The sequence below is a fragment of the Euleptes europaea genome, chromosome 20 (assembly GCF_029931775.1).
Source record: "Euleptes europaea isolate rEulEur1 chromosome 20, rEulEur1.hap1, whole genome shotgun sequence".
NCBI lineage: Eukaryota > Metazoa > Chordata > Lepidosauria > Squamata > Sphaerodactylidae > Euleptes > Euleptes europaea.
Window position 1 is genome coordinate 5,137,598 of NC_079331.1, and position 69,067 is coordinate 5,206,664.

The window sequence follows — 69,067 nt, forward strand, 5'->3', positions numbered from 1 at the left end:
AATTGATTTCCAGTGAGCAATGCAGATTGGTGTCAGCAGCTGCTGTTCTAGACGACTCTCAAATTAGGGATTGCTGCTACAAAATTGCTCTAAACCAATTTGAAAATATATCTGTTTTCAAAGATATTAAATGCTTTAAAGGGAAGGAGGAGGGGGAAAAAAAGAACTTTGACGGGATTAATGATAAAGTCATGTCTTTTTTCAAGCCATCTGACCAAGTTGCCTTTCTGGCCGAGACACAGCTCGGACCCTCCCCAAATACAAATTGGTCACCCGATTTCCTAGAGCAAGAGCGATACAGTGCAAATCTCAGCAGCTCAGACGGCACGGTTATAATAGGCAGTTGTAAGAAGGGATCTCCCGCCGGGTTGAAAAAGGCCACAAAAAAGCCTCGGTTGTTTCAAAAAGGGTCCTTTTTCAATCTTCTTCGGGCCAAACGCAGTCCCAGCATTTTCAGTCAAATGCTAAAGCGAGAAGGGGGAAAACTGGAGAGGCACGTTAGGGAAAAAAGAAGAAACACGGCTGTTGCTCACAGCCTCTGTGACGGCTTGCAAAGGACAGCCCATGTTACAACTGAACATCTCTGGCTGCTGAAGGCAAAATCACGAGAGAGGGGACCGCTCTCTTTCAGCTAATCTCGCAGGGTGGGTTGTTGCGTGTGAAGCAAAGGCCTCGGTTAAGGCCTCCTCCAGTGGCCTGTCAATAATTCACCTGGTTTTGCATACCGTGCAGTAGGGAACTGTAACCTTTGTCGTCCGTAAATGTTAATTTTTTCTGGGCATCAGAGGACGCAGAGTCTCTGTACCTCTGGCTCCCTTCACCCTTCCGGCCTACGGCTGGTAGGCTGGACCCCAATTCTCCGCTCCGCAGGTTTAGAATATTTTGGGGTCTGAGTTCGGGAAGCTGTGGGGGCCTCCGTGTTTCAATCCACACGCTGCCCCTCAAACCAACAAACAGTGACAGAAAAGTTTTAAAAGGTGCAAGAACTGGGGGGGGGGGGAGGAAAAAGAAGAAGCGAACATCAGAAAAATCTTCCGGCTTTAAATCTTCATCACAATTCAGTTTCATCACAACGCCGTTTATTTACAGAGTGGCCCGAGCTAACCCCCTCCCCCCCATACTTACAGCTCTCGTCCACAACACACACGTCAATTTTTCAGCAATGTCAATAGCACCATTTGAGTATTATTTAAAATAAAATATAAAAAGAAAATCAGGAAGGATTTTGCCGCAGTCACTACAACAATTCACAATCTTTTACATCTGGGACGAAGTTATCTGAGCGCGGCGGGGGGCGCCGTATGCAGATCCATCAACAGCGGAGGGATGCGCCGGCCGTCACTGGGTTGCCCCCCCCCCCAAAGACGCCCAGTTGGGCTCTACAAGAGCCTTCGGACCATATAGTTAAGATTGCCGCCATGTCTGTATAATGTTACTTCCACATCGCTGTCGAAAGAGGCGATCACACGGAACAGTTTTCCGGTATTTGTCTTCAAGGAGAAAAAGAAAGAGAAGCAAATGAATAGCGACAACTGATCAATTAAATAAAACTGCTGATAACATACTGCCCTTGTACAAATCTATGGTGAGACCACACTTGGAATACTGTGTACAGTTCTGGTCACTGCACCTAAAAAAGGATATTACAGAGCTTGAGAGGGGGCAGAAAAGAGCAACCAGAATGATTAGGGGACTGGAGCAACTGCCCTATGAGGAGCAGTTAAGGTGCTTAGGGCTGTTTAGCTTGGAAAGAAGGTGGCTGAGGGGAGACATGATAAGAGGTCTATAAAATTATGCATGGTGTGGAGAGAGTGGACAGAGAGAAGCTTTTCTCCCTCTCTCGTAATACTAGAACGCGGGGTCATCTGCTGAAGCTGGAGGGTGAGAGTTTCAAAACAGATAAAAGGAAGTATTTCTTCACACAACTCACAGTTAAATGGTGGAACTCCCTGCCCCAGGATGTGGTGATGGCTGCCAACTTGGAAGGCTTTAAGAGGGGAGTGGACATGTTCACGGAGGAAAGGGGTATTCATGGCTACTAGGTAAAATGGATACTAGTCATGATGCACGCCTATTCTCTCCAGGATCAGAGGAGCAGGCCTATTAGGTGCTGTGAAACACGGGCAGGATAATGCTGCTGCAGTTGTGGGCTTCCTAGAGGCACCTGGTTGGCCACTGGGTGAACAGACTGCGGGACTGGATGGACCTTGGTCTGATCCAGCAGGGTTTTTTCTTATGTTCTTATGTTCAATTAGGACCGGTATTTTCCAGGCCCGCTTTTTTCAAAGGTACAGAAAAGTCCCATATAGCTGCAGAGAGGCAGAACCTTTAAAGAAGCGCCTTCTGAAATACGAACATTAACTACTAAAGAAGAACCCTGCTGGACTGAGACCAGTGGCCCATCTAGTCCAGCATCCTGTCTCATGCAGTGGCTGACCAGTTCCTCTGATGGTTCAACAACAGGCCCAGGCCTTCCCCTGATGTTGCCTTCTGGCGCTGGGATTCAGAGGTAGACTGCCTCTGAATGGGGAGGGTGAGTGAATTGAAGAAACGGAGGTCCTGGAACCTCAACCCTTGTTTTACACGCTTGTAGCACTTTTAGACTGAAAGTGCAGGCCGTCTGCAGAGATTTGGGGAGGGGGGAGATTCAGCCACAACTCAGTAAAAATGGGGCTATTGTTCAAACTAACTTGCTTCAGGTCTTCCCTTTGCCTCAGAATTTCTGAGGCACCCAGCATGAGTGCTTTAATGTGAACACATGAACACATGAAGCTGCCTTAGACTGAATCAGACCCTTGGTCCATCAAAGTCAATATTGTCTACTCAGACCGGCAGGGGCTCTCCAGGGTCTCAGGCAGGGGTCTTTCTGATCACCTACCTGCATCGTCCCTTTAACTGGAGATGCCGGGGATTGAACCTCGGACCTTCTGCATGCCAAGCAGATGCTCTACCACTGAGCCTCAGCCCCTCCCCAAAATGACTGTAATGGTCAGGTGGGCTCAGATGGGACTAGATGGCCATTAGTGTCTGTCGGTCCCAAGCTGCGTACACCAAGCTGCCTTCTACTGAACCAGACCCTCGGTCCATCAAAATCATTACTGTCTACTCAGACCGGCAGCGGCTCTCCAGGGTCTCAGGTAGAGGCCTTTCTTATCACTTACTGCCTGGTCCTTTCAACTGGCGATGCCGGGGATTGAAGCTTCTGCATACCAAGCAGAGGCTCTACCACTGACCCATGGCCCCTCCCCATAATGTGGCACAGTCACCTTTTGCCTTTGGTTCATTTTCACTTTGGTCAACCTCTAAATCCAGTTTTACCAATCAGCACCTCTCCTCCCCCCTCCCTGGCCAAATCATGTCACTTGAATTTATCCCGTGCTTTGCCCTATTTTATGACTATAAGGAAGGTAGTTAAGAATCCCATCTTCTACCAGTTCACAGCAAAAGGAGGAAAGCCCACAACTGTTTTTGGCAAGGAAACGAAACCTCTTAAAACAAAACTTGAAGCGAGATCTGAGAGAGCTACCTTTACATCAAGGGTCATTCCAGGAGAGAGCTTTTGAGGAAAGGGGATAGAAAACTGCTCTTTGCCGGTCAGGCCCAAGGAACTCGCGTTTTCCCCAGGGAGGAACTGAAGCGGAGCGATGCCAATCCCGATCAGCTGCCCTTTATGGATCTTCTCATAGCTTTCAGCAATAACTGCTCTCACCCCCTGCAGGAAGGCGTTACGAACACACAGTCACACTCCCTTACAAACCAATAAAACGAAAGAAAATATTCTTCACATCCAAGATTTCTGTCCCCCCAATGCAAGGCCATCTCTTGCTCAAGGTAGAGAATTTGGGTTAAACAGAATATGCCGTGGAATGGGAGAGAAGGGAACCAAAAACTGTTGTGCAGAAACAAAGGAAAGAAAGAGACCTCTGGCAGCTTCCACCTTTGGAAGGTTGGGGCAAACCAGACATGTTGGTGTGTAGATGATATTACTGAATACATTGTCAAAGTAGGAATGATTATGACCTAAATTTGGAATCCACAAGGAATGAGTACCAACTTTAAAGATAGTTGAGTTGCATGAGTTTTTTCCAACAGCAGTTTCACTACGGTCCCAACTGGCTCATTCAGAGTCAGCCTAAACACAGCGAAACCCTTTAAATGTGCTTAGGTTTGCAGCCCTGCTTAGGGCTGCTCTGAAAGATGTGGTCAAAAAGGAAGACGGGTAATTTATCTGATTTCCAGACTGCTCATCAATCCTGAAGGAAGCCTGGGAGATCGTTTACGTAAGATAATAAAGAGCAATTAAACCTGGGGGGTCCTTTCGTTCTCTCTGGTGCATCGCTTAGCTCTCAGGGTGACCTGTGAGGTCACGGCGGGTATTTCTACCGTTTCTGTACCTTCTCGCTCCCCTGACTGTTGGTAGCATCGGTGTTTGAAAGGTTGGACAGAACTCCCTTGCGTATTTTTCAAGAGACAGATTTAAGTTTTTAAAAATCAACCAACCCCGAAGAATGCTTAATAGAAAAAAAAATAGTCTGAAGTTATGAGTGTTTCTAAGACTTGATACTTATTAATTCAATTAATAAACATACTAGTAAGAATGGTCCTTTGGCAGCCCAGTCTCTGGAGTTCCCGAGTCCGTACTTCGCGCCTGCCAAGATAATCAAAGGGATGTTCTCTTTCTGATATGCCTCTGCTGCATCAAATACATCCATCTGCAGTTTACAAATAAGAGACACAGAGAGGGAGACGGTGAGGTCACAGCCAATTCCCAACAGACAGATGCCTGCCAATAGCTTGGTTAGAACAACCGCACACCCCTCACCGTCTTCCCTGTCGGGAAATGAACCGTTTTAGGAGCCGCCTTCCCAATGAATTTGTTGAAGAGCTTGATGTTCGCGAAGGTACCTCGCGTCATGACAGCGTCGTTCCCGCGCCGAGCGCCGTACGAATTGAACTCACGGGGGGTAAGGCTAGAAAAGACCATAAAAGATACTCAGAGGACTATGTCTGCCTCCATATTCTGTTGACTAAGAGGGGAGAAAAAGAGATCCACAAAGTCAAGTGTGTCAGCAATAAATCAATGGCACCGACTGAAATTACTCTTTTCTTGGGGTGAGTTAAAGCTTGAGGGCCTGGTACCTGATCTTTTTCTGTCTCTGTGGGTGAAGAGATTACTGCGCAAATCCTGATCCACAGCAAAAGAAATTCAGTTCATCTTACTTTAGTTATGCCATTCACTATTCAGTGTACACTGCTGGAAGGAAGCCATTTATTGATCTTCCAAGCGTCCATACCCTTTGTTTGACAAGTATCTGGCAGCTGCGCTTCCTCTCGCGATGCTCCCAGCTGGCGAGATGTGGTCGGTTGTGACGGAATCCCCCAAATGCAGCAAGACGTGCGCGTTTTCAATGGACTGAAGAGGTGGTGGTTCTTTGGCCTGTTTGATTAACAAAGAACAGGAGTCAGGCATCGTTCCTGGTCTCAATGAGTGTAGTGGAGTCAGTGTGGTATAGTGGCTAAGAGTGTCATATTATCTGGGAGGCCAAGGTTTGAATCCTGGCATTCCTCGCAAGGTTGTTCTGAGAATAAGAAGTGGAAAGAAGAACCAGGTTCGAATCCCCGCTCTGCCATGGAAGCTCGCTGGGAGACCCTGGGCCAGTCACAGTCTCACCTACCTCACAGGGTTGTTGTGTGAAATGGAGGAGCAGAGAAGGATGTAAGCTGCTTTGGGTCCCCACTGGGCAGAAAAGCGGGGTATAAATGAATGAATTAAATTAAATAAAATAACCAACCCCCCACACTGATTCAACATACCAAATGGAAGTACCCCATACTTACAAGCTTATCAAAAAAAGAAGGGCATCTAATATACGTCGATTTCCAATCCCACGTAAATAAAACCGACTCTGGCGCATCCAGAGAATCCCACCGCTTATTACCTTTCTGCAAAAGAATTGAGGTCACACTTAAAGGCAATCGGGGGGAAATCAGTTTAGTTACCACTCTGCCTCGTACCAAAAACATGAATTACTTGATATAACAGTGCTAAAAAGAGCTAACCAACCTCCATTTTCTCCTTCAGGTCTTTAAACATGGATGATATCACCAACTCTTCTTCCACTTGCTGAAGCTCTTCTCGACTGGGCCAAATATCATGCAAGAAGATGCTTTTGCCGGTGGGATCAATCCCTAAAGGAGAAATTTCGCAGATGGTGACAATGGCCACTAAAAAAGACACCGAGGACATTTACACTCCCTTTAAAAGAAATTAGTTTAAAAAATTAATTCTGAACTCTATAAACATCCAAACATGACCAAGCTTCTACAATATAGTCATGCTATTTTATATTATGCTGCTCTCAGACTGCTCAGTCTAACTCAGATTCATTTCCTGACCAATAACCTCTTCTATCTGAAGAAGTGGGCTGTGACTCATGAAAGCTCATCCCCTGCCAGAAATATAGTTAGTCTTTAAGGGAGAGGGGCTGTGGCTCAGTGGTAGAGCCTCTGCTTGGCACGCAGAAGGTCCCAGGTTCAATCCCCAGCATCTCCAGTTAAAGGGACTAGGCAAGTAGTTGATGTGAAAGACCTCTGCCTGAGACCCTGGAGAGCTGCTACCAGTCAGAGTAGACAGTACTGACCCTGATTCAGTATAAGGGACCATGGCTCAGTGGTAGAGCCTCTGCATGGCATGCAGAAGGTCCCAGGTTCAATCCCCGGCATCTCCAGTTAAAGGGACTAGGCAAGTAGTTGATGTGAAAGACCTCTGCCTGAGACCCTGGAGAGCTGCTGCCAGTCAGAGTAGACAATACTGACCCTGATTCAGTATAAGGGACCATGGCTCAGTGGTAGAGCCTCTGCATGGCATGCAGAAGGTCCCAGGTTCAATCCCCGGCATCTCCAGTTAAAAGGGACTAAGCAAGTAGGTGATGGGAAAGACCTCTGCCTGAGACCCTGGGGAGCCACTGCCGGTCAGAGTAGACAATGCTGACTTTGATGGACCAAGGGTCTGATTCAGGATACGGCAACTTCATGTGACTCTTGCTACTGACACGAGTCTAAGATTAAAGATGAGTTTAGAAAGGGTGCACTTACCTAATGGCTCAGTCTGGAAATCGACATTCACAGTCCCAGCTATAGCATAAGCAACGACCAAAGGTGGAGAAGCAAGGTAGTTGGCACGAATACAGCTACAGAGGCGGCCTTCAAAGTTTTTGTTTCCAGACAAAACTCCACACGCAACTAAGTCGCCCTGAAAGGTAAGAAACCAATGTAACACACACATTTTTCTCAGCAATCTTACTGTCTCTCTTCTGAATTTTCGTGGCAGAGTTTCATTAGCAGCTAAGCTCTTTTATTTCTTGGCCGGTCGACAGGATAGAGTTTGTTCCGGCTGTTAAGACACACCTGCATTATCGCATTCTGGATCGCTTCTGGCAAAGGAGCAGTGTTCCCAACGCATGTGGAGCATCCGTAGCCAATTACATCAAATCTAGAGAGGAAACCAGGGTTACAGGAGAAGGTCAGTAGTGCCGGGGTGAACCCCGCTCGCTCATTCTTTGCAATTCAGTCACTGAAGCATCGTGGATCCTTACAAAGGATGTCAGGATGTGTATTATATAACAATTTTATGTATGACCACTGAGGAAGGCCTAGATAAGGCCGAAACGCATTTGGTGTTAGTTTGGTCATTGTATATATATACACATCAACGGTGAATGTGTAGTATGTAAATGTTTATTGTTTTTAGGTAGCCTATATCATAGGCCCTGTGTGATTTTAACATAATTGTGCACCTTGTAATTAAAACAGATATTTGCTGATATTTTACTAATGTTTAGCTCAACCCCTTTTGTTTCGTCCTTACAAAATACACCATTGGGGTTTGACACGAAACAAACATTTACTGATTTAAGTATTGACGAAAAGGGTCAGCCGTAACCGGCGATCTTACAAATAGTTCTTGATGAACACAACGTTCGTCCTCCTTTCCCTAATCTTGACACCACACCTTGGACGCAAATAATAAATTAATTCCAAAAGCATGACCTGCGCCTTCACCAAAGGCTTCCTGGGAAACGTCCCATTAGCTGGGAAAAAGGGATGAAAAGGCAAAACAACTAGCTTCTGAATTCTGAGCCGAAGACTGTATTTCAAGGGCAAAGGTATTACACTAAGCATACACTCGGTACACTCTGAATATAGCTTTGCACATATTCTTTGTAACTTCTGCGTATAAGAAATACATACCCAAGTTTCTTGAGGTATGGCAGTACTCCACTGGAACTGAGATAGTGCGTGACCATTCCACTGCCGGGCAACAAGCTAGTTCTTATATAAGGTTTCACCGTCAGTCCAGCTTCAACGGCTTTTTTGGCCAACAAGCCTAGCGAAAAACATACCGAGGGCGGGGGGAAATGACAATACAGGTTTCGACATGGAAGCAGAGGTGGCAAAATGATATTGCAGACAGGAGAATTTTATTACAGCAGGGACGCTCTGCGTGCAAGTAGAAGACCCCAGGCCCTGTAGTTGGGACTTTTTAATAAAAACAAGCAAGCCTCAAGTCAATCGGGTTGAAGAGCCCTGTCTAAGGCCCTGAACAGCCGCCAACCTGTATTAGTTGCCATTTGTGCTTTCTTTCAATATGATTTTTAATGTTTTTAATATAGACATCAGCACCTTAAAATGAATATATTTCTATACATACATTTCTACACATCATTCTATACATCATTTGATTCTTTTCCCACCCATACTGAAAAGTGACTCAGTTCTGCTGCCTGCTACAGGATTTCCCCTAACGAGAGGCAAGTAGGGCGTACCTGCTCCTAGCATGACGGAGGGGTTGCAGTTGTTTGTGCAGCTGATCACCGCTGCGATGACCACCGACCCGTGAGCCAGCTGGTACTCGTTCCCTTCGAACTCGACCGGAACGACGTCGTTTTGCTTCTCGGGGGGGATCTGAAAGCCTTTAAAGCCAGCCTGGGGGACAAGACGTTTTACAGCAAAGTCAAATCACGCAAGGGATTCATAACTGATTTCAGGCAAGGAAGGAGACTGAAGAGTTGTGTGATGATACACAGTGTTGAGTGGACAGAAAGCCACCTCCCCAGGGGGAGAACTGACATCCATGTGGCAGTATTGTCTGCACAGGTTTTTTTTCCAAATCTATGTCAATGTCCTCCTGGTCCACGTGGCTGACACAGGCTAGTGAGGATCAATCCATTCTCTTGGCTTTTTGCTTCTCCCCAATCTCACCTGTCGTTAGGGGAGCCAGATCCCTCCTGGCAACGTTCAGGAGGCTTACTGGTGGTGGTGGGGAGGCCCATTTTCAACACGCACCAGAAGTGACATTGGTGTACCACTGGCAACACAGGAGGCTCTGGTGTTTGGCAAACAACTCTTCGGCTTCACCAGAGAGTTTCTGCCCAAATACCAGTGCCCAGCGATGCCAATGACACGCTGTCACTTCTGGTGCATGTCAGAAGTGATGTCGCTGCATCACTGGCCTAGGTCTCCCCCACACCAGTAAATACCCCTGCCGACCAGCTGAGCAGCAGCAGGGCTGGAGATCTCCCAGTGGGGAGCTTATCAGCCCTACCTGCTACAGTGCCCAAGCGGAAGTACCTTGAAGCAGCCTTTTGGACATGGTCTATAATTTTCCAACATCACAAATGATGGGAAAGAATTTACATTCTTTTTTTGGGGTGGGGGAGAACCCCATGACAGGAAGAAAGGGTTCCTTTTCCAGTGGATTATACTCGGGAGATGGTGAGTGCTCCTTCCCTGGAGGTTTTTAAGCAGAGGCTAGGTGGCCATCTGTCAGCAATGCTGATTCTGTGACTTTAGGCAGTTCATGAGAGGGAGGGCATCTTGGGCATCTTCTGGGCATGGAGTAGGGGTCACTGGGTCTGGTGGGGGGAGGTAGTTGTGAAATTCCTGCATTGTGCAGGGGGTTGGACTAGATGACCCTGGTGGTCCCTTCCAACTCTATGATTCTGATTCTACTCTCTATACAAATATGAAGAAGAGTTGGTTTTTATATGCCGACTTTCTCTACCACTTAAGGGAGACTCAAACCGGCTTACAATTGCCTTCACCTCCCCACAACAGACACCTTGCGAGGTAGGTGGGGCTGAGAGAGATTTGACTAGCCCAGGGTCACCCAGCTGGCTTCATGTGGAGGAGAGGGTGAAACCAATCCAATCCACCAGATTAGCCTCCAGCGCACATGTGGAGGAGTGGGGATCAAACCCGGTTCTCCAGGCCAGACTGCACCGCTCCAAACCACCGCTCTTAACCACTACACCACACTGGCTCCCCAGTTCCAGTTCCAACAGCAGCTTCACAGACAGACAGACACATTCAGTTACACCTACCTTCTCATTTAAGCATGCCTGGAAATCGCTTTTCATATCTGTAACGGCCACTCGATCCTGTGCCCTTTTGGGGCCACTGACGTACGGCACTATGGAGCCCAGATTTATGTGTACAGTCTGACAGGGAGGGGGGGAAAAACACTATGTTAATTATTTCCCCATAGAATACGAGGTGCTGGAAAGCTCTGTCAAGCTCCTTCTCAGAAAAAAAGCTTGGAAGCAACACTTAAGAGCGCAGCAAAGGAGGAAAGGCTGGGCTGGATTCAGCAGATCCATTCTGCTACAGCAGGAGTCCCCAACCTTTTCCAGCTCAGTCGGTAGAGCATGGGACTCTTAATCTCAGGGTCGTGGGCTTGAGCCCCATGTTGGGCGCGTGCTTTGGGGAGGGGTCGTGGCTCTGTAGCAGAGCACCTGTTTGGCATGCAGAAGGTCCCAGGTTCAGTCCCCGGCATCTCCAGTTCAAGGGACTAGGCAAGTAGGTGGTGGGAAAGACCCCTGCCTGAGACCCTGGAGAGCCACCGCCGGTCTGAGTAGACAAGACTGACTTGGATAGACCAAGGGTCTGATTCAGTGTAAGGCAGCTTTATGTGTTCCTGTGTTCACCTTTGGAATTCTGACAATGTGGTGGGTCCAGCCACAAAACGTCTTCCACAAAACAGCCGCCACAGCTGACATTTAGTCGCACACAATGAAGACCCTTGCGCTGTGCTGGCAGCTGCCGCCAAAGCAACATTTTTAAAAATCCTCACAGCCGGGATGGGACAGCAGGGACTTAACGGTCGGATATAAACCTTCACAGGCTGAGATGTTTTGAAAAGAAGCAAAGCCATTCTGCAATCACCTGGGAATATTCAGGTTCTCCTGCGGAAAGCTGATCGTTTCTAAACAGTTTCACAGTTTTAAGATATGTTTCCATGGATTTCAGCTTCACCTCGTCAAAGCCTAAAGGAAACATTTTTTTAAAAAAAATTAGAAAATATTCTGTGGAAACAAATCTCACGACTGACTGCTGCGCCACGAACACGCTTAATGGGAAAAAAATTCAGCCAAATTAAAGGCTGCCCGATGTATGCGGGGAAGTTTTGACAGGATACCAGCAGTACAGATGAAACCCCAATCTTACCTCTGTGTTGTAAATGCTTGAGCGTCACATTGTCGATAGGGAAAAAGCTCAAAACAGCCCCGTACTCCGGACACATATTGGCAATTGTGGTTCGGTCGCCTATGGAGAGCTGGGAAACGCCGCACCCGAAGAACTCCACGAATTTCCCAGACACTCCTGCTTGCCTCAGTTGCTGTTAGAAGAGAAGCAAACAAGGTTCTCAAGGTTTCTCAAGAAAACAAGGTACTCAAGATTGTAGATGCTGTCTGTTATTCAGCAAGTCTAGCTGGGAATACCTCTCGAAACAATATGCAGAAAACAAAACAGTATGTTTTCAAATGTAAGCCTTCTAGATTACGATTTGCCCATTTTTAGATGTAGTCTTTTTATCATAGTCGCTGTAGTTACTACGTGAGGCAGCTACTGGGTATTGATGTGTTTCAGTTAATTGCAGGGCTCAGATCACTGTTGGGGCACTCTGAAAGGTGCAAACAGTATTTTAATTCCCTTTTTAAAAATTATCAATGGTTGTTTGTCCTGGCCGGCTCCTTTAGTTGTAACTGCAAGCTGTTCCAGATAGTTTACATTTCGTCTTATCTTTTTTCTTCCCCCCTCCTTCACCCTTTGCAGTGCATTAGAACTAAAGTTTCATGTTTTATAGGTAGTGTTGTGTTTACAAACGGTGTAGCAATTTCGTTGTATGTGTATGCGCTATATGAGCAATAATTTTTTTTTAAAAAGGAAGATAAGAAAACAAAAACCCACAGAAATATTGCATGTGGAACAAGAAGGAACATTGTGGCGCCAATCTGTTCAGTGCTAACTCCACCCATGGAAATAAACAGGGCTGCCTTTAGGCCTCTGAAGAAGTCGTAACTGTGTGTGTGTAAAGCGTCGTCAAGTCGCAGCCGACTTATGGCGACCGCAGCAAGGGGCGTTCAAGGCAAGTGAGAGCCAGAGGTGGTTACTGCCTGCCTCTGCAGAGTCTTCCTTGGAAATCTCCCATCCAAATACCAACCTGACCCTGCTTAGCTTCTGAGATCTGACGAGATCAGGCTACGCTATACCATTCCATGTCCTGAAGTCATGAGCGGATCACCTTAATTTGGTCTTAAGGCCTTTACAGGAGAAGGGAGAGAAGAGGATGACATGCGCAGCCCAATGTGGCGGCAGGCAGTCCTGGCGCCTTCAGCTGCACTGTGTATGTGCAAGCCAAAGTCGTAACCACTACAAGCTACACTGCCAACTCTTAAAGATCATAGAATCATAGAGCTGGAAGGGACCACCAGGGTCATCTAGTCCAACCCCCTGCACAATGCAGGAAATTCACAACTACCACCCCCCTACACACACACCCAGTGACCCCTACTTCATGCCCAGAAGATGGCCAAGGTGGCCTCCCTCTCATGAACTGCCTAAAGTCATAGAATCAGCATTGCTGACACATGGCCATCTAGCCTCTGCTTAAAAACGATTCTTCCCCCTTACAGGGATTTCAAAAAACAGTGAACACACCAACGGCAGAAGGAAAGCAGTTTTAGCTTGGTCTCGCGGATGGGCGGTGCTGCACATAAATAAAGATCTTGGCCTGTTCCTGACCTAGCTCTACAGATGGTCTCATTATCTTCCTTGTTTCGCTTTTGTGGTTGGGATATTACAAAACCACATCACTCCAGAGTTCTCTGGAACAGCTTGCGTAAGAACCCGGGGACTCGGTGCAGAGATGGAGCGGGCCCCAATTTACCTTCGTGATGCTCAGGACGATGTCTATTGATGTGGCGAGCAGGCTGGCCGAGCCGGTCAGTTCACACCCAACCACCTCGGGCAAGGTCAGGACGACTGGCATTCCGAGCATGACCGCCTCTGTTTCGATGCCACCGACACCTGGAAGGAGAAATTACCGCCTTTTAACAGCTTGTTAAGCAACCAAATCGCTGTTAAATGTTAGAGAGGCTCCTTGTAAATCTCTTTACCTTAAAGTTAAAGGCTACTGAATATTTCATGGCAAGGAGAGTAATAATAATTATAGTACCCCCTTTTTAATCTAGCCGGAAGGCATGCACACCGTTAAAGGTGTTAAAAAAGGTATTTTCCAAGTGCTGCAGGATTCTGGCTGCTGTTACTGTTGCCGTCAAGTTGCAGCCGACTTATGGTGAACCTGTAGCGTTTTCAAGGGAAGAGATAGTTTGCCATTGCCTGCCTCTGTGAAGTGACTCTAATATTCCTCAGCGGTCTCCCCATCCAAGTACTAACCAGGGCGAACCTTGCTTAGCTTCTGAGATCTGACTAGTCTGGGCTATCCAGGTCAGGGCAAGCAAGATTTAGGCAGCACAGTTCTAACAGTCATATAATAACTCAGATAATATATATTTTAAAAATCAATCTACTTTTTTGACAGTCCAACTTAAGATTTTTCAAATTTGTCTTAATGACCACAGAAAGGAAACTATCTCCTCCCTCCACGAATACTTTACTCATGCAAAGAGTTCCACAGAAGAAGAGTTGGTTTGTATACGCCAACTTTCTCTACCACTTAAGGAAGAATCAAACTGGCTTACAGTCACCTTCCCCTCCCAACAGACACCCTGTGAGGTAGGTGGGGCTGAGAGAGGGTGACTAGCCCAAGGTCACCCAGCTGGCTTCGTGTGTAGGAAACGAATCCAGTTCACAAGATTAGCCTCCGCCGCTCATGTGGAGGAGTCAAACCCGGTTCTCCAGATCAGAGTCCTCCGCTCCAAATCACCGCTCTTAACCACTACACCACGCTGGCTCTCATAGTCAGCTACAAGAATGAAGGCTGTGTGCCCAAGTGCAGGCTACCCCAGGTATTGACTCAGTGGGCTTTGTGGCTGAGTAGGAATTTGAACCCAGATTCCAACACTCTAACCACTACACCACACTGTACCCGTTCTTTATTTAAACATCCTTGCTGTACTATAAGGCGGCCAACAGGAAGAAATCAAGAACCACTTTATTGCAGAAGTAATGGAGAAACCGATGAACAGTTAATGCAAATAAACTTACCCCATCCCAAGATTCCCAAGCCATTCACCATTGTTGTATGGGAATCAGTGCCAACAACGCTGTCCGGGTAGAGGAAATCTTTAACGTCAAACACCACTCTGGACAAATACTCCAAGTTCACCTGGTGGGCCATTCCTGTTCCAGGAGGAATTACTGAGACGTTCTGGATCATTTTGGAGCCCCACTGGTTTATTTCAAAAGAGGGTGGGGGAGGGAGAATGACAAGTTAACTTCACATTCTCTGAACCTGGCCAGTATGAGCATTGTTAACTGTGAACACAGACAGGTAAACCGGAGACTTCTAAACACCTTCCCTATCTACTTGGGGGGGGGGGGGACACAAAAAAAGAAGAATAACTTGGCAAATATAATTAGCAGGTAAAAAGCAACATTAATGTGGCAGTTGATGAAATATTTCCTACTTCACACAGTCGTTCTATTGAGTTCTACTGGGAACACAAGAAGAAGAGTTGGTTTTTATATGCTGACTTTCTCTAACAAGGAAGAATCAAACCGGCTTTCGATCACCTTCCCTTCCCCTCTCCACAACAGGCACCCTGAGAGGTAGGTGGGACTGAGAGAGCTCGAAGAGAGCTGTGACCAGCCCAAGGTCACCCAGCTGGCTTCAAGTGGAGGAGAGGGGAAACAAATAGAGTACACCAGATTAGCCTCCGCCCGCTCATGTGGAGGAGTGAGGAATCAAACCCAGTTCTCCAGATCAGAGTCCACTGCTCCAAACCACCACTCTTAACAACTACACCACGCTGTTAACCACTACACCACTACAAACTGCACAGGAGTTCTGTTAAGTCTTTTCTTGAGGTTCGACACGTCAGCAGGAATGAAAGCCAAGGTTTTCAGCTTAACAGATCTGTTATCTTTACTATCTACGCAGACTTTTTTTTTGTTCCTCCCAAAACTCATTTTCAAAAACAGGGGAAAGGACTTCAAGATTAACATCACATCAGATTTATCATGATTTCCAATAAGCAATTCTGAACGCTCTTTTGCTGGGCCAAGCTATCTGCAAACCAACATACCTTGAAAAACTGGAGTCTCTCTCTATTTCTACCAAATTCCACCTCCTGGTTTTTTAACACTGTTTCAGGCCTAAGAGGGGGGACAAAAAGAAACCACAAATAAAAGTTAATCTCTACTTTGCCAATATTCAGCTGATCGTTGCTAACTGGTTTTAACATGGGAAGTGAAACGGCTGGTGTCTCCATCCCATAAGATTGTGTCATCCTAAGAAAGGCCAGCTTCATGTCAAGAGTACTGCAAATGACCACTGCCTCTGCTTTGATTTGCTTGAGGCAACTTATGCAAATAAGACCTCCTAGAAAAGGAACCGGTCTGTAAGATCACACTGCTGCCGGGGGAAGCAGTGTGCTTTCTAGCAGTCATTCTTAGAGGACGCTAACCTCAGAAGCCCTGGGAAAGAAGAAGGTGGATGATTCAAAAGATTTCTCTTTGCATCTGGTCCTTTGTACCGCCAATAGGAAAACCAGCAAGGCAACACAGTAGTGTTTTTCACTTGAGGAACTTCCAGCTATTAGACAGAACTCTATTGGACAAGTCAGCAGTTTCTATAAGGATACATTCTCACACCCCCCCCCAAAGTATTCTCCTTGAACACACATTGGTCCATCAAGGTCAATAATGGGGAATACTATAGTATGAATTATCTTGATCTAGAAGAAGACTTGGTTTTTATATGCTGACTTTCTCTACCACTTAATGGAGACTCAAACCGGCTTACAGTCACCTTCCCTTCCCCTCCTCAAACAGACACCCTGTGAGGCAGGTGGGGCTGAGAGAGCTCTAACAGAGCTGTGACTTGCCCAAGGTCACCCAGCCTCCGCCGCTCATGTGGAGAAGCAGGGAATCAAACCCGGTTCTCCAGATTAGAGTCCACCGCTCCAAACCACTGCTCTTAACCACTACACCACGCTGGCTCTCTACTAGTACTAGTTTAAATAAAAAATGGAAGGTGCAACTATGATTAGCAATTAGCATTATTTGGTATTTATCGGCATGATAAACTCAACAGAGGCATCTACCCTCCAATATATCTTGATTCCGCATCTCAAAAGAGTCTACAATGACATAATTTCAGAGGGTCAAATACCGAGTTCCTGGGAAGAAGCTCATATTATGCTCATCTCCAAAGACGAACGAGAGAAACATTCACCAAAGGCATACAGACCCATACCTTTATTAAATGTGGATTATAAAATTCTAACATCTATTCTAACTGAGAGACTTAAAAAATGTGTTCATAAAATAATACACCCAGACCAAACAGGATTTATCCCAAAAAGACAATTGAGAGATAATGTAAGAGTGGTACTAGCGGCTACGAACTACACAAAAGAAGTGTAGAAGAAGATGGCTATGCTATTCTTGGATGCAGAAAAAGCGTTTGATAACGTGTCATGGAACTTTTTAATAGCGGTACTACATCAAATAGACCGCAGGACGGAATTTCTGACGGCGATCAGCGACCTCCGCAGAGCAAAAGCAGACCAGCAGCTTACTCGGGCACTGGCTGAAGATGGAAAGGACACAGCAGCGGCGTGTTCTCAATCTGCACCGAAAGCGGCCCCGCGCTGCGGCTCGACTCGCCGTCGCACGGCCCTCTGCAGCTGGCCCGACCTCTGCAGGGCGCTTTCAGCGGGGACAGTTTTGCCGGCGGCCTCTGCGGATCGCCGCCTCCAGGATTGGGAGTGTTCTGTATTGCACTGTTATAAAGAAGAAGTGTTAACTGCCAGGCATATTTAAAAGGGAAACACACACACACAGTTTAAAAAGGACATACAGGTCCAAGTCAGCACTTACGACATATGAGCCAAAGACCTACCGGAACCTAGCGCAGTGTGAGAGTTAGAGGGCTGGATAAAGATCTGGGAGACCCAAGTTCAATCCCCCCTCTGCTCGGTGACCTTCGGCCAGTCACACACTCTCACCCTAGCCTACCTCACAAGGTTGTTGTGGGAATAAAACAGAGGAAAGGAGAGCAACGTAAGCTACTTCGGGTCCGCATGAGGAAGAAAGGTAGGGGTACAAATGAAGTGAATAAACAAATACTCTTGCACTTGGAGGTCAATTGTTGGGGACTGGGCAGATTTCAAGGAGACACAGTGAATATCTCATCACCACTGATGGGGATAGACAGTTCAACATACACTTCAACATTGACAAAGACTTGGTTTTCATACCCCACTTTTCTCTCCCTTTAAGGAGTCTCAAAGAAGCTTACAATCTCCTCCCCTTCCCCTCCCCACAAGAGACACCTTGTGAGGTAGGTGGGGTTGAGAGAGTTCGGAGAGAACTGTGACTGGCCCAAGGTCACCCAGCTGGCTTCATGTGTAGGACTGGGGAATCAAACCGGTTCACCAGATGAGAGTCCGCCACTCTTACCCACTATACCATGCTGGCTCTCCAAGAAAGGAAATAAGGATTTTTTTTAATAAGATTCCTCTGTGGCCCATTCTGGGCTTACCCACAAGCAACATTAACCCCTTTCCAAGTAAAAACAAACGGCAAACACTAGCTTTACATTAAATACCATTTACTGAAGTCGATCTGCAAAGAATGGTCCACGGTGAGATCTGTTGGGCAGGCAGGGTGAACTCTCATGGGATCTCCTCCAAGATTTTTCACAGCTTCCCTCATAGCGGCAAAATCCACCATTGCAGGAATCCCACTGGAAAAGCGGAGCCAGGAGCACAAGGATTAAATGCGGTGAGGTGGTGGTGGTAAATCTCACCACCACCACCTCGGCACAACACATGGGCATGCAGGGAGTCAGTACAATCATTATGCTGTAAAGGAATTCAAGCACATGTACCTGCAAGTCCCTCAAGCCTAGAACTTCCCTAGTTTTTAACTGCATCCTGAGCCATATAGGGTGTGGTATAAGCAAAACAAATACCAAGTCTTTAAGAGGGGAGTGGATATGTTCATGGAGGAGAGGGGAATTCATGGCTACTAGTAAAAATGGATACTAGTCATGATGCATACCTATTCTCTCCAGGACCAGAGGAGCATGCCTGTTGTATTGGATGCTGTGGAACACAAACAGGATGGTGCTGCTGCAGTTGTCTTGTTTGTGGGCTTCCTAGAGACACCTGGTTGGCCACAGTGTGAACAGACTGATGGACTTGATGGGCTTTGGTCTGATCCAGCAGGGCTTTCCTAATGTTCTTATGACAGTCAGAAGTTTAACTATGCGTGTAAGTTTAGACTGGCGGTGACTATCTAAACACTGTGGAGGCCCCACCCTGGACGCTCAGGGAGCACGCTGCTGGAAGAGATCACGAGAGCTAGTTAAAATATAACTTACGTAAAATCTTGGAGGAGAACCCTGGCGGGACAGAAGGGCACTTCAACCTGGTTCTGTTTTGTTTTCCAGTCCAAGATATTCATCACGTCTTCTTCTTTCACTAGGAAGCCATCCCAGTTGCGGACGGCGGCTTCCAACAGGACCCGTACGGAGTAAGGCAGGCTATCTGTGTGGAGAGAAAGTAACAGAGTTGACCAAGGAAATATTTTCAGAGCTTGTCGGTCTTGTGCTGCTGCTCCTCTTCTTGAAGAGAAGAGTGTAAGAGTGCCTCTAGGAAGCCCTCAAGCAAGACAACTGCATCTTGCCTGTGTTCCACAGCACCTAATACAATAGGCCTGCTCCTCTGATCCTGGAGAGAATAGGTATGCATCATGACTAGTATCCATTTTGGCTAAGTAGACATGAATACCCCTCTCCTCCATGAACATGTCCACTTCCCTCTTAAAGCCTTCCAAGTTGGCAGCCATTACCACATCCTGGGGCAGGGAGTTCCACAATTTAACTATGGCTTGTGCGAAGAACAAACCTTCCCAGTCCAACAGAGGTGCTGCCAGGTAAGTCACATCTCTCAGACTCTGCACCTTGCTCATGCTTTGTTTTCAGGAGATCAGCACTGATATTCTGGGAGAGTAGATACAGCTACATAGATCTGTTCTTCTAATTAATGTGGTTAACCTTGTGTTAACTGGAATGTCTTCTACAAACTAGAGACTCCTGAGTTCTTACAGTAAGACCGCAACATGCAGAGGTGCTGTCTACTGATGCTTTGGAATGAACATTTATTGTTATACTCAACTTTTCTCCCCAAAGGGCTTAAAACATTCTCCCCTTCCCCATTTTATCCTCACAACAACCCTGTGAGGTAGGTTAGCTTGGGTGTGTGCAACTGGCCCAGGGCCACCCAGCCAGCTTCCATGGTACAGAATGGACACATGAACACTAGAAGCTGCCTTATACTGAATCAGACCCTCGGTCCATCAAAGTCAGTATTGTCTACTCAGACTGTCAGTGGCTCTCCAGGGTCTCAGGCAGAGGTCTTTCATATCACCTACTTGCCTGGTTCCTTTAACTGGAGATGCCGGGGACTGAACCTGGGACCTTCTGCATGCCAAGCAGATACTCTGCTACTGAGCCACAGTCCCTCCCAGGGGATTTAAGCTTATGTTATTTAATTCACGAAGGTAAGTGGCAATAGAAAAGATGGGTGAAAAGAAGAGTGCATGCTAACAAGTTTAACAGGTCCCTCCGCTAGCTGTTCAGCTCTGGAAACTGCGAACTGCAGCTGCAGGGTTTGCCAGCCCCGTTTAAATTAACTGTGCTTTACAAGGCAGGCCGTGTTAATTTCTCCCTAATTAGGTGATTCATCCCAAAAGCTAACTGGAATAAGAAGCTACTTCTGACTCAGCAAGAGTTCCACTTTCCCAGGGGCATAACAAAAACATTTTATACCTCTTGCAAACCCCCTCCTTTAATTTAAGAGCATGCAGAACTTTTCCAACTGAACAAATTCAATAATGATCCTGAAGGTTCTCAATGGACAGCTTTCTACAGTTTTCTCAGAACTGAATCTCTCCAATCTCACTTGCAAATATTTAATTAGCGAGACTCCATCAGAACACAACGAACTGAATGTTTAATTTTGAGAGATCACAGCTAAAAACTTCTCAGATACGGATACGCCTCTCACAAATGTTATAGCAAAGTTGACATTTGGGTACCACTGCCAATATATCCTCTGGAATGAGGTGTGCCGGAACATCTCTCAAGAACATCCTCTTTCTCCACCCTGGTCTCATCAGGAGCCTACCTCATCAGGAGCCTACCTATAACCATGCTTCTGGTTCTGCTTCCAAAAAGGTACCTGAACAGGTTCTCTCAATGGGGGACAAGAGCAGGTAGAAAGCTTAGTGCCTATGAAAATGGAAAAAGGCGGGGTGGAGCACATACACCACTAAGTCCTCAGCATCTTAAGTTGAAAGGACCTCAGGTAGCCAGCCCTGGGAAAGACATTCCTCTCCCCGAGACTTTGGAGAGCTCCTGCTAGTCAGAATAGACAGTACTGGACTAAAAGGACTCAGTACATGAACCTACGAGGCTGCCTTAAATGAGCTTTTCAAAAGCTGCACACAGCAGGAACTGTTTGTATTTGTGTTTTACAAGATAACATTTGCAGGCCAGCAGGAGCTAGGCTGAGCAAACTGATAAACAAGAGCTATGCTCCTATGCATGCACATAGGGCGCTATTCCACTCAACTCGACTTACTTTTGCGTAAACAGGCCCAGGATTGCATTGTAAATCTAACAGGGTGGACTTTAGACCTCTGCAAATGTACACTAGCAGTTGCATTGCTGTTACTAAACATTCTTGGAAACTAAGCAAGAGAGATTCAGGAGGCCAAGTAAACAGGGAAGTTACAACTCATTCCCAAAAACACTGCATTTTTCCAGGCTTTTTAGTAAGAAGAAGAGTTGGTTTTTATATGCCAACTTTCTCTACCACTTAAGGGAAACTCAGACCAGCTTATAATCACCTTCCCTTCCCCACAACAGACACCCTGTGAGGTGGGTGGGGCTGAGAGAGCTCTAACGGAGCTGTGACTTGCCCAAGGTCACCCAGCTGGCTTTGTGTGTAGGAGTGGGAAAACAAATCTAGTTCACCAGATTAGCCTCCGCCACTCATGTGGAGGAGTAGAGAATCAAACCCTTTTCTCCAGATCAGAATCCACCGCTCCAAACCACCACTGATTAGAACGCGGGGTCATCTGCTGAAGGTGGAGAGATTCAAAACTGATAAAAGGAAGTATTTCTTTACACAACACATAGTTAAATTGTGGAACTCCCTGCCCCAGGATGTGGTGATGGCTGCCAACTTGGAAGTCTTTAAGAGGGGAGTGGATATGTTCATGGAGGAGAGGGGAATTCATGGCTACTAGTAAAAATGGATACTAGTCATGATGCATACCTATTCTCTCCAGGACCAGAGGAGCATGCCTGTTGTATTGGATGCTGTGGAACACAAGCAGGATGGTGCTGCTGCAGTTGTCTTGTTTGTGGGCTTCCTAGAGACACCTGGTTGGCCACTGTGTGAACAGACTGCTGGACTTGATGGGCCTTGGTCTGATTCAGCAGGGCCTTTCTTATGTTCTTATGACAGTCAGAAGTTTAACTATGTGTGCAACATCTCCTTGAGAAAATGCTGGTGGGCCGGTAAATAAAAGGGGCCAGGGAAGCGAAAGAGATGAGAGCTGTGTTTGGCTAGATCCCCTTGGAGAAGCCTCAGAGGGGCTTCCAGCGTATCAGGGATTTGCTCTGGACTCAGCTGGTGGCTGCACAGGTCTGGGAGACGAGGATGGGCATAAGCCATACCTGTTGCCTTCTTCTGTGCCGCTGGCTCCAAGAGTGCAGCCAATGCCTCGGGCAGAGATCTCACCCTGGGTGCCTAGCAAAGTGCTGCTGTTGGCACACACACCAGGATCTGCCTATCCCTTGAACTCACAGATTATTGGTGGTCTAGGCATATCCAACACTGTACAGTATCTCAGTATCTGAAGAAGTGAGCTGTGGCTCACGAAAGCTCTTACCCTACCAGAAAATATTTTTGTTAGTCTTTAAGGTGCTACTGGACTCTTGCCCTTTTCTACTACTGCAGACAGACTAACACGGCTACCCACTGTGTACAGTCTCAGTCTGTGTAACAGTTAACAGCCTTGTTAATGTTCATTTAGTAAACTAGAATCACTTTGCAACAAATCTGTGTGTGGGAAATCAACCTACTTTATGAATATTGTGACAAAACGTCAAAAATATATATTTTTAATGCCACGGATCTCCACGGAACAGCTTTCAGAATGCTACCGAACTGATTCGCATCTTAAATCGCCAGTCGGTTAGAACATTTCTGAGGAAAACCAGGGAGGTCACATTGCAAAACAAAAGGTGCTTAAATATTGCTCTGTAAAATGCTTGAGATGAACCCGTTAACTAGTTTAGGGAAGCCATAGTAACACAAAAAAGTAATAAAAAAGTAGCTGTTACCATATTTGGTGCCTCCGAGTTTAGCGACGTTGTAGAATTTCTTTCCTGTACTGTCCTTCAATAGCTCAATTAAGTGCTGGAACGGGCAGTCTGAAAGACAAGTCACACAAACGTTTAAAAAGTTCATCAAAATATTTAAACAGCACAGATTTAGACAGAGTTAAATACTGACCTGAGATTGCTAGCCCTAAGCATGAGTAATAAAACAGAAGACACAAATTCATAGGGAACGAGTCTATTGAATGCTACCGACCGCAGTGGCTAAGTGGAGCCTCCATGTTCAGAGGCAGAACTGAATACCATTTGGTGAACAGCAACGGTAGGGAGGGCTATTGCTGTGCCCTACTGATGGCCTTCCCAAAGGGTTCTGGATGACTCTGGGCTGGATCCAGCAAGGCACCCCACATGATATAGCTTGTTGTTTTTTTAATATGGATTATTTACAATGAGCTTATGCAGTCTTAACTTGTAAACTGCCTCAAGCGAGACCCAGGAGAGGCGGCACGAACATTTCCTAAATAAATAAATAAATAAATGCTCTGCTGTTACATGTTCAAGTAGCATCTTAATACACGGAACGTTTGATCGCTGCCAAGTAAGAGTCCTTCAGACTGCAGCCTTAAACACTGGAGATGTTTTTATGTCTCACACGAACACATGAAGCTGTCTTCTACTGAATCAGACCCTTGGTCCATCAAAGTCAGTATTGTCTGCTCAGACCGGCAGTGGCTCTCCAGGGTCTCAGGCAGAGGTCTTTCACATCACCTGCTTGCCTGGTCCCTTTAACTGGAGATGCCGGGGATTGAACCTGGGGCCTTCTGCATGCCAGGCAGATGTTCTACCCTTGAGCCACAGTCCCTCCCAACACTGGACTCTCATGTGTTCAAAGTACACACAGGTGAACAACTGCCGGGTAACAATACTTGTTCTGCAGTATGAATTTGGGAGGACGTGTGAAACCACCACAAGTACAGTTTTTCACACAATATAATGCTTCTGGCCCTTTGCTATTGTGTAGTAAGGTAAATTAGTTCGTCCTCTGCCAAAACTTTCTCAACCCTCCCCGCTCGAGTTATGTAACAGATGCAAGAGCTGGAGGAATAAAAAAGGCTCCACTATTTTAATCAAGGATCTCTTCCCCACCCTAAAACAAGAACACATGATACACATGGGCCAAAATCCACCACTGCCTCAATAGGGTGAAGCACATATAAGATTGTCCTGGGTTGTTTTATTATTAAAAAAACAGCGTCAATAACAAAAGCTTAAAAACTTTACACTGCTGGGAATTAAATAAGAAGCTGCAGAGCCAGGTCTTATGACTTTTTATTATATAAGTTAAATACTTTGATTATAGTTTAAAGGGAGTTTATGTGACTGCTAATGAATTATGTATAAACGGTAATCCTCTTGGCTGCACAATGCAACGCTCGATTATATATTTATTTTCCATTTATGCATTGCAGATTATTTATAAATGTTTTGTCACCAGAAAGTCAAGCTTGGTAAGACTGAAAAACGAAACACGTTTCTTAAATATTGCTGAAACAACAAGGTATGTGAGCCAAATTCCCTGTTCACTAAAGGAACAGACTATACATATTCCATTCAGTGTTGGTGGCTTTCAGGAGATGGGGTAGAATACTCACGTGTCACTTATTTACCAGCAAATGGTACCATTCATAATTTATCAACAACTTTACAGTTTTTATTAATGTGAAATCAAAGACAAAAAAAATAGAAAGAAAGACACTTTCTCATAACATGCTAAAACACATTCAGTCCAATAAGATTCTGAACCATTTTGCTGAAGCTATTTTCCGGGGGGGGGGGGGGTCAGGTCCATCCAAATTAGATCCTACAATCATTTCTATTTCCTCTACTATATGAGCAAGCACAGATCCCTTCAAAAGTCATACAGAGTAATAAGCGGAAAATAAACAGAATAGGAAACCCATGGCTAAATTAGATGGGGGGGGGGGCTGGAATAAAAGGAGAACAACAAATGAGTCAGAGAGCAAATGTGACAAGCAAAAGCTTTTGTTCGTAAATATTGATGCAGAATGGTTATTAGAATTCTATAAAAAATGCCAAGTCCTCTTGCCTGCTTCTCTTTGGGTGTGGGAAGGATAGAACAAACAAACAAGCCCTGTGCCTGGACCAAACTATCTCCACCACCAGAAAACTTACATCTCTCCATCCCTGTACAGAGAAAACTAGGATGCCAGAGAGAGGAGTTCCAGGTTAATCTACACACATTTTTTAAAATGCAAAGATTTTTTTTTAAGACCCAAGCATTCCTTCATGCAAAACCTCTTTTGTTGAATTTTTTAAATCTTGATGCAAAATTGCTATTAAAAAAAACAGAAAGCAAACCTTCTGGCCTGCTTCTCCCTGGAAGGAGGGATCATTTAAAACAACAACAACACACCAACCCTGTGTCTGGAATGTACCACTACAGGCAGACACTCACATGGTTGAATGTTCCACAAACTCCCTCCCTCCATCCCCCCACAGAGGAGAAAAAAAACTGTTAGGCATTATAGATTAACCTGACATACAAATTATTTGGCATCTATAAATACACACACGTATGCATATATATGTATGTTTATGTATCTATACACCCACGCATACACATACATGCTAGATGCTTTTAAAAAGAGTTTGTTCGCAAATTAAATCCAGGCATATAAATAAAAAACTTAACGAGAGAGAGGGAATCTTCAAACATCTTGCACATTTAAAAAAAAATGGAGAAAAGGGTCCCCCTCACATTAGTCAATTTTTAATGCAATCACTTGGGCTGTTCGTAAGAAAGGCCCTTCATACTCTGTAATATTTTTTCATATGCATGAATTTGTGTGTGCTGTTAAGGGAACTGAAAGTTCCTTTTAGGGCTGCTAACTCTGTGTTGGTAAAATTCCTAGAGGGACCTCAGTGGGGGAGAGGACATCAAACCATAGAGCACACTCTCCAAAGCAGCTAATTTTTCTCCAGGGGAACTGATCTCTGTCATCTGGAGTTCAATGTTGATTCTGGGAGATCTCCAGGCCCCTCCTGGAGGTTGGCAACCCTATTGCTAATCCCCCAACCCAAACCCAGCCTTTCTTCACAGGCCTTTCATCCCCCAACCCTCCATCCAGGGCCTACGTCTCTCATTTCCTACACTATGAGAGGTGGAATTGCCAAGGCCTGGTGGGGAAATTCCTGGAGATTTGGGGGTAAAGCATGAGGGTGGTATAATGCCACAGAGCCCACCCTCCAAACGCAGCTAATTTTTCTCCAGGGGATCTGATCTCTGTCCTCTGGAGTTCAGTGCTGATTCTGGGGGATCTCCAGGCCCCTCCTGGAGATTGGCAACCCTACTGCTAACCCCCCAACCTTACCCCAGCCCTTCTCCCCCACAAAATCAGAGCCTATGTCTCTCTCATTTCCTACACTATGGGGGGGGGGGGAGGAAGGTGCCAAGGCCTGGTGGGGAAATCCCTGGAGATTTGGGGTGGTGGTGAAGCATTGGGGGGGGGAGATGCCAAGGCCTGGTGGGAAAATCCCTGAAGATTTGGGGGTGGGTGAAGCATTGGGGGGGGGGAGATGCCAAGGCCTGGTGGGGAAATCCCTGGAGATTTGGGGGGGGGTGAAGCATTGGGGGGGGGGAGATGCCAAGGCCTGGTGGGGAAATCCATGGAGATTTGGGGTGGTGGTGAAGCATTGGGGGGGGGGAGATGCCAAGGCCTGGTGGGGAAATCCATGGAGATTTGGGGTGGTGGTGAAGCATTGGGGGGGGAGATGCCAAGGCCTGGTGGGGAAATCCCTGGAGATTTGGGGGGGGTGAAGCATTGGGGGGGGGGAGATGCCAAGGACTGGTGGGAAAATCCCTGAAGATTTGGGGGTGGGTGAAGCATTGGGGGGGGAGATGCCAAGGCCTGGTGGGGAAATCCCTGGAGATTTGGGGGGGGGTGAAGCATTGGGGGGGGGAGATGCCAAGGCCTGGTGGGGAAATCCCTGGAGATTTGGGGTGGTGGTGAAGCATTGGGGGGGGGAGATGCCAAGGCCTGGTGGGAAAATCCCTGAAGATTTGGGGGTGGGTGAAGCATTGGGGGGGGGGAGATGCCAAGGCCTGGTGGGGAAATCCCTGGAGATTTGGGGGGGGGGTGAAGCATTGGGGGGGGGGAGATGCCAAGGCCTGGTGGGGAAATCCATGGAGATTTGGGGTGGTGGTGAAGCATTGGGGGGGGGGAGATGCCAAGGCCTGGTGGGGAAATCCATGGAGATTTGGGGTGGTGGTGAAGCATTGGGGGGGGAGATGCCAAGGCCTGGTGGGGAAATCCCTGGAGATTTGGGGGGGGTGAAGCATTGGGGGGGGGGAGATGCCAAGGACTGGTGGGAAAATCCCTGAAGATTTGGGGGTGGGTGAAGCATTGGGGGGGGAGATGCCAAGGCCTGGTGGGGAAATCCCTGGAGATTTGGGGGGGGGTGAAGCATTGGGGGGGGGAGATGCCAAGGCCTGGTGGGGAAATCCCTGGAGATTTGGGGGGGTGAAGCATTGGGGGGGGGAGATGCCAAGGCCTGGTGGGGAAATCCATGGAGATTTGGGGTGGTGGTGAAGCATTGGGGGGGGGGGGAGATGCCAAGGCCTGGTGGGGAAATCCATGGAGATTTGGGGTGTGTGTGTGAAGCATTGGGGGGGGGGAGATGCCAAGGCCTGGTGGGGAAATCCGTGGAGATTTGAGGGGGGGGGTGAAGCCAAGGCCTGGTGGGGAAATCCCTGGAGATTTGGGGTGGTGGTGAAGCATTGGGGGGGGGGAGATGCCAAGGCCTGGTGGGGAAATCCATGGAGATTTGGGGTGGTGGTGAAGCATTGGGGGGGAGATGCCAAGGCCTGGTGGAAAATCCCTGGATATTTGAGGGGGGGGGGGTGAAGCCAAGGCCTGGTGGGGAAATCCCTGGAGATTTGGGGGAGGTGACGCATTGGGGAGGGGGGGTCTAATACCATAGAGCCCAACCCTCCAAAGCAGCCATTTTTCCCCCTCCAGCAAGGGGGGCAATGAATCCCCATAGCTGCCATTCCGGGAGATCTCCAGGCCCCGCCTGGAGGTTGGCATCTCCAATGAGGGGCTGGGGTGGGGGGGAGGCAAAGAAAGCCCTCCGTGGGCAAAGGCCTAGAAGGCCCCGATGAGGGGAGGGGGGGCAGTCTCCCACCTTGGGGGGGGGGAGAAAGAGATCAAAGGAGGAGGGGGGAGGGCTCCTCGGGGCAGGAAGGTTCGAGAAGGGGCTTGTGGGAAAGGAAGGGGGGGAGAAGAGAAGACCCCCCCCCTCTTTCTCCCGTCGCCATTCCTCTCCCCCCTCACAGCTCACTGACCTGGCCTGGCCGGCTCCATCGCTGGCGACCATATTAGTCCCTCAGGAGACGTTAAAGCGAGGGGGGGAGGGGAGGGAGGCTGAGGAGGGGGCGGGGACCGACGTGAGAGGGGGCGGGGCCTGGACGCCGCGAAGCCCCGCGAGATCTCGGGCCCAGCCGGCTTTCGCCCCGGCTTCTTTCTCCGCCCTCCCCTCCAGTCCCTCACGGGGGTGGGGCGGCCGCCTGGCCAACTCTCGCGAGATCCGCGGCGTCGGTAAGAAAGGAAAGGGGGCGGAAAGCTCGCGAGGCTTTTCTCCGACGAAGGAGGGGGGGGGAGGCGAGAGGCAGAGATAGCGGTGTCGGGACTCTCGCGAGAGTTTGGGGGTTCTGGCCTCGAGAAGGGGGGGGTCGGCTGAACGCAATGGAAGAGCCCAGTCGCCTTTAAAAAATAATAGCGTGATTTTGTAATTATAAAAGGAAGGGGATGTAAAAATGACTTCCAATGCAATAAAAGGGGGGAAGTAAAAAAAAAAAGCAATTTTGTTTAATATATTTTTATTTTGTTTAATATATTTATATAATGTGTATATATACACATATATAAAATTTATTAATTTATATATTAAATATATTGTTATATAAATATATGTCAAATACAATTTAATAAAAGTATAGGTATAATATCAATTCAAAGAGGACATTTTGGAGGACTTTCATTCATAGGGTCGCCATGAGTCGGAAGCGACTTGACGGCACTTAACACCCACGTAATATGAATATTAGATGTAACATACGTATAGATATACATTTAATATTGCTGTGTAAATATTAAATATAATGGAATAAAAGTATAGATACAATATAAATATTAGTGGTTTCAATTTGACAACTTTTTTTGTACTGCTTTGATTCACTTTTATTTTACATGGCTCTAGTAATTTTTCAATTTGCAAGATCTGAGCAAGGCTGTCAAAGATAGGACATTTTGGAGGACATTGACTCGTAGGGTCGCCATGAGTCGGAAGCGACTTGACGGCACTTAACACACACACACAGTGATTTATATTCATTTTGGGAAACTCCTGGAGTCTTGGGGATGGAGCCTGGGGAGGGCAGGGACCTCAGGGGAGGGCAGGGACCTCAGTGGGGTACAATGCTATAAAGTCCACTCTCCAAAACATCCATTTTTTCCAGGGGACCTGATCTCTGTAGTCTGGAGATGAGCTGTAATTCTGGGAGGGAGGGGGGGTGTCCCCCCCAGGTCCCCCCCTGGAGGTTGTCATCCCTCAACCACTCTGATGTGGTGGTTAGAGTGAGATCAGGAGCAGAGCGAGCGAGCAAGGGCCGAAGTCCTAGGAGGCTGAAGTTGGTGTGGGGATGTTTCATTTTAAGTGGTCCAAAGATTATTTTGGGGTGCAGTGTCTGTACGGGCATCTGTCCTGGGTCACCCCACTCGGAAGCCGCTGGCACAAGAACCGGGCTTTGGACCAGGACCCAGCATGCGCCATCTCGAAGGGCACAGTCCCCTGAATGTGGGGGGTGTATGATATGTGGTGGTCCAATCCAAATTTTGGGGTGCAGAGCTTTTGAAATGTCCCCAAAATGATCCAGGAACTAGGAAATGTGAATAAGGAACTGGGAATAGGGAACGAACTGGGAATAAGGAACCAACTCCAGCCTCCTCAAAGTCCTACTCTTCAGAGAAGTTCCTGGGGCGAACATAAAAAAAAATCCCATTGCTGTGGGTCAGATAACTGCAGCCTACTAGCCTTTGAATGGGGATTTAACAAAAGCCTCGAGCCGTTTAGCACAGCGGTTCCCAACCTTTTTTTGACCGGGGAACACTAGGACTTTTTTGTTCGGTGCAGGGAACCCCAAGGTTCAAAATAAAAATTCAGAGAATTTGAAAATAAACTTTAATCATAACTGTTAGTTAAACATTAAACTTAGAATAATATTTGAATATATATTTTTATAATAAAGAACTTTTAATTGAAAATATTAATTTATTATGGGTTTATAACTTTGTTTCGCGGACCTTAATTTCGTTCTCGAGGACCCCTGGTTGGGAACCAGTGGTTTAGCAGGATCTCAAAGGAAATTGCAACACCTTTCCCGGGTAGCTTTCCATAGTTCCCGTAAAGGGCAACTGAAAGAGGAGGATTCATTTCCTTCCACTGCACACGCTTGCCGGGGAGGCAGGAACCACCGTGCCTGGTCCGCGGGGCTCGCCGGAGTCATTTGGGTGCTGCACCGCAGGAGGAAAGTTTTTGCCAGGGAGGACCATGGCTGGCCCCGGGCAAAGTTTGCAGCCCGTGGTGCTGAAGCACCGGCGCACCGCGCTCGAGCGAGTGGAAAAGTTCGTCTCCGACGTCTACTTCGCGGATTGCAACCTCCGGGGCAGGTGGGAGGCCCGGGGACGTGTCGGTCCGTCGCTAAAATCGGTCCCCCTCTTTTACTAGCTTAGTGCTCTGAGCGAGTGTCAAAAAGGTGCATTGGCCCAGCATCCCGTTTCCCGCAATGACCGACCAGATGCTGCATCTGGGAAGGTCTTACAGGCAGGGCACGCAGACAAAAGCCTTCGCCCCGTGCTGTTCCCTGGGAACTGGTGTTCATGCAGATATACTGCCTCTGAACATGGAGGTTCCATCTAGCCATTTCTGATTATCTCAGTGTAAACTTTTATTTGTTTAGAGCACTGAGTGAGTGTCAAAAGGTGCATTTGTCCAGCATCTTGTTTCCCACAATAACTGACCAGATGCAGCCTCTGGAAGTCTTACAAGCAGGGCACAAAGACAAAAGCCTTCGCCCCGTGCGGTTCCCTGGGAACTGGTGTGCATGCAGATATACTGCCTCTGAACATGGAGGTTCCATCTACCAATTTCTGATCTCAGTGTAAACAGACTACTTTCTGTACACTTGGCACTGCATGCTAAGTTCCCTGAGCCAGGCACGCATCTAGTTTCAAGGCAGGGGCTTTGTTTTCCACTTTGGCCAAATGTTTCTGTGGCAGCTCTCAAATAAAAAATAACCTCTGGGTCACAGTGTGGCACACATTTGTCTTTATGTAGGCCTATGGATGTTCTATGGTTCTAACACCACTTCCAAGAGGTGATGTCGTAAGAACATAAGAAGAGCCCTGCTGGATCAGACCAGGGGTCCATCTAGTCCCGCATCCTGTCCCACACAGTGGCCAACCAGTTCCTCTGGACAGCCGGCAACAGGGCAGAGATGCTGAGGCCTTCCCCTGATGTTGCCTCCTAGCATTGGGATTCAGAGGCTGACCGCCTCTGAACATGGAGCTTCCTTTTAGTCACCATGGCTAGTAGCCTCTGATAGACATGTCCCCCATGAATAATCCCCTTTTAATGCCATCTACGCCTGTGGCCATCACTACATCCTCTGCCAGTGAATTCCACATTTTAATCACTTGTCTCTGTTGTGCCATTTTGAACTGCAGGTTGTTTGGTGATACCTGCTCACTGGAATCTCTCTCTTGCTTTGAAACCCTGGAACGGATCCCATACGAGGAAGCTGTCCAACAAGTATTCCAGCCCGTCAAAGTTGGGGACAGTTTTGGAAACACGTAAGTATCCCCTTCTAAAAGCGTGAAAGGAACATAAGAGAGCTTGCACCCTGGTCCCGCTTCCCCACACTCACTAGGAATTGTACCATCCTTCAAACCAGTTGATGGCCCTCAGGTTTCCTATCAAGACACTGAGAAGGAGCCTCCAAACCTGGCCCTCGCAGTCAAAGCCTGAGAGGAGGCAACCCCCATACCTATAGAAAATCCCCAAGAAAAAGAACCATTTCTTTCAGATGGAAGACTTGCTGGTTCAAAATTGATCTCAGCATCCCCAGAGAGTGGGCAGGGAAAGAAGTGCACCTTCAGTGGGAGTGCGAAGGAGAGGGAATGGTTTGGAAGGATGCCCAACCTGTTCAGGTGAGCGGAAGCCCATCTCGGTACACATTGGGGTGGGATGGGTTTTCATTGGGCTTCCCCACTTCTTCAAGCTGTCCATTCTTCATGCAGAGAATAATGGAATTACAGCAATCAGGAAGCTATGCAGTTCTGGCCCTGAGCTGGGCTGGCCTTGGTTAATATTTGGATGGGAGACCACCAAGGAAGTCCAGGGTCATTATGTAGAAGCAAGCAGTGGCAAGCCATCTCTGTTAGTCTCTTGAGTGGTTACAGTGCGCCTCCTAGCACGCAGCATAACCCTGGAACCTCTTTCTTCCTTTGTGGACAGGGCTTGACTTTAGAAGGTGAGAAGACCAGCTACATCCTGACAGACCGTCTTAAGGAGATAGATCCTCACAGGTGAGGCAGGAAGCCCTTCTGTCTTTTTAGGGGGGATTCCCCGTTGAGTATTTTGGTAAGGCAGGGAGGGTAGATTCTTTGGGCCCGATGATGGTGACCAGTGTCTGCTTTGTTCTGTTTGCCTTTTAACTTGACCTTGAAAATGCAATTGGTAGTTACCTGATGCAACAAAGATCCCAGCCCAGCTGCTGCAAAGGTTGGGACATCAAAGGATCAAAGCTTTTCTAAGGACCCCCAAACCTATCTGATAGTTCACGATGGATAGCCGTGTTTGTCTGTAGCAGTAGAAAAGAGCAAGAGTCCAGTAGCATCTTAAAGACTAACAAAATTTCTGGCAGGGTAGGAGCTTTTGTGAGTCACAGCTCACTGAAGCTATCTGAAGAAGTGAGCCGTGGCTCACGAAAGCTCCTACCCTGCCAGAAATGTTGTTAGTCTTTAAGGTGCTACTGGACTCTTGCTCTTTTCCTCTGCTATCTGATAGTGTTTGCCTTGCTGCTAGGGTACAGCATTCTGCATCTTCAATATTCACATGAAATAAGTTGTATCTTCTAGCTTCTCCTGGCAGAATGTTCTACAGTGGAAGGAAACAGTTGCCATTTTGTCTTCCCCACAAACAGATACTTTCAAGCTGGCAATAGTTGTAGGTCCATCTATTAGAGTGAATGAGAGTACATAGAGAATTGTTAACAGTGCAGTTACTGGTATTGACAGGGAAGATTTGGATACTGTTGCAACTCCGCCTGCTAACTTGTCCTGACAAGACTGGTTAGCAACCAGAGATGCAACAGCATCCACCCCTGTTACAGGAATTAAATGCAAATATGTAGCAGTTTCTCCCTTACGGATTGCAGGGCTCTACATGCAAAGTAGGGAAGGAAAACCCTGCCCAGGTCGGGCTGGGAATGTATTTTATTAGCGAACTCTAGGAAATCTCTGTGCCTTCAAGTTACAGCTCTGCAGCAGGACAATTAGGAATTAGCATCTAGCAACCTTAGGATGCCCAATAAAATGTGAAGCAAGAGGAAGAGGAAGAAGAAGAGTTGGTTTTTATATGCCGACTTTCTCTACCACTTAAAGAAGAGTCAAACTAGCTTACAATCTCCTGCCCTCCCCCTCCCCACAACAGACACCCTGTGAGGTAGGTGGGGCTGAGAGAGCTCTAAGAGAGCTGTGACTAGCCCAAGGTCATCCAGCTGGCTTCGTGTGGAGGAGTGGGGAAACCAAACCCAGTTCACCCGATTAGCCTCCGCTGCTCATGTGGAGGAGAGGGGAATCAAACCCGGTTCTCCAGATCAGACTCAACCACTCAAAACCACCGCTCTTAACCACTACACCACGCTGGCTTTCTGATTGCTGATAGTTCTTTGTTTGGTAGTCTGACCCTGTATGTGGAGGTTGCCTGCAACGGCCTCTTCGGAGCTGGGAAAGGCAGCATGATTGCCCCGCCGGATCCGGACAAGAGGTTCTCCTTGCAGAAGGCGGAGCTGGTAGTCTTCAACCGGGATGTCCATGAGCTTCTGGTAGACTTTGAGATCCTTCTGGATATGGCCAAGGTAAAGTTAAGGACCCCTGTTCTCAAGCATCTTTTAGCTTCTGATTTCTTTTGTAATGATGTACAACATGGAGGTGCCCCAGTTCTTAGAAGAAGAGTTGGTTTTTATACCCCGCTTTTCTCTACCTTTAAGGAGTCTCAAAGCGGCTTACCTTTCCCTCCCCACAACAGATGCCTTGTGAGGTAGGTGGGGCTGAAAGAGTTCAGAGAGAACTGTGACTAGCCCAAGGTCACCCAGCAGGCTTCATGTGGAGGAGTGGGGAATCAAACCTAGTTCTCCAAATTCGAGTTCGCCTCTCTTAACCACTACACCACGCAGGCAGTCTCTTAGTAGTGGGCGGAGGGAGAGGCTACCTTTCATTCTCCTGGCAGCCCAAGATCACTAAGTGATATCAGTAACTTGCATTTTATACTTGGGTATTCAGCTCCTCGGGGAGGAAAACCAGCGGAGCTTCCAGGCACTTTATGCAGCCAATCAGATGGTTAATCTGTGCGATGTCACCGATCCGTCGACTTTCCCGGTAGTCCGTGAAGTGGCCCGTTCAGTCTTCGGCCAGAAGAACGGAGACAGCCAGCATGTCATTCACGCCATGGGCCACTGCCACATAGATTCCGGTAAGAAGAGACGCCTGGGTAGGAATTTCTTAAATCTGATCTGTAGGAATCTGGTCCAAAGGGGGCTTCTTGCCCAGTTCAGCTAAGTGGTGTTTGTAGACGTGGTGGGGTACCTGTTGGAAAGGACATTCGTGAAGTATAGGGAAGCAAACTCTAGCTGCATGAGTTTATGTAAGAGGGGGACGTCTGTCTATTGGATTAACATAACCGGCAGATTGTAAGATTACAGTGTTCTGCCAGTCTCAGTATCCTTCCTTCGCATATTCACGTTTCTGAATTAAACTTTATAATAATTTGGCAAGGACAGAGTTGATAGCCACTAAGCTGGAAAGAGAATAGATGGGGTGAATTTGGGCATCTGTGGTGGGGATTCCACAGGAATAAATTTGTTTGTAATGTGTATATATATGTACTTGTCAATAAATTGTGCTGATCTCAGAATGTGCGTTTCTTGTCTGCAGAATCTAGCACCTTAATCGTACCCAAAGATCAGTCACATTGTTGACTGTTTACCCTTGTCTTGGAAACCCAAATTGGTTTGAATCCGAAATGAGAATCTTATTTCTCTCTCTGTCTGCTGTGGGGGCAGAAAGCCTAGAATCACAGCGGCGATAAACGATGCGCCCATCTCAGATGCGCCTTCTGCCGGCCATTCTCTCCACAGCTTGGTTGTGGCCTTACGAAGAGACGATCCGTAAATGTGCACGCAGCTGGGTGACAGTCATACGCCTGATGGAGAAGAACCCAGACTTCACCTTCGTCTGCTCACAGGTATTATCAATATTTACGTGGACCTGTCTCTCAGTCAAGCTCACGAGTGTTACTAGGACTTCTTTTTTCAGGCTCCGAGTTGGCGCACTCTTGATAAGAGGGGTTGCAACGGCCTCCCCTGTGCCATTCAGTTAGTAGCAGTTGAAAGATGTCGTTCATGGAGAACGAGAGTGGTACGGTGGTTAGAGTGCCGGAATAGGATTTGGGAATCCTGGGTTCAAATCCCCGCTCTGACATGAACCGTGGTCCAGTCACCCTAACCTACCGCCGCCCTCTCGTCTACAGGCCCAGCAGTTCGAATGGGTGAAGAGCCACTATCCTGGTCTGTATGCAAAGATTCAAGACTTTGCTAAAGAAGGACGCTTCATCCCTGTGGGGGGCACGTGGGTGGAAATGGTAAGGGCGCAGCAATCTTTGCCTGACCCCATCTTCCTAGCAGTCATGAAACCTGGTCTCCTAAGGCTAGAGAAGGGGGCACCTATTGGTTGATAAGGAAAGCACTGGGCAGATTTTTTTTTTCCTTTTGAAAGGAAAGGATTCCTTTTTAAAAGGAAGCTGCAGCGCTTAATTTTACAACCAGGGCCACTAGTGAAAGATAATGACTGCTACATCTAGAATACAAAGTATGAAACAAGAGGCTTTAGGGGCAGGGGCTGTGGCTCAGTACTTTGCATGCAGAAGGTCCCAGGTTCAATCCCTGGCATATCCAGTTAAAAAGGACCAGGCAGTAGGGGTTGTGAAAGACCTCCGCCTGAGACCCTGGAGAGCCGCTGCCAGTCTGAGTAGACAGTGCTGATCTTGATGGACCGATGATCTAATTCAGTATAAGGCGGCTTAATGTGTTCACAGCTTTCAAGGGAGTGGCCGTAGCTCAGTGGTAAAGCATCTGGTTTACATGCAAAAGGTCCCAAGTTCAATCCTCAGCATCTCCAATGAAAAGGACCAGGTAGGAGATGATGTGAAAGACCTGAGACTGAGACCCTGGAGAGCAGCTGCCAGTTAGAGTAGACAATATCGACCTTGCTGGACTAAGGGTCTGACTCAGTATACAGCAGCTTTATGTGGCTTGAAAGTGACATAGGCTTGCCTGTCGTTCTTCCCCAGGATGGGAACCTTCCCAGTGGGGAGTCCATGGTTCGCCAGTTCCTGCAAGGGCAGCGATTCTTCCAGCAGGAGTTTGGGAAGCTCTGCTCCGAGGTACAAGCTTGTTTGCATTCTTGCAGCCCCCCATGCACTCTCCTGGGATTCCTCTCCAAAACGAGCATCTTCCGAGTGCACGGTTGTGTTTTAAATTCCCACCGTTCTCGTGTGTGGCTCGACATCTATGCCCTGGTCCTGACAATTTTAAAACTTTTTTTTTAAACTTTGTTGTATTTTCTTTTATTGTTTTGTTTATCACTGCCTGGGCAGTTGTTTTTGTTATATAGTTACAGCCTTTGGCCTTACACAGACATTTTTATCTACCCGCCCCCCTCCTGTTTGCTGAACCAGTTCTGGTTGCCGGACACTTTCGGCTACTCGGCCCAGTTGCCCCAGTTGATGCGCGGATGTGGGATACGCCGGTTCCTGACCCAGAAGCTTAGCTGGAACCTCGTGAACACTTTCCCGGTGAGCGGAGCTTTTTTGGGGAGGGGTGTAAGGGAGGGGGACTAAAGAGGTGCTTACGTTGTTCAACTCGGCCCGCTGACTTGGTGAGATGAGTTTTGTGCCCTCAACCGTGGCCTTCTTCTTGAGAGCCAGCTTGGTGTGGTGGTTTGGAGTGATGGACTCTAATCTGGAGAAGGGGTTAATGTTGCTAGTGGGTAATCCCACAATGGGCCACAGAGGAACCTATAAAAAAATTCCTTATTTCCTTTCCTGGAGAGCCAGCATGGTGCAGTGGTTAAGAGCGGTGGACTAATTTGGTGAACTGGGTTTGATTCCTCACTCCTCCATATGAAGCCAGCTGGGTGACCTTGGGCTAGTCACAGTTCCCCCCGGGACTCTCTCAGTCCCGCCTACCTCACAAGGTTTCTGTTGTGGGGAGAGGCAAGGAAGGAGATTGTAAGCTGGTTTGATTCTCCTTAAAGGTAGAGAAAATCAGGGTACAAAAACAAACTATTCTAAGCCAGTTTGATTCTTTCTTAAGTGGTAGAGAAAGTCAACAAACTCTTCTTCTTCTTCTTCTTCAGCACAACACCTTCTTCTGGGAAGGCATTGATGGTTCTCAGGTTCTGGCTCACTTCCCGCCAGCGGATTCCTATGGGCTGGCTGGACGTGTGGAGGAGGTGAGTGAAGCCACCAGCCGTGGTCTTGTTCCATCTCCCCTGGAGGAAGCAAGCAGAGTCCTTTAATGCTAAACTCTGTTTAGGACGGCATTGGTTATTGAGCCATCAATAATGTTCACTGGGGGTTTGAGAGGAACCTTCGTGTTGAATCTGCCGTTGTGAAACCGACAAGAGTTTCACACGCGCATCTGATCTTCTCCTAGATGTTAAAAACCCTGAAGAACAACAGAGACAAGGGCCGGGTGAACCACAGCGCCGCTCTGTTTGGGTTTGGAGATGGGGGAGGCGGCCCGACGCAGACGATGCTGGATCGCTTAAAGAGGATGAAGGATACAGACTGCTTGCCCAGGTCAGACTCCCTTGGCAGCACAACGTGGGCCACCCCGTTAAAGAAGGAAAACGCAACAATGAAAGCCAGTGTTCAAAAGATCATAACTGGACAAGGTGTTGGTTACGAGAGCAGCATCCTTAAATTGAAGGGAAGGGGAGCTGAAACCGAGGCCGCAAGTCTGAATGAGGAACCGATCCAGGGACATTGGGGTGGGAAGAAAAGGAGGGAGATGCCCAGGAAGAGCCATAAATATATCCCATTTCTTGCTTGTAGAGGAAAAGAGATCTCAGGAGCCAGCGTGGTATAGTAGTTAAGAGCGGTGGTTCGGAGCAGTGGAGTCTGATCTGGAGAACCGGGTTCGATTCCCCACTCCTCCACATGAGCAGCGGAGGCCAGTCCGGTGAACTGGGTTTGTTTCCCCACTCTTACACACGAAGCCAGCTGGGTGACCTTGGGCTAGTCACACTCTCTCAGCCCCACCTACTTCACAGGGTGTCTGTTGTGGGGAGGGGGAGGGAAGGCGAGTGTAAGCAGGTTTGATTCTCCCTTAAGTGGTAGAGAAAGTCGGCATATAAAAACCAACTCTTCTTCCAAAATGTACCTATTTGTATTCCCTTTCACAAGGAGGGTGAAGTCTCCCAGTCTTATCGTTTGTTCGGTTTGGCTTTCTCGTTTGCAGGGTCCAGATGTCCACTCCCGACCAGTTTTTCTCTGCCCTGGAAAAGGCAGAGGGCCAGCTGTGCACCTGGGTTGGAGAACTCTTCTTAGAGTTGCATAACGGCACATACACCACCCACGGACAGGTTGGTGCACCCCGGGAACGCCAGAAAAGGACATCAGAGGGTAGTTAACGCTGGCGCGCGGTATAGCCATGACATTAAAAAGGTCAAACCCTGCCGGCAGGTTTACAATCCTGAAGGCCGACGCCCATCAGACACCTCTCCCCTTTTATCCCCTGTGAATGGTCCTCTGTTCTTGAGCTTGTGTCAACCCCAAGCCTTTCCCCCCTTCCTTTTGGAGTCAGATTAAAAAGGGGAATCGGGAGTGCGAACGCCTGCTCCATGACGTCGAAGTGCTGAGCAGCTTGGCTTTGTCGAGGAAAAGCTCCATCCGGTACCCCTCTGCTAAGCTGCGGCATCTCTGGAGGTAAAGCTCTGAACGGGCCAATTGATTTTCTGCAGCAGGCAGGACTCTGTAGGTTGAAGTGAAGGATCAACGTCTTATTTGGGACAGAGTGTTCCCTGCACCCCCCCTGCACCCCAATCAGCAGCAGTGTTTGAGGAAGCTGCTGAGCTCCCATTCGTAAATGTTCTTCAGCTGCAGTTGGTTGGATCCAACCCCAGGTCAAAAGAGGAAGAGAAATCCCCGTGGAGACGACCACGGATAAGGAAGCTTGCACTGTTGGGTGGTGGAAAGTATCGCCAAGTCACAGCTGACTTATGGTGACCCTGTAAAGTTTTCAAGGCAAGAGACGTTCAGAGGTGGTTTGCCATTGCCGGCCTCTGCGTAGCGACCCTGGACTTCCCTGGTGGTCTCCCATCTGAGTACTAACCAGGGTCGACCTTGCTTAACTTCCGCGATCGGGTAAGCCTGGGCCATCCAGGTCATGGTTTGCACTGTTTGCCCCCTTGCCAAATATATCTTCACAACCCTGAGGTCTGAAACCTTGCTTTCATTTTTAAAAACTGAAAACGTAGACTCCGTATATAGTTTCAGATTCCAAATTCACTGTGGAAGTCTGTTTATACAAAAACCTGAAATGGGGGGGGGGGAGGATTATCTGAAATTCGATAGCACATTTTCCCCCCTTAATGTTTGGCGAGGTCTCTCAAGGATATCTATTTGAATTAAGATGCATATATTGCATGTAGAAGGTAAGGCAGTTCTCTTTCTGGGGTGTCATGTATTTTCTTTCACTCAGGCTGTTGCTCCTGAATCAGTTCCATGACGTGTTGCCCGGAAGCTGCATCCAGCTGGTAGCTGAGGACGCCATGAGATACTATTCCGGTAAGTTGGGGAGAAGGAGGGGCCGTGACTCAGTGGTAGAGCATCTGCTTGGCATGCAGAAGGTCCCAGGTTCAATCCCCAGCATCTCCAGTTAAAGGGACTAGGCAAGGAGGTGATGCAAAGGACTCCTGCCTGAGACCCTGGAGAGCCGCTGCCGGTCTGAGTAGACAATACCGACTTTGATGGACCGAGGGTCTGATTCAGTAGAAGGCAGCTTCATGTGTTCATGTGTCAGATACTACAGCCTAGCCTTTGAATGGGGATTTAGCAAAAGCCACACTCAGTTTAGCAGAACCTCAGAGGAAATCGCCATACCTCTCCCGGGTCACTTCTTCTAGGATGAAGATTTGATTTGTAGTCTCACCTGCGTGAAAATCATTCCAGAGGGGTTGCACAGATTATACAGGAGCCTAGAGGTCTCTTAAAGGCTAAACACAATTTTCCAGTGTAAACGTCTGTGGACTAAGAACCCAGGTTTACTGATTGAAAGCTGCGGTTCCCATTTTGTGTTTGCCCATATACCTGCACCCCTTAATTTACTTCAGATAGGTATGTCGTCTTCTTAAACATCCTTGTCATTCGTCCCCAGAAATTCAAGATGCCGGAGTTCCTCTTCTAACTGACGCTATGCAGTTTTTGTTTGGGGATCTGTCGGGGAACGGTCAAGGGACGCCTGAGAGCATCCTTGTTGTCAACACGTTGCCGTGGGAACGGACAGAAGTCATCTCCAAAGCTGGACCGGGCGGGTCCCAGGCTTTAGGTAGTCACGGTCCCCAGACGACCTATCTGATAAAAAGGCGGATACTTGGCAACCATGTCTGACTAAGGTTGATATTTCCATTCACGTTTGAAACAAACAAGCAAACAAAAATCTGAACAGGTGTTATGTCTTTCCCCTCCAGCTTTAGTGACGGTTCCCAGCATGGGTTACTGTGCCGTTCAGGATCTGTTACCCTCTCCGCATCCCGTGACGGTATCCAAAAATGTGAGCTGCTTTTATGGATTTCGTCAGAAAAAAATCTGAGTAGTAACCCCATGTAGAGGGAAGGTGTCAATAAGAGAGCCAGTGTGGCGTGGTGGATAAGAGTGTCAGACTAGTTTCTAGGAGACCTGGGTTCGAATCCCCACTCATGCCATGGAAGCGCACTTTCTCAGTCTAATGTGCCTCACAGGGTTGTTGTGAGAAGAGATTGATGTAAGCTGCTTTGTTTCCCTATTGGGGAGAAAGGCAGGGTGCCAATGGATTAAATAACTAAGCAGAGCCCTGCTGGATCACACCAAAGGCCCGTCAAGTCCAGCATTTTGTTCACACAGTGGCCAAGCAGCTGCCTCTAGGAAGCCAACAATCTCAGGATCTCAGCTGTATTTTAAATGTAAGGCAAAACAGTTTCCCCCCCCCTACAAATTCGCACAGGCTCATTTAAACCGCTGCATCCTGGGCAAGGCACCTACGCTAACTTTTTCTCCAGGCAGACGGCTCTTTTACCATGGAGAACGGCATCCTCCAAGTCTGTCTGGATTCTATGGGACGTGTGACCTCGCTTCGCTTAATCCACTCCAAGAGGTACTTTTAAACCCATTAGGGGTGCATCCAATCCTAACTTCATCCTGCCTGAATGCAAGCGGCAGCCTAAACCAAGTAGACAAGACTGACCTATGTTAAGATCCTTGGTCCATCAAAGTCGCTATTGTCTACTCAGACTGGCAGCTGCTCTCCAGGGTCTCAGGCAGGGGTCTTTTCCCTCACAAGTGACCTAATCCTTTTAAATTGCAAATGCCTTGGGGTGGGGGAGAGAAGGGTCCATGGAATTACTTATGGAGAGGGGCTCACTCTATAGTGGGTAGTGGGTAACAGTGGTGGTTTGGAGCGGTGGACTCTGATCTGGAGAACCTGGTTTGATCCCCCATCCCTCCACATGAGCGGCGGAGGCTAATCTGGAGAACTGGATTTGTTTCCCCACTCCTCCACACGAAGCCAGCTGGGTGACCTTGGGCAAGTCACAGCTCTGTTAGAGCTCTCTCAGCCCCACCCACCTCACAGGGTGTCTGTTGTGGGGGGGGGGGAGAAGGGAAGGTTGATTTTAAGCCTCTTTGATTCTCCCTTAAGTGATAAAGAAAGTCGGCATATAAAAACCAACTCTTCTTAACTGCTTTCCTGTGGGTGGGTGCCACCACTAACAAGGCCACACTGAATGGACATAGCTTGGTAAATAGCAGAATGCAGAGTAGGGTCTCAGTTAATGATCTAATGGCATGGGGAAGGTCACATATAGGAAGAGTCTCCTTCAGGAATGCAAAACCCAGGCCAAACCCAGCCTCTGGTGTATGGACTGGAAGGTAACCCAAACACTCGTGAAACTGCCTTATACTGAATCAGACCATCAGTATGTTAAGGTCAGTATTTCTGCTCAGACCAGCAGCGGCTCTCCAGGGTCTCAGGCAGAGGTCTTTCACGTCACATACTGCCTGGTTCTTTCCACTGGAGATGACAGGGATTGAACCTGGGACCTTCTGCATGCCAAGCAGAGGCTCTTCCAGTGAGCCAGAGCCCCTCCCCTGTACCTGGTACAGTTCCTTGACTGTTCTGTCCTGATCGTTTCAGAGAGATGGTCCCCGAGGATTGCTGTGCAAACCAGTTTGCGATCTTTGATGATGTTCCATTGTATTGGGATGCCTGGGACGTGATGGACTATCACCTGGAGACCCGGTAGGTGCTCGGCACCCAGAAATGCGGAATTGTATCTCTAGGATCAGTGCAAACAAATCCCACCCGCCTTGGGGGCTTGTGGCAAATCAACCAGGAAAAATGATCCCAGGGAGATTCTCTTTGCACGTGTGGGTGGTTTGTGGGTCACGATAGGTGGAAACATTAGACTTCATGTTCCGAGACGGTAATACTGAATATTGGACATTATCAGTGTGGGATAGCCACGACCAAATATGTGATTTCCCCACAACATCCAGATGGCTGTTGAAAACAGAAAGACCTGTGGTCTAACTTGCATAAGCGTAAACTCGGAACAGCTCACACGGTTTGTGACCTCAATCACGAGGACCAGAAACTTGGTGTTCTCACAACCAAAGAAACCCCTTCCCCCCACTTACGATTCCAAAATGAATCTTTGCTTGCAATGCTCTCTTCCAGGAAGCCCGTCACACAACTCCTGAACCCCGCAGAAGTCGCCCTACCAGGGGGGCTACGAGGCAGCGTGAAATTCTCCCTGCAGATCAGCGAGAAGAGCACGCTCACCCAAGAGATCGTTCTGGATGCCGCGTGCCCGTTCGTCCGCTTCCAGACTCAGGTGGGACGAGGCCCACGGGGGGTTGGAAAAGAGACTGGGAAACGTTCAGCTCACGAGTCTAGCAGGACAGATAGGATGTTTAGCCTGGAGAGGAGAAGACTGAGAGGGGATATGAGAACCATCTTCAAGTACTTGAAGGGCTGTCATCTAGAGGAGGGTGCTGAGTTGTTTTCTGTTGCCCCAGAAGGACTCGGACCAGAACCAACGGGTTGAAATTAAAAGAGTTTCCGTCTAGACATTAGGAAGAATTTTCTAACAGTCAGAGCGGTTCCTCAGTGGAACAGGCTTCCTCTGGAGAAGGTGAGCTCTCTTTCCCTGGAGGTTTTTAAGCAGAGGCTAGATGTCCCTCTGTCAGCAATGCTGATTCTATGGCCTTAGGCAGATGATGAGAGGGAGGGCACCTTGTCCATCTTCTGGGCATGGAGTAGGGGTCATTGGGGGTGTGGTAGTTGTGAATTTCCTGCATTGTGCAGGGGGTTGGACTAGATGACCCTGGTGGTCCCTTCCAACTCTATGATTCTACGATCCTTACAGCAAAACCTGAGTGTTCAGAATACTGTTAATTGAAAGGTGACGTTCATGGAGAACGAGAGTGGTAGTGCATATTCTGTGCAAGAGCAAACTGATACAGGGGACAGAAAGGAGGACCCCCACAATTATCAGTCACGCATCTTGCCATCTGCAGGTTGACTGGAACGAAGCTCACAAATTCCTCAAGGTGGAATTCCCAGTCAGGGTTCGGAGTCCAAATTCAACTTACGAGATCCAGTTCGGCCACTTGCAGAGGCCGACGCATTGGAATACGTCCTGGGATTCGGCCCGGTTTGAGGTAAGGATCTCGTGGCTCCCTTCATCCTGTCACTCAAGGAAATATAGCAGGATCCCCTACTGATCCCCCTCCCCTTGAGACGGCCTGCACTGTTCAGGAATTTTTTTTAAAGCATCAGAATGGTGTAACATTTTGAGTTTCTCACCTGAACCGGGGGAAACCTAGGTCCAATCACTGCATTGTGGGAGGTAGAACTCAAAGCCCGCAAATTGCATTTAATGTTTCCCGTTCTGTCTCCGGTCCTGGAGCGAGTTCAGCTCTGACATCTGCTCGGATTGGGCGCTGACCCCATGACCTCTTTGTGCCGCTTCCTTTTGAGGTGTGGAGCCACAAGTGGATGGACCTCTCCGAGCATGGGTTCGGGGTGGCGCTGCTGAACGACTGCAAATACGGGTGCTCAGTCCGTGGCAACGTGATGAGCCTCTCCCTGTGAGTCGGGAAGGGACAGGCTGTCGGGAGGGAAGGGGCAGCGTCTCGGTTCTCAAGGATACGGTGTGTTTTGGGGCTCCACAAACGCAGCACACAAACGTAGGTCTGACGTCACGTTCTAATGATGCACATTCACCTGTTTCTGTACGTATAATGGAATGACGGAGGGGACTCAAAGGTATCATGTTGTGGTTAGATGACCCATTGGAAAGAAGTGGATGAAAGGCGTAGCAGTTTTCTATTTTGTGGCTCCCCCTTCCTTTGGGGAGGGGCCGTGGCTCGGTGGGAGAGCATCTGCTTGGCATACAGAAGGTCCCAGGTTCAATCCCCGGCATCTCCAGTTAAAGGGACTAGGCAAGTAGGTGATGTGAAAGACCTCTGCCTGAGACCCTGGAGAGCCATGGAAAGGGGCTGTGGCTCACTGGTAGAGCATCTGCTTGGCATGCAGAAGGTCCCAGGTTCAATCCCCAGCATCTCCAGTTAAAGGGACTGGGCAAGTAGGTGATGTGAAAGACCTCTGCCTGAGACCCTGGAGAGCTGCTGCCGGTCGGAGTAGAAAATACTGACTTTGATGGACCAACGGTCTGATTCAGTATAAGGCAGCTTCATGGGGATAGGTCATGGCTCAGTGGTAGAGCCTCTGCTTGGCATGCGGGAGATCCCAGGTTCAATCGCCGGCATCTCCAGTTTAAGGGACTAGGCAAGTAGGTGATGGGAATGACCCCTGCCTGAGACCCTGGAGAGCCGCTGCCGGTCGGAGTAGACAATACTGACTTTGATGGACCAAGGGTCTGATTCAGTACAAGTCAGCTTCATGTGTGTTCAATCCCCGGGATCTCCAGTTAAAAGGATCAGGTAGGAGGTGATGTGAAAGACCTCTCTCTGCCTGGGACCCTGGAGAGAGCTGCTGCCAGTCTGAGTAGGCAAGACTGACCTGGATGAACTAAGGGTCTGATTCAGCATAAGGGAGCTTCATATGCTCAGTCATAGAAGTCAGAAATGGGTGGGAGGTCTCCAGCTATAATCTCAGATTTTATTTTGAAAAAAAATATGTGTTTAAACCTTAAATAAAAGATAAGGTTGGAGCTGTTTTCCCATTCCTTCCACCAAGGTTAAGGGCACCGAAGTCTCCCGACGCCACCGCCGATGTTGGACGCCACCAGTTTACCTACGCGGTGATGCCCCATCTGGGTGAGTCCTGCGAAACCGACTTCCGGGGAGGGCAGGCAGAGCCCTTCCAAAGGGGCCCGCCACGTCCTCCAAGCACCGGTGGGAGGCGGGGAGAATATCCTCTTCCCGTTGCATGATGATGGCGGTGCCCGTATTGCAAACCTCCGTCTTGCGGCAGCTGTGCCCCTCTCTGCCGTCTTCTGTGCAGGTTCCTTCCAGGAGGCCAGGGTGATCCAGCAGGCTTACAACCTTAACTTTCCTCTTCACACGGTGCCCGGTGCCTCAGAGCACTGCCGGGCCTGGAGCGCCTTCTCCGTGGACTCCCCAGCTGTCATTCTGGAAACTGTAAAGCAGGTACTGTATTTATAACCCGCTGGCCTCCGTGGAGGAGCAGAGGCAGAGTTAGGTCTGTGTGTGTTAAGTGCCGTCAAGTCGCTTCCGACTCATGGCGACCCTATGAATCAGTGTCCTCCAAAATGTCCTATCTTTGACCGCCTTGCTCAGATCTTGCGAAGTGAGGGCCATGGCTTCCTTTATTGAGTCAATCCATCTCTTGTTGGGTCTTCCTCTTTCCCTGCTGCCCTCAACTTTTCCTAGCATGACGGTCTTGTCCAGTGACTCTTGTCTTCTCATAATGCGACCAAAATACGCTAGCCTCAGTTTAGTCATTTTAGCTTCTAGGGTCAGTTCAGGCCTGATTTGATCTATAACCCACTGATTTGTTTTTTTGGCAGTCCAGGGTATCCGCAACACTTTCCTCCAACACCACATTTCAAAGGAATCTGCTTTCTTCCTATCAGCTTTCTTCATTGTCCAGCTTTCACACCCATACATAGTAATAATAGGGAGTACGATGGACCTAGAGTTAGGCCTAGATTCCCAAGTCCAATCCCCAGCATCTCCAGTTAAAGGGACCAGGCAAGTAGGTGATGTGAAAGACCTCTGCCCGAGACCCTGGAGAGCCGCTGCCGGTCTGAGTAGACAATACTGGCTTTGATGGACCGAGGGTCTGGTTCAGTATAAGGCAGCTTCATGTGTTCATGCGTGTCTAGTTCCCCTTTATCGGCAGTGCTGTGCTGAATCCGAGGACCCTTTTGCTTCCCCCAGGCTGAGGACAGGTCGGACGCACTCGTGATCCGGCTGTACGAGTCGCACGGGGGTACCGTCGAGAGCTGGCTCCGGATCTCACTCCCTGTCCAAGAGGCTGTCCTGTGAGTGCATTGTGGTGGGGTTGGGGATACTCCCGCAATGCCTTGTGCCAGGAGTTCCGCTCCTTATCCTCTCGTCTTCCCTCTTAGGTGTGACCTCCTGGAACGGCCCCATCCTCGGGGCTCTCTGCTGTTGGAGGAGCGCGGGGTGAAGCTTTCCTTCACGCCATTCCAAGTGCACTCAGTCCTGCTGATTTTGAAACAGCGGGACAGCCCTTGAGGCAGTGGCGAACACCCATTCCTCCTCTCCGTTGTTTTTTCTGTAGTGGTGGTGGGGAGACGGGGGTTTGAATTGAAGGGGCTGGGTGCAGATTCAAAGAAACAGCTTTCAAAGGTGGGGGGGGGAAGCTGCGGGAAGCCTGCAGGGACACCACAGGAATAGTAGCAGGGACCGAAGCAGTGTGGGGCAGAGGTATTTACACAGCCTTTGGCTCTGTCTGGCCGGTTCCTCCAGAGCAAGTGAGCCAAATGGTTGCTGCTCTTTCGGTCAGAAAGGAGGATTTCCCCTCCCTCGTGAAACGCAGGCCCCAGTTAGCTTTGACTTGCGTTAGTCCGGCAGTAGCTAATTTCACAGCAAGCGTTTCCTTGTCTAGGAAATAAATACTTTTATGAAACAGAATGAAGTGCTAATTTTTTCCCCTTATGTCTCTCTTCCTTTTCTTTTTCTGTATCCCCCCCCCAAAAAAAATAATAAAAAAGGAAATAAATACTTTAAAGAAAACGTGGACAGTAGTGTGAAGTGGTTATCTGCGTTTCTATGCAGGCGAACGGTGAATCTCAATTCAATTGCTAGTTGGATAAAGAAGTATTTCCTGTCATCTGTCCCTAGCTTATTTTCCGAACTGGGTGTTCCCAAGTGCTAGTTTTATGGGAGAGGGAGAAAAATCTCCCTCCCTCCAGTTTCTCCACCCAGTGCATAATTTTACAAAACTGTCATGTCACTCCTTAGCCATCTTTTTTTTCTGGACTGAAAAGCCCCAGCCTCTCCAGCCTTTCCTCATAGGGAAGACACCCCTACCCCCTAATCATCTAGGTTGCCCTCCTTTGTATTTTTTCCAATGCCCGTGGCAGTAACACAGTGTGGCGTAGCCCACTGAGAACCAGTGTGGAGTAGTGGTTACAGGGTCAGACTAGGAAACCCATGTTCAAATCCCCGTTCTGCCAGGGAAGCTCGCTGGATGACCTCGGGCCAGTCGTACACACCTGGGCTAGCCCACCTCACAGGGTTGTTGTGAGGATAAAATGGAGGGGGGGGAAACGATGAACACTGCTTTGGGTCTCCGTTGGGGAGAAAGGTGTAAATGTAGTAAATCAACAAATGAATAGTGATCTGTACTAGTTTGACCTGCATTATGCTAGTAAATTGGACCGGGTGCATCAAAACACATAAGAGCACATTTTAAGGCTGTTGGTTTTTTTACTGGCCATCTGGTTTTATCGTACCAGTAAGACACACCAAAGTAGGATTGTTTCTGTGGGGGAAAAATAGCACATTTATTCATATCAAAAAAGCAGAAAGCATGTTTTAAAAAATCACAAAGAGAGGAGAGCTGCGAAGCATTTGATTGAAATAACCATTAAAACCCACGCCAAGGCTAGAGGCGGGTACATAAAGTCAATCAGATCCCGCTCCTTTCGGGAATGGAAGACTCTCTTGTGGTTGTGCCGATCAACTCAGACGGAACGACGGTTTGCGTGTGACGGTTTGCGTGCGGCTTGTTTCCTTACGAGGAACAACCACTCCCCAAGATGACGCATAGGAGGAGAATGCCGTCCCTTGTTTGAACGCCGGTCCCGATCCGATTCTCAGCACAAAGCAGTAGCGTCCTGGTTTTGGTCTCAAAGTCATACCTGATTTCATATAAAAAATGCCGCTCCCGAGTAGGAGGAAGAAAGGGAGGCATCCACTTCTTGGGACAAGCAGATAAACGGAAGGCAATCACTGATTCTCGGCTCTGTTAACAGAACTTTCTTCCAAACCCGTTAAGACTCTGCTAAGGAGGTTTGTCGCTCCTTCCCAGGAAACTATCTGCAGTTCTGCATTAGCGCAAGTCTGCGGCCAATAACAACCCTTTGCTAGCTGTCACAGGTAACAGTTACTGTTGTGCATGAAGGCAGAGATCCTAAGACATTCAGTGCTAGGAATTCTGGACCAGAGAAATGGATTCATAGCGGAACTTATCAGCATAGAATTATTTTATAGTCACTCGGTCCCCAAGCCCTAAGCCAGAACCCCAGAGTGGGTATTCTTGAGTCAGCAGGTTCTTAATATCACTCACTTGTCACCAACAGGGACTCTAATCAAGTTGCATTAGCAGTGGGTCAGAACATTCGTCCCCCAGATTGGAGCTTCCAAGAAGGAGGGTTTTCTCAGCAGGCAGCTATTTGACCTTTGTTCGTCGGGATCTAGGGGCAGCGACAGCTGAGGCTAAAAGGGGGAAACCAGCAATGAGAACTGTTAAGAACATAACAAGAGCCCTGCTGGTTCAGATCTTGTCCAGCATCCTGTCTCATACAGTGGCCGACCAGTTACTACGTTGGGCCAACAGCAGGTCAGAGAGGCCAACGGGAAGCAACCACACTTAATGAAGTATTGAATGTAAGGCTTGCTTAGTTTACGATCATTATGTATACAGTGAATAAACACTTTTTAGAATAGTAGATGAAATTGGTAGTAAGATTATTTTTATTGTACCAGGGTAAGGAATGTTTAATTTAAAAAGCCGTAACTATATGTTCTCAAGAAAATGAAAGACTATTAATAAGTATGATATAACTTAGATTCCAGCTTAAGATCTGTCTTAGTTAAACATAAAATTCTTTAATTTTGTTTCTTTGCTTTTCTCTTTTTATTTTTGTTACTGTGTTTATCTCTGGAACGGCTCAGAAATGCAAATTTTGTGACAATTGAACCCTTTCCCCTTATTCCTTCTTTTTTTCTGTATCCAAAAAACATTACAAATAAATTATATATATAAAAAAAACCAGGGCTGAGGGGCCGAGGCCTGCCCTTGATGTTGCCTCCAGGAACTGGTACTGAGGTTTACTGCCTCTGGACATGGAGGTTCCCCTAAGTCACCATGGCTACTAGCTAGAGATGGACCTCTTCTCTATGAATCTGTCTAATCCCCTTTTAAATCAACGATAAGAACCGTTGGCTAGTCACTCGAACCCAGTTTTCGCGGGAGCCTTTAAACCAAGGGTCCCCAACCTTTTTGAGCCTGCGGGCAAGTCTGGAATTCTGACATAGATTGGTGGGCACCACCACAAAATGGCTGCTGCAGGAGGCGGAGCCAGCCACAAAATGGCTGTCGCCGCTTACGTTCGGTTACACAGTGAAGATCCTTGTGCAGTGGTGGCAAATGCCAATGTGACGTTTTTTAAAATCTGCACAGCCAATCAAATCTCCAATGGCCAATCAGAAGCCTTGCTGGACAAAGGCTCCGCCCACTTTCTAAAAACACCTGGGTGCTAGGAAAGGGGTGGGCAGGCACCATGGCATCAGGTTGGGGGCATCTGTTTTAATTACGCAACCTTGATGTCACAGCACGTCTCTCACCTGTGTTCTTCCGAGCAGACACTCGTCTTTTCCGGGGTTCAGCTGCAGAGACAACCACAGGAGATTCCTGCGAGGCAAGTGCCTTTCTCCTAGCCCTGGTATTTGGCTTCCTGGAGCCTGCTCCCCCAGTGTCCGCTGCATTTTCTTGGGCAGGTTTGCCCTCCTCCTTCTTCTTCCTTTGTGTTTCATCAGCCCTTTCCTGACGAGTGCCGGTCTTCGAGTTCTTTCTCACCGCCGACTTAGTTACCTAGCCAGATACACGATATAGACACACGATCTGACATTTCATCTCTGCCATTCAAGATGGGCTGTGAGAGGGGCCGTGGCTCATTGGGTACAGCATCTGCTTGGCATGCAGAAGGTCCCAGGTTCAGTCCCCGCCATCTCCCGTTAAAAGGACCAGGCAGTAGGTGATGTGAAAGACCTCTACCAGACAACCTGGAGAACAATATATGCTCGCCCTGAAGGAGGGCAGGGTGGGATTAAGATGTGCTAGATGCACAGGTAACGTTGACCCAGGAAGTTCCTTACTTTGGGACTCGATACCTCTGGCTCGGCTTTTGCTTGCGACTTTCTTTTGCGCAACTTTCTGCCTGCAAAAGAAAGTGTTTATTTCGTCTCGCAACACTGATAAATCCGCCTTTTCTCCTCGTGGCCCAAACATCTTGCACTAAAACATCAAAATCACAATACATGAATGCGGAAGCTCAAATACCAAATGTCTCACAGAAACGTCATGGTTCCCACTGACCCCTTTCCTTAGTGCCCACAAAGTGTTTTTTAGACCAGTGTGAATGGTTAGATTCATTTGGGAGGAGGCGGTCATCTTTGGATACTCTGCACCAGTTACCCATGATCTTTGAGGCTACACAGGTGGTAACCGAAGAAAGGGCCTTCTCGGTGCTGGCACCAAAACTTCGGAATTCCCTCCCCAGGGATACTCGTCTGTCACCCTCTTATTGGTGTCTTTCACCAACAGGTGAAGACTTCCTTGTTTTGTTTGGCATACCCCCAACAATGGTTACTGGCCCTCCTCCCTTATTCGGTGTTATATGTTTTATTGAATTATTTTATAGTTTATATGGGGAGAGGCTGTGGCTCAGGGGTAGAGCATCTGCTTGGCATGCAGAAGGTCCCAGGTTCAATCCCTGGCCTCTTCAGTTAAAGGGTCTAGGCAGGTGATGTGAAAGACCTCCGCCTGAGACCCTGGAGAGCCGCTGCCGGTCTGAGTAGACAACACTGATGGACCGAGGGTCTGATTCAGTAGAAGGCAGCTTCATGTGTGTGTGTGTTCATGTATAGTTTCAGATGCAGTTTTTAATGGTTCAAATTTTCTGGTTGCCACCTGGTGGACCCTGATAGGGTGGAAAGGTGGCATAAAAATGATCTAAATAAAGTAAATAAATAATTGTGACATATGTTAAGTAGCTTCCGCGTAAAAACGTGTCCAATGGCCACACAGGCAACTGAAGTCCAACAAACTGTACAGAAGACAGATTAAAAGCAGTTTGTTTTTCAAAACGACTGTGATGCTGTTGAAGGGCTATCTTGCATAGGGTGTCAGAGATTATGCTTACCTTTCGGGGCCAGCGGTCCAGGATTCCCCTAAATGGAAGGAAAAGGATTCAGAATTTGATACAAAGGCACTCCCCTCCGATTCAGACCCTGGCACACATTATGCAACTCATCAAATTTGCTGTCTTCATACTGCCTCCAGATGTGAAGTTATCTGAAAACATTAAGACTTTTTCTCTCCCCCCCCCATCCCAAGCATATGGAAGAATTCTTAACAGTTAAAAACTTAAGTACAAAGTTAAGAAAAGTCCTATGAAATTCAGAGGAAACTGACGAGTTCTTTTTAACCAAGCAGAATTATTACATCTGCCTAACATCCTATAAGCACAGAATTTGGATTCTCTGGTTGCCCGGTTGCGGGGGGAAATAATCACAGAAAAAGGTTTGTATTTAAACATTGACTGAATTGTGGCGGGGTGGGGGAAAACCTGCCAGATGTTGGGGGAAAAGAAAAAGTTTTTTTTTTTTTTACGTAATGTACAAAACTGGAAGACAGCATGAACATAAATGACAGATTCCATCATCTTGGTAAGAACCATCTCTTGGAACTGTCTTGCTCTGGCCTAATATTTATAATTCCAGTTCCTACCTGGAACCAGATTGTCCTGCCGTTGGTATCACGCAGGGATTTCATACCAGGAACGTAGTAACACTGAAGCCACGCTTCAAAGGCCGCGGAATCAGCAGGGCTCTCCGGATCGTAACCTTTGCCGTCTGAAGCACAGAAGGAAAAGCTGTAGAAGCAGACTCCTAGAGACCTTCCAACCCACCGTTAGCCTTGCAGCTGTTCAGTACTTTTTAAAAAAAGGTTTCCCCCCATAATGAGGACTGGAATCCTTACGATTTTTTTAAAAGGTTCCCAGAGTCTGAGCCTGGTCTTGGCTTGGGAGGGTGGATTATAAATTTAATAAAATAAAGTAAGAAATTCCAGATTCCTGCACCGACTTCGACAAGTCCGTCCCCAGCAAGAAACACACAGCTGCATTGGTTCAGCTCTTACCCAGACGAATGACCTCCATGGGCACCAGATGGCAGAGTTCCAGCAAATCTGGATTCTCCCGTTTGAGCTTCAACTTTCTGCTCAGCGTCATGGTAGAGTCCTGTGAAGAAGAAGAGTTGTTTTTTATATGCCGACTTTCTCTACCACTTAAGGAAGAATCAAACCGGCTTACAATCGCCTTCCCTTCCCCTCCCCACAACAGACACCCTGTGAGGTCAGTGGGGCTGAGAGAGCTCGAACAGAGCTGTGACTTGCCCAGGGTCACCCAGCTGGCTTCGTGTGTAGGAGTGGGGAAACAAATCCAGTTCACCAGATTAGCCTCCGCCACTCCTGTGGAGGAGGGGGGAATCAAACCTGGTTCTCCAGATCAGACTCCACTGCTCCAAACCACCATTCTTAACCACCACACCATGATGAGGGCCAAGAAAATAGAAAATTCCACAAACAGGTAGTGGCAAACCATGCAAGGAGTGGCAAACCACAGTTTCCTGTCCCCCCGAGCTTGCTCGTTTCCTGCTTGAATTGCCCCACAAGGTTAGCTTCTAAACCAGGGGTACCCAAACACGGTGCTTGTGGGCGCCATAGCGCCGCCAATGTCTTTCCTGGCACCCACCAAGATTCAAGTCAAGAGGCAGCTTAGAGACAAACAAGATTTTTGGGGTACAAGCTTTCGAAAGCGTATACCCCCAAAATCTTGTCCGTCCCTACAGTGCTACTAGACTTGAATCTACCTCCCAAATACATGAAATTGTGGGTCTCTCTTTTTCCTGGATGGTTTTGGGGTGTGTGTTTTTTGCTGGCTTATTTGTTTGTAAGTAAAAAAGCAGCGTTGGAAATTGTGACCCGGATTGGAAGAGAACATGGGACACAGTGTGTTTGGGGGGGGGGCGGAGGCGGAGAGGGGCTCAACAGTTTCCCTTCCTGCTCACTATCCCATGTTTTCCCTAATTTTCTCACATGTGGAGCGGGAAGAGAGGGAAAACACACAAGGACCTGGCAGTGACGTTCATCCCAAGTGGCAAGCAAAAAACCAGCATGGAAAGAAGAAGAAGAGTTGTTTTTTATATGCCAACTTTCTCTACCAGTTAATGGAGACTCAAACCGGCTTACAGTCACCTTCCCTTCCCCTCCCCACAACCAGACACCCTGTGAGGAAGGTGGGGCTGAGAGAGCTGTGACTAGCCCAAGGTCACCCAGTTGGCTTCATGTGCAGGAGTGGGGAAACAAATCCAGTTCGCTAGATTAGCCTGTGCTGCTCATGCGGAGGAGTGGGGGAATGAAACCCGGTTCTCCAGGTTAGAGTCCACCGCTCCAAACCACCGCTCTTAACCAATACACCACGCTGGCTCCTGCACCAGGAGGTTTCCTCCCCCCCCCTTTTCCTCTCACCTGTTCCCGATGCTGCAAGCTCTCCAGCACGGTCCGTGCCTTCTCAAAGGGAGGGATTTTTGACCTAAAAGCCCCCCCGCCCCAGAAAAGCAATGGTCATGCTTGCAAATACTGGTCAGTGCGCGATGACATCATAAAGCAAGATGCGCCGGACGCTTCCGTCTGTGCTCACTGAAGACCGGATCTATTTGGGGAGACCATTCAGAGTCGACAAGACTCTGGACAAATTGGTACTGAGGTCTTCATCTTGACGTTCAGACAGGGCCGCCCGCAAGAAGCGAGACCCCGGATGGCGTCCCCCCTTTCTTCCACAAGGCTTTGCCCAGCGCATCAAGGCCTCCTGTGCGTTCCCCCTCTGCAGACGGGCCTCCGGGACCTTCGGCACTTGGTCAGCAGCACCTCTGAAGCAACCTGGCAAACTCTGAAGGGTTTAGACTGGGGTACCCGGCCTTTTTGAGCCTGCGGGCACCGTTCGGATTCTGACCCAAAATGGTGGGCACGGGCACAAAATGGCTGTTACAAAATAGCTGCCGCAGGAGGTGGAGAGCCAGCCATAAAATGAACAACGCTTCCCTTCAGACACGCAGTGAAGATCCTTGTGCTGTGGTGGCAGTTGCAGCCAAAGCATTTTCAGCATCTCCACAGCCCGTCAAATCTCCAGGGGCCAAAATCTTCAATGGCCAAAATCTCCACAACCCGTCAAATCTCCAATGGCCAAAATCTGCAATGGCCAAAATCTCCAATGGCCAAAATCTCCACAGCCCATCAAATCTCAATGGCCAATCTCCAATGGCCAAATCTCCAGTGGCCTTGCTGGGGAAAGCACCATCTGGCCATGCCCACTTTCTAAAAACACTTGGTGGGTGCCAGGAAAGGTGTCATCCGGCATTGTGGCACCACATTGGGTACCCCTGGTTTAGACTCAAGCTAGCGTTCGGCTCCGGCTCACCTGTAGAGGATTTCGGCCCGCAGGTAGTTGCCGATGCCGTTGAAAAACTTCTGGTTGAGCAGGGCCTCGCAGATAGGTCTGTTGAAAGCTTTATCCGAGAGATTCTTCAGTACGTTCTCCCTACAACACAGAAAGGTTTGTTCGGAGAGGAAGCAGGGATGCAGCGATCCATCAACAAACAATAATTAAAAAAAAAAAACCTTCAAATGTCAAACGTTTTTGCCTAGCGCCTTTTCGAAGGGCTAAATCCAACCTCATAAACAAGCAAGGAAACATTTGAGCTCGCCAGAGCTTTTCGAGAACACCGGAAGAGGTCTTTACACCAGATCATACATGAAGAACTAGCCCCCCAAAAGGCGAGGGGGCGGAGGAGAAAACAACTTTTGCTGTGCCGATGGGGGAAAAAGCCCATTTGAAATCGGAACAGCAGAAATTTTATCGTTTCAGCAGCAGCCGTGTCGGTCTGCCGAAGAACAGCTAGATCTGAGTCCAGTAGCACCTTAGAGACCAATAAAATTTGGGGGGCATAAGCTCTCGAGAGTCAAAGCACCCTTTGTCAGATACTTTGACTCTCCAAAGCTCATACGAAAATCTTGTTGGGTCTCTAAGGAGCTACTGGACAAAAATCCAAACGTTTAATGCAGACTCATTTAGATTATATTGTGCTAGTGGCAAAAAAAGAAAGAAAAGATTTCAGGTTGCATCGAAAGCATCATATATAAAAATCCAGGTGTTGCTCCGCTCTGTCTCCAGCACAAACATTTGCATCAAGATGTTCTCATCCTAACATTTTAGAATTTGGGGGAGCACATGAAATACACAACTCTTTAGATAGAGGAAAGCATTCACCCTTGCCAGATGCCAAGCTCTTCCCTCGGCGGTTGTGGATGGGAGATACAGAAAGGTTCCCCTGGAGGAGAGGGTATATCCCTGTGCTTAAAAGGAAATTGAAACAACGGAGCACGTCCCACTGCGCTGTCCTTTATATCAAGAGGTTCGTTCTAAGTTTATCTGCCCCTGGCTTGGTCGGCATTCCAGCCATTCAGGTCAGGAGCAAATTAAAATGTTGCTTATAGATGAAAACCCACAGGTTACAGTAGGAAGGGCTAAGTTTTGTGCAGCGGCCTTTAGAATATGCCAGACGCTGCTGAGAACACCGGCGTGTCAATTATTTTAATGGGTAGTTTATATAGTTAGCAAAGAGTCCAAACAACTTTTTTACTATTTGTATTAACCTGTGGGTAGAGCGTAACAGGAGCCCCGGGGCACAGAGTGGTAAACTGCAGTACTGCAGTCCAAGCTCTGCTCACGACTGAGTTCGATCCCGATGGAAGTCGGTTTCAGGTAGCCGGCTCAAGGGTGACTCAGCCTTCCATCCTTCCGAGGTTGGTAAAATGAGTACCCGGCTTGCTGGGGGTAAAGGGAAGATGACTGGGGAAGGCACTGGCAAACCACCCCGTAAAACAAAGTCTGCCAAGAAAACGTTGGGATGTGACGTCACTTCATGGGTCAGGATTAACCCGGTGCTTGCACAGGGGACCTTTACCTTACCTTTAGAGCGTAACACTAAGGGTTTAATGGTAAATTGTGAAGAGCTATGCTGGTCTATGACTATTTTTAATAAAGATTGATTGATGGAAATACACAACTCTGATCAGCACACAAGAGGGACAACCTGTACGATCACCGATCCCATGCCGAGCAGGTGAAAGGTTCCCATCTTCCTCACCTGAACTTCTCATACTCCAGAATCACACACGGTCCGCGGTCCGGCTGCCACGAGCCGTCCACCTCCCACCGGCCAAAGCGCCGGAAATCCACGAAACAGAGCGCTCGAGGGGGGCTCTCCTTGGTGTAGAAGCGCAGGTGAGCGTGCTTCGGGATCTCCGCTGCCAGAGTCAACTTGAAGCTCCCTGACATCCCAAAGCGGAAGACGAGATCCATCGGCTCCCGGCCCCGAGAGTCGCGGTCCTGCCCTTTGCAACATTCCCGTTTGACCGGCATCAAGGTCAGCTTCAGCTCCTTGCCCCGCGACGCGGCGGAGATCAAGTATTCCTCGCTCTCGAAGGGCACCTCTGGGTTCTTGCTCACCTGCGATTTCTCCACAGCTCCTGAGAAGATGAGCCCGCTGCATATGTTGCTGATGTACCGGCTGGTTAAAAAGAGTTCTGGTCCCTCTGGCATCCTCAAAACCTAAATAAACTGAGACAGGGTGTGCCAAAAACTTATCAAACCATGGCTACGCTGCCTCTCCAAGGAACCTGCCCAAGGCGGCTTACAAACTAAGACACCATAAAAACATCATACATAATAAAAGTTCTTCACACCATTTAAAACACAGCAGAACAGACAGTAATATAAATCATGGCTTAAAATAGGTCTTAAACATTTCTTGGGATAAAAGGCAGACTATAAAATGATGTTAAAAAGGATAGCCCTTTCGTTACAAGCGTGGTTAAGCAGAAACGTTTTGGCTTTGTAGATAAAAGACAGCAGTGTAGGTGCCAGGCGGGCTTCAGGGGAAAGGGTGTTCCACAGGTGAGGAGCCACCAGTAAAAAAGCCCTGTCTCCGGTTGCCCCCTGCCAACCCTCTGAAGGCAGGGGGCACACAGAGCAGGGCATGAGAGGCACGTATTAACTGGAAGGCTGGATAATATTTTTTGGAACGGCAGAGAAAACGAAAGAGAAAAGTGGCGGCTTTAGGAACACCAGAGCGCAACTGGATGAGGCCAGCCGGAACAGATGGCCATACAGCCCAGCCTTCTGTTTCCTGTAAAGGACCCCCCAGACGCTCCCCAGGAAAACCACAAAGAAGGCCCGAAAAAGAAGGTCCCTCTGCCCTGTCAGCCATCCCTGGTGCAAAGTGGCATTTTGCTTCTCCCACTGTGACAGCGCCATGAATCATAGAGTTGGAAGGGACCACCAGGGTCATCTAGTCCAACCCTCTGCACAGTGCAGGAAATTCACAACTACCTCCCCCCCACACACACCCAGTGATCCCTACTCCATGCCCAGAAGGTGCCCAAGATGCCCTCCCTCCCATCATCTGCCTAAGGTCATAGAATTAGCATTGCTGACAGATGGCCATCTAGCCTCTGCTGAAAAACCTCCAGGGAAGGAGAGCTCACCACCTCCCGAGGAAGCCTGTTCCACTTAACTGTTAGAAAGTTCTTCCTAATGTCTAGATGGAAACTCTTTGTATTTAATTTCAACCCGTTGGTTCTGGTCCGACCTCCTGGGGCAACAGAAAACAACTAATGGCTATCAGCCAGGGTTGCCAGGTCCCTTTTCACCACCGGCAGGAGGTTTTTGGGGCGGAGCCTGAGGAAGGCAGGGTTTGGGGAGGGACCTCGATGCTACAGAGTCCAATGGCCAAAGCAACCCTTTCCTCCAGGTGAACTGATCCCTATCTGCTGGAGATCAGTTGTAATAGCAGGAGATCTCCAGCGAAGACCTGGAGGTTAAGCAACCAAAATAAACACCTCTGTACTACTACCACGGGTAAGGAACTAAGTACAGGAAAGGCTGATGATATTCAATCAATCAATCACAAGTTTACAAAAACAAGGTGTATTAAGTGCAGTGAATGACATACAACACACAAATCTATATACAATCCTATATATACAAATCTATATACAATCCTATGTTAACAGTCCTAAAGGGTACCCTTTAGGACTGTTAACATAGGGTTGTATATAGATTTCTGTGTTGTATGTCATTCACTGCACTTAATACACCTTAAGTGCAGTGAATGACATACAACACACAAATCTATATACAATCCTATATATACAAATCTATATACAATCCTGTGTTAACAGTCCTAATGGGTACCCTTTACGACTGTTAACATAGGATTGTATATAGATTTGTGTGTTGTATGTCATTCACTGCACTTAATACACCTTAAGTGCAGTGAATGACATACAACACACAAATCTATATACAATCCTATATATACAAATCTATATACAATCCTATGTTAACAGTCCTAATGGGTACCCTTTAGGACTGTTAACATAGGACTGTATATAGATTTGTGTGTTGTATGTCATTCACTGCACTTAATACACCTTAAGTGCAGTGAATGACATACAACACACAAATCTATATACAATCCTATATATACAAATCTATATACAATCCTATGTTAACAGTCCTAAAGGGTACCCTTTAGGACTGTTAACATAGGATTGTATATAGATTTGTGTGTTGTATGTCATCACTGCACTTAATACACCTTAAGTGCAGTGAATGACATACAACACACAAATCTATATACAATCCTATATATACAAATCTATATACAATCCTATGTTAACAGTCCTAATGGGTACCCTTTAGGACTGTTAACATAGGATTGCATATAGATTTGTGTGTTGTATGTCATTCACTGCACTTAATACACCTTGTTTTTGTAAGACCTGGAGGTTGGCAACCCTACCAACAGCTCTCCTGGAACTCTTCCAACCCTCTTGGAAGCAGCCCAAAGCAGGCACACCCATTGCACAGATTTGGCTAACAAGCCCCAAACTCCAGGAGTTGCATAACCCTCACCTACTAACTCCCCACCCCCCACCCCGGCAAGGCTGCAAGCTGCTAAGCAAAAACCCCGCATCCCAGGGCAGCAGGCCGTTCTCACGTGCAAGCCGCCCCCGTGTGCAAAAGCCAGCCCGGAGAGGCAAGGAGTCCGCCGTTCTGGCCAGGTGCAAGCCAAGAGTGACAGCGGCCGCCCGCTTTGCTCCCATTGGGTGAGGCGCTTCGCGAGGCATGCTGGGAGCTGTAGTTCCTGCAAAGCAGCCTCCTTCCGGGTTCTCTGTCATTTAACTGCATCTGCAGCTATGGTTGCCCTGACTTGGATGGCTCAGGCTAACTTGATCTCAGAAGCTAAGCAGGGTCAGCCCTGGTTAGTATTTGGATGGGAGACCCCCAAGGAACACCAGGGTTGCTGTGCAGAGGAAGGCGCTGGCAAACCACCTCTGTTAGTCTCTTCCCATGAAAACCCCCGAAAGGGGTCACCATGTCGGCTGCGACTTGTCGGCACTTTACACACACACGCCCCTACGGTTGTCAACTTCTCAGTGGGGCCTGTAGATCTCCCAGAATTATAGCTGAACTCCAGACTTCAGAGAAAATTTCCCCTGGGGAAACATGACTGTTTTGGAGGGTGGGCTGTATGCAGGGTTGCTAACCTCCAGGTCATAGCAAACAAAAAATTAGCGTGCTGTAAGTCAAGCTAGTAAACAGCAACCAGCAAATTACTGCAAACAACGTGATTTATCCACAATGTGTGTGTTAAGTGCCGTCAAGTCGCTTCCGACTCATGGCGACCCTATGAATGAAAGTCCTCCAAAATGTCCTATCTTTGACTTATCCACAATAAAGAGATTATAATATCCATTGTACATATAGTGCAAAGGCGAATGATATTCAAATCAAAAACATTCACAATTGCCACAAGGAATCATTGTCAGTTCTAGGAATTGACTAGGAAAGTGACACTGATTCCTTTTCGTGGCAATTGTGAATGTTTTTGATCTTAGCCTAACGCTCTACAACACATTCGTTGTATGTTGTGTTTGCTTCGGCTGTCTGTGTAAGCTTTTCGGGTCGTTACCGATTTAACAGCATCTCTGTACGTGCTCTGAAACAACCTTGCCGTCACATGGATGCACACAGTTATATATATTGTCCAGATTGCTGGCAGCGATAGCTACACTTCACTGTCTCAAAAAGAAAAGCACTTATCTTGAAAATATGCACATTGATTTAAATTTAATTGTGTGTGTGTGTAAAGTGCCGTCAAGTCACAGCTGACTTATGGCAACCCCTTTTTGGGGTTTTCATGGCAAGAGACTAACAGAGGTGGTTTGCCAGTGCATTCCTCTGCACAGCAACCCTGGACTTCCTTGGTGGTCTCCCATCCAAATACTAACCAGAGCTGACCCTGCTTTGCTTCTGAGATCTGATGAGATCAGGCTATCCTGGGCCATCCAGGTCAGGGCTAAATTTCATTGACCAATCAGAAAAAGGCAGCTGATTATAATGACCTAAAAACTATTTAGCCCAGCTCTCCAGGGTCTCAGGCAGGGGTCTTTCACATCACCTACTGCTTGGTCCTTTTAACTGGAGATGCCGGGGACTGAACCTGGGACCTTCTGCATACAAAGCAGAGGCTCTTCCATTGAGCCATAGCCCCTCCCTCTGGTAACCCTTGTGACTTGTAAGCTGAATAATGGCCTTTTCTGTCATGTGTAAAGCAGTGCTCAGGGTCACTGGCTTGCAAACCTCCAAAATGGAGAGCAACTGTCAATTTTGTTTAGGCAGAAGGAAGCACTGCAGTACATGTCAGAAATGGAAATATTCCATTTAAAATACAGACACGCCTACTGGAAGCTACAGGAAACAGTCATCCAACTCACCACCAGCCTTATTGGAAAAGCAAAATTTATTTTCTCCCATCCCTCCCAAAGTACATGTTTTGGGAGGTTTTTTGTTTGTTTACAAAGGAACCACTTCACGTTTCAACCGCGAACTGCAAACGCTTGAGAGACGCGTAGCTTTCAAGATCTGTTGACCAAAGGACCGCAGGCCAACCCCCCCCCCCCCCAATGTTTGGAAATAAGGCAGGCTTCTCCCCTTCGGCGCCTGTCAATAAAGATGTCACCATAGTAGCTAGGAAGAACCAAGTCTCCGATTAGCAGGAAGATGGATCCAAGAAACGAAAGCCAGTAGAAGCCCGCTGGAGGATCAACATGGCCTCCTCAGACAAAGTGGGCAAGAACAGCGTGGAATCCCATCAAGATCTCCTGAAGACACAAGAGCTGAGAAACTCCTGGAGTCTTCTGTCCATGTGAACTGAACAGGTAAAACTTCAAACCCAAGCATACACCTTGCAGGTGGTGTTTTCGAGCCCCACACAACCCAGCAATTTCCAAAGCACTTCAGCGGGCGTCATGAGATAGCCCCCATTTTAAGACTGCTTTGCTTGGGTTTTACCTTGTTTCTCCTTGCTGGGGAACCACGGGCGTTTGCGTTATTCCTAGGACGGTGCAGTTTGCGAGCTGCTTCCTTCCAACAGGGACCTCTCACTAGCCACAGAGGGGAGGTCATTCTGGATTTGCTCTGCCAATTGTGAAAAATCTGGGAGAGGAGTGGGAGTTTTCAGGTACCATCTGAGCTATACGGAAGCTGGAGAAAGGAGCTGAGCATCGGCAGAAAAGTATTTTTATAACAGAAATAGGTGATCAACAGGGTCTCCAAGGAACAGCAGGATCTGCCTCACTTTTCAGCCCAATAAACCTGCAAGGGGGAATGGATCGTGGCAACGGCCTCCATGCCGACAGGGGCAAGCACCGTCATGTACGTGGGGAGTCCCCCTTAGAGTAATCGTCCATGAAATGTTTCTCAAGCCGCCGAAAGAGCAGCTCCTTCCGGCTCCAACGCTCTCCATCTGCGACGCCCCTCAGTCGAGCGTTTTCATAATGGCCTGAGCCTGTTTCAACTCTGAAAGGAGGGAAGATAGCGCGGTCAAAATGGGTCAGAGGGACCATACTGTAAACCCCTTTCAGTAGAAGAAACTTCCTTCACGCAACCGGGCATCCTATGAACTTTATCCCTACTGCAAGGGTGAAATGACAAAACATATACATACACTATCCCTTTAACAATTTATGCTTTCCCGTCTCACGGTTTCAATGGGTGCTGAAATTGATCGTCATCTATTTTGCTGGTTGAATGGGTGCTGGTTAATGTTCATCATCCATCATATGGATGTTAAATGTTACTGTCACCTGCTTTTGGTGTTCTTTGTAAAGTGTTGTTTATTGCATGCTGTTGAGGACTGGTTATTCCCCAGAGTTTCGGGTTATATGAATGCATAAATTGTTAAAGGGATAGTGTATGTTTATGTTTTGACATTACATCCTTGCAGTAGGTTCAATCAATCAACCTTTATTGGCATATATTGCAGTAGGTTCTATTTGTCATAGGGCAAAAACGCCATGGTCGCTTTATCCTCCTTTAATCCCTGTTTCAGCCAAAATTCAACCTGGATTGAACACATGCGTTTCGCCTAATGTGCGTTCGATCCTGGTGTTATTATAGCAAGCACGATTTAAAATTGGTACTATTCCATTTGGATTGGCCATAGTGCTGTTTTTTCTTTCTATATCACTAAGATCGGCATGAGCCTCGATTTTTATAAACTTTATCCCAGCAACCTCCTAATCAATTTTAAAGCACCCCCTCCCCACCCTTTGGATTTCTTTGTCCTACGAAACCATCAACTATTTTTAGCCTCTGACCTGCAAGTAAGCCCTGACCTGGATAGCCTGATCTCATCAAATCTCTGAAGTTGAGCAGGGTTGGCCTTGGTTAGTACTTAGATGGGAGACCACCAAGGAATACCAGGGTTGCTAGGCAAAGGCAGGCAATGGCAAAACCACCTCTGAACATCTCTTGCCTTGAAAATCCCCATGGGGTCGCCATAAATCAGCTGTGACTTGACGGAAAACAAACAAACCTGCGAGTAAGACGCGGAACTTCTCGGCCGATAGCGTCATTGCCACCGGTTCCAGGACTCCTTTGTCAACATCCCTCACGTTTAACTTCAGGTGAACGACGGGTTCATTGACCTGCCGGAGCTCACTGGAGCTAAGAGTATAATCCACTCGCCAGGATACGGAATCCAAGCGGTTCACTGAGGACGGAAAGAGACAGGCACGGACTGTTAAGGATGACCATTTGTGGAAAATGTGGTTTTCCTGAATTCATGGATCACCCATCATTTATCCATCCCTGGAAAGTAACCCCTTCTGGTGTGAGTCAGGAGTAACTTTTCCCACAACCGTGACTGGCCCGAGGTCCCCCAGCAGGCTTCACGTGGAGGAGTGGGGAATTGAACCTGGTTCTCCAGATTAAAGTCCACTACCCTTAACAGCTACACCACACTGGCTGTCTCCCCGCACAAGGTCTATAGGGAGGGGGCAGATGCAATTCCAAAAGGAAGACATCCCAAAGAGGAAGGGCAGCAGCTGAGAAGACCTTGACATGGACTCCCCCAAATACAGATTGGAAATTATGGGTTCCCACCAGTGAAGCTCCTTGGATGAGCTCAGGCTATGGCCAGGTATTTAGCTGTGAAATTTCCCAGCTGCCTCAAGAAAGTTACAAATGTACGGCCTAGCTTATTTTACGAAGTTGTTGGGAAGATCACAGCCAATTCAGATCTACAAAGATATTAGACAGAATAGATCATCCCAGATGCCAGCTTTTCATGAGTGCCGGCATGAGTGTAAAAGCAAATCCAAGGCTGGACTTACATCTCAGGCTGCATCCTCTAAGGCTGTCCTGCAAGGGGCTCTGCTTCTCCTCGTAGGATCGGCACAGCCCCGCAGCATGTTCTGAAAGGCAAAAAAGGCAAAAACCCCAGTTGGAAGCAAGGATCTAGTCAGCAGTCCCCCCAGAGTCAACTTGGCCCGGGCTGAAATAAAAAGTCCTTCCCACCCCCATGCAGAGCAACCAGATGAACAGACAATACAGAGCTAGACAGACGAGTGGTCCCACTCTGCCTAAGGCAGCTTTCTACGTTCACAGCTGCTGCTCCCACCGCTTGGGATCTCCACCTGCTCTGAGGACTCTCCCTCCCCATCTAGCCTTTGCTCAGCTCACCTTTCGGCAGTCCCAATTGCTGCAGCTCGCTGGATAAAGACTCGCTGTCGACATTATGCTTGGCAGCGCTGGAGAGGATGAAGTTGAGGACCGCGATGGTGGCTTTGACATCCCCGGACTCTGCAGGAGGAACCGGGATGATGATTGGCATCCTAAAGGAAGCAGCTTGAGCATCGCTGCAAGGATCTGGGCTCTGGATGCTACGTTCTGCTCCTTCTTTGGCATCAAAGAGGAACCAACGTCTTTGGTCTGCCCGAGGTCAATGATCACCCTAAGCTTGGCGGCATTTAGGGAGTTGCTTATTCATGGTGTCGCAGAGTTGAATTTAACAAGTATGCTTGGCAGCGTTTGGAGATTGGATATCGAGTATGAAGGTGGTCAGATGCAAACATCCCTCAAACCAGAGGTCTCTAACCTTTTTCAGCCTGCAGGCATGTTTGGAATTTGAACACAGTGTGGTGGGTGCAGCCAAAAATGGCTGCTGCAGGAGGCAGAGCCAGCAACAAAATAGCTGCTGTAGCTTATCTTCAGACACACAGTGAAGATTCTCATGCTACGGAGGCAGCTGCTGCCAAAGCAATGTTTTCAAAAACCTGCACAGCCAGTCAAATCTCCAACGGTCAGTTGGAACCCCTGCTAGGCAGAAGTCCCACCTGTCTCCTATACCACTACACCAGCTGGTGTAGTGGTTAAGAGTGGCAGACACTAATCTGGAGAACCGGGTTGGCTTCCCACTCCTCCACATGAATCCTGCTGGGTGTCCTTGGGCCAGTCACCGTTCTCTCCGAACTCTCAACCCACCTACCTCACAGGGTGTCTGTTGTGGAGAGGGGAAGGGAAGGAGATTGTAAGTCGGTTTGATTCTGCCTTAAGCGGTAGAGAAAAGCAGGGTATAAAAACCAACTCTTGGCAGGCACCAGGAAAGATAACCAACTCCTGGCAGGCACCAGGAAAGATATCGGTGGGCACCACTTTTGGGACCCTTGCCTTAAACATTCAATCTACTGAAAGAACACATGACCCTGTGACTCTAAAATTCCACTTGGCCCTTTGAGACTATTGGCACAGAGGGTACTAAATGAACAAATACCACCAAGCCCTGGAATCCTACCCACATCTCGCAAAAGGGAAGGGTACTCACCAAACTTAGCATCCGATGTCAGCTTCAGAATCTTCTCATACTACAAGAGGGAAAAATTATTGTTTAGGTCTAACTCTTGAGAAACCCATACTGCTGCGCCAGTCCTCCTTGTTTGTCATGGAACTCCCAAGTCCTCAAGAGACACAGGCCTGGTTCACACAGATGTTTCTAGATGGGCTGCTCGCATCTAAACCATTTGCTCATAACTGGGTTCTGCTTCGCACTAATACAGTACAGTTTGGGATGGGGAAACATGCAGGATTTTTAAGGGTATCTCATGACCTCGGCACTCATTATACACAAAGCTTCTTGGTGTAGCTAGGATGAAAGATAAAAAAGACAGAGGGAAAATTACTTACGTCAATCCCCTCTCCGAGAAGATCCTTCAGAACCTGGGCACAGATGAGTTTAAGCTTCACCGAGGACTGGAACAAAAAAATAAAATATCCATTCAAACTTTGCCAGTTACTTCAGCATCTCTAAATTACCTACAGAAACATCCAGAAAACAACATATTCCAGTACACGCTAAATGTTATCTCACTGCGCCAAATAAAAGGTTATGGAAAATATTTCCATTCACAAGGTTATGTCGCTTAGTTCTAAGTTAGATAAAGTTGCTAACTCCAGGTTAGGAAATTCCTGGAGATTTTGGGGTGGAGCCTAGGGAGGGTGGGGTATATAATGCCATAGAGTCTACCTTCCAAAGCAGCCATTTTCTCCAAGGGAACTGATCTCTGTAGTCCCCAGCGTAATTCCAGGAGATCTCTAGGTTCTACCTGAAGGTTCATAGCCCCAAACCAGGAGCACAAAAGAAGCTATGTTGTCATCCATGCACACTATAGCTCTTCCAGCAGTGATGTAGAACCCAATGTTAAATGTCAGGTGTTAAGCCAATAGCGATGCCAGCCTCCAGGCTGGGGATCCCCCAGAATTCTGGGGATCCCCCAGAATTACAGCTCATCTCCAGACTACAGAGATGAATTTCCTTGGAGAAAATGGAAGCTCTGGAGGGTGGGCTCTATGGCATCATACCCCACTGAAGTCCCTGTTCGCCCAGGCTCCATCCCCAAATCTCCAAGCGTTCTCCAGTCTAGAGATGGCCACCCTACAATGGCCAGGGGAGGACGTGACAGCCCTAGAACCAGAGCCACACGTCGGCAAAGCAAATTCTAACCCAGCAGAAAAGCACCCAACTTAATGCATCCAAACTCTATCAATCACTCAATTTTTATTTCGATGCAATATCAGCTCTGAATAAAAATCAAAGTTAGGTTAAAATGATAAAACAAAATAATAAAAAGTTGATGATTCTGGGAAGGATGATTTGAAGAGGAGGAGGAAAGATCTTCTATGGGGAAAGGTTTTCAATTAGCCAAACTCTATGTGACAGTACCCCAGAGATCTCCCGGCAATAATTGGCTTCCAGCCTGCCAGGGAAGGAATTTCTGCCTAGCTACAAGCCTGCTCTGTGCACTGGGTAACTGGGCTAAGAGTCATGGAGTGTCAGAGTGAACGATAAACAATGATAGGAGAAACTGGACGAAACTGCAACTGTACTGAGTCGCCTTTCCGTCTGTAATACAATCAGATATGCATAACTTGTTGATGTATCGTCATAACTTGAATTTGGATCAATATCTCTTCCCCAGTATAATTGGGACTCAGAGATTTCTGCCCATTAGGGCCTCTGAGTCAGAAGCTGCAAATAAACTTTTCTTGATAACGATCTTGGGTCTCCCTCTCCCCCGCGAACCCCTGTTTTACTGCAACATCTATCGGAAACAAAGGATGCATTTTTGCACAGAAAAGAAATCGACCTACTATTTTGGCCAAAGTGCTGATCTCTGCCAAGACCCAGTCCGGGCAGTCCAAGTCGCCGCAGAACCGGAACCTCTGGAAGGAAGAACCGCAATTAAGATCCAGGCACAAAAAAACAAAACAAAAAACCCCCCTGTCAATCATGCCCCAAACCCCCTCTGGTTAAAAAGGCACAAAAGCCCCCCTGTCAATCATGCCCCAAACCCCCTCTGGTTAAAAAGGCACAAAAGCCCCCCTGTCAATCATGCCCCAAACCCCCTCTGATTAAAAAGGCACAAAAGCCCCCCTGTCAATCATGCCCCAAGCCCCCTCTGGTTAAAAAGGCACAACACCCCTCCTGTCAATCATGCGCCAACTCACCATGCTGACCCGCACCGGATTCCTCCCCTCTGCCCTGCAAAGCACGATCAGCTGACTCCTCTCCTCCAGCCAATCACCGAAGCGCTACACTGACGCTGGAAGACAGTCAGCTGATCAAGCGCGGCTCCTGCCTTTAACCCTTTCTGGCCCGATGTCCTCTTGCTGGCAGATCAGACATCCCACGCCAGGGAAGTTTCCCCGGTAGCTCATGCAGCTAGGGATGCCAACCTCCAGGTGGGAGCTGGGGATTCCCCTGGAATTTTTTTAATTGTTTCTTTTTATACAAATTTCAAAGTTATATTTCTTATTCTACATGCATTGTTTGTATAACGTACTTTTCTCATCCCCTTCCATCCCTCCCATCCCCCTCCCTAGCCCCACTCCTTCTCCTTATAATTTTTAGTCTCTTAACCCCAGCCACGGGCACAAAGTCTGGATCTACTGTAATGCACTGTACACTGGTCATCCCTCAAATTCATTCAATAAACGAAGGAGTGTGCCTTCCTTGTATGCATGGACGGCAAAGTAAGACGCCTTACTGAATATTGAATGAATTGTGATATTGAAT

General features: G+C 47.9%; 4 protein-coding genes across 4 annotated transcripts; 1 reads left to right on the forward strand and 3 right to left on the reverse strand.

The window, feature by feature from the left end:
• Positions 1 to 1,359: 1,359 nt before the first annotated feature.
• On the reverse strand, positions 1,360 to 28,333 carry IREB2 (iron responsive element binding protein 2). The gene is made up of 22 exons (XM_056865988.1): positions 28,251 to 28,333; positions 22,889 to 22,978; positions 18,854 to 19,019; positions 18,077 to 18,214; positions 17,046 to 17,249; positions 15,549 to 15,618; positions 14,509 to 14,692; positions 13,229 to 13,368; positions 11,506 to 11,677; positions 11,224 to 11,324; positions 10,383 to 10,499; positions 8,826 to 8,985; positions 8,251 to 8,386; positions 7,408 to 7,492; positions 7,096 to 7,252; positions 6,065 to 6,189; positions 5,839 to 5,943; positions 5,295 to 5,437; positions 4,823 to 4,970; positions 4,590 to 4,712; positions 3,527 to 3,712; positions 1,360 to 1,490 (listed from the first exon to the last, which is right to left on the reverse strand). Exons 1-22 carry the CDS (start codon positions 28,267 to 28,269, stop codon positions 1,380 to 1,382), a joined length of 2,880 nt encoding a protein of 959 aa, XP_056721966.1. The 5' UTR covers positions 28,270 to 28,333; the 3' UTR covers positions 1,360 to 1,379.
• A 2,181-nt stretch (positions 28,334 to 30,514) lies between these two features.
• Positions 30,515 to 47,251, forward strand: MAN2C1 (mannosidase alpha class 2C member 1). The gene is made up of 26 exons (XM_056865838.1): positions 30,515 to 30,633; positions 31,690 to 31,815; positions 32,049 to 32,172; positions 32,480 to 32,550; positions 33,926 to 34,103; positions 34,528 to 34,717; positions 35,382 to 35,488; positions 35,774 to 35,884; positions 36,593 to 36,685; positions 36,980 to 37,096; positions 37,660 to 37,755; positions 37,959 to 38,104; positions 38,766 to 38,889; positions 39,111 to 39,232; positions 40,008 to 40,093; positions 40,683 to 40,853; positions 40,996 to 41,078; positions 41,563 to 41,657; positions 42,696 to 42,800; positions 43,239 to 43,395; positions 44,081 to 44,224; positions 44,544 to 44,653; positions 45,765 to 45,844; positions 46,032 to 46,177; positions 46,931 to 47,034; positions 47,122 to 47,251. The coding sequence occupies exons 1-26, from the start codon at positions 30,515 to 30,517 to the stop codon at positions 47,249 to 47,251; spliced, it is 3,135 nt and encodes a 1,044-aa protein (XP_056721816.1).
• A 2,161-nt stretch (positions 47,252 to 49,412) lies between these two features.
• Positions 49,413 to 57,687, reverse strand: NEIL1 (nei like DNA glycosylase 1). The gene is made up of 9 exons (XM_056865816.1): positions 57,233 to 57,687; positions 55,504 to 55,623; positions 54,555 to 54,618; positions 53,166 to 53,265; positions 52,755 to 52,870; positions 52,168 to 52,195; positions 51,122 to 51,183; positions 50,591 to 50,837; positions 49,413 to 49,459 (listed from the first exon to the last, which is right to left on the reverse strand). Exons 1-9 carry the CDS (start codon positions 57,685 to 57,687, stop codon positions 49,413 to 49,415), a joined length of 1,239 nt encoding a protein of 412 aa, XP_056721794.1.
• Positions 57,688 to 62,959: 5,272 nt separating this feature from the next.
• On the reverse strand, positions 62,960 to 68,283 carry COMMD4 (COMM domain containing 4). Its single transcript, XM_056866042.1, has 7 exons — positions 68,143 to 68,283; positions 66,679 to 66,744; positions 66,320 to 66,359; positions 65,179 to 65,298; positions 64,830 to 64,910; positions 64,031 to 64,207; positions 62,960 to 63,012 (listed from the first exon to the last, which is right to left on the reverse strand). The coding sequence occupies exons 1-7, from the start codon at positions 68,281 to 68,283 to the stop codon at positions 62,972 to 62,974; spliced, it is 666 nt and encodes a 221-aa protein (XP_056722020.1). The 3' UTR covers positions 62,960 to 62,971.
• Positions 68,284 to 69,067: the final 784 nt, after the last annotated feature.

Coding starts and splice junctions, on each gene's coding strand:
- MAN2C1 (XM_056865838.1), top strand. CDS start 30,515: ATGGCTGGCCCCGGGCAAAGTTTGCAGCCCGTGGTGCTGAAGCACCGG. Junction 42,801..43,238: donor GACTATCACCTGGAGACCCG/GTAGGTGCTCGG, acceptor GCTCTCTTCCAG/GAAGCCCGTCACACAACTCC. Junction 45,845..46,031: donor CGCGGTGATGCCCCATCTGG/GTGAGTCCTGCG, acceptor TCTTCTGTGCAG/GTTCCTTCCAGGAGGCCAGG.
- NEIL1 (XM_056865816.1), bottom strand. CDS start 57,687: ATGCCAGAGGGACCAGAACTCTTTTTAACCAGCCGGTACATCAGCAAC. Junction 50,838..51,121: donor CAGAGGTATCGAGTCCCAAA/GTAAGGAACTTC, acceptor GTATCTGGCTAG/GTAACTAAGTCGGCGGTGAG. Junction 49,460..50,590: donor GTCTGCTCGGAAGAACACAG/GTGAGAGACGTG, acceptor TCCCCCTTTTAG/CCTCAGCTGTCGCTGCCCCT.
- COMMD4 (XM_056866042.1), bottom strand. CDS start 68,283: ATGATTGACAGGGGGGTTTTTTGTTTTGTTTTTTTGTGCCTGGATCTT. Junction 64,208..64,829: donor TAGAGGATGCAGCCTGAGAT/GTAAGTCCAGCC, acceptor TTCCGTCCTCAG/TGAACCGCTTGGATTCCGTA. Junction 63,013..64,030: donor GTTCCGCGTCTTACTCGCAG/GTTTGTTTGTTT, acceptor CCCTCCTTTCAG/AGTTGAAACAGGCTCAGGCC.
- IREB2 (XM_056865988.1), bottom strand. Junction 7,493..8,250: donor CCATACCTCAAGAAACTTGG/GTATGTATTTCT, acceptor TTTCCTCTCTAG/ATTTGATGTAATTGGCTACG. Junction 6,190..7,095: donor TTTCCAGACTGAGCCATTAG/GTAAGTGCACCC, acceptor TTTCTCCTTTAG/GGATTGATCCCACCGGCAAA.